The sequence below is a fragment of the Ascaphus truei genome, chromosome 7 (genome assembly GCF_040206685.1).
Source record: "Ascaphus truei isolate aAscTru1 chromosome 7, aAscTru1.hap1, whole genome shotgun sequence".
Classification (NCBI taxonomy): Eukaryota; Metazoa; Chordata; class Amphibia; order Anura; family Ascaphidae; genus Ascaphus; species Ascaphus truei.
The window spans coordinates 99011384-99082883 of NC_134489.1; the positions used below are offsets into that span (position 1 = coordinate 99011384).

Consider the following 71500-nt stretch of genomic DNA (forward strand, 5'->3'; position numbering starts at 1 on the left):
AGCACATTAGGACTGTGCTGCCTGCAAGACACCCTGAAACCAGAACCTCTACATCCAGGACCCTGGAATCCGCCAGAGGTGCCCCCCCCCCCTCCTGCTCCCCCGAACGGACAGAGCTCAGAGACTGACATAAAGAGCCCCCTGCTTACAGGTACCTCTTTGGACTTTGTGGTCATAGGTTGGCAAGAGACCTATCCTCCCCGCCCTGCAGATAGGGACTGGGAAGTGTGAGTTAGCCCTTACAAAGGGATAGGATTTTTGTTTATTTGTGTGCTTCCTAAACCTTAAACTGTGTTGCTTAAAGCTAAAGGGTATCATCAGTCTTCAATAGATTGTAGGTTTGGTCCCACCTGTAAATGGGTAAAAATAACATTATTCCTAAAGTAAAATAGTAAAGATTTTTGGAACTTCAAGGTTTGCCACTCTTTGCCTACAATATGTTACTGCCCCATAGCTCGCTTCTCTGGTCATATTGTCCACGTCCACATAGCCTTTATTAATTAGTTAGCTTCACTACTAGAACCAGCAGTTGGCAGCAATCAATCTGTATTACAGTTCATGTAGTGGACATGGTTCCAAGTGAATTTAGCATTGTTGGCTTTTGCCTGATACAGTATGCATGGTCAAAATGAACGTACATTTTGTACCCGAGTTTAAACCTCTCTCTCTACTACACTAATTTGTGGTAATAACCAATAACCCCACAGATGGGGGTGGTAATTCAAATAAACAAAAGGAGTATTCTGGAAATTTGGAAAAATATATCACTACAAAATAAAAAATAGCAAAGGATAAAGTGCATTTCAAAACACATAAAAAAAGATATTATGGGTGGGGTGGATCAGACCATTACCATCTAGTACCAGCTACATATATTACTCGATGTATATGTACATAGAATGTAATGTGTAAGAAACGGATTCCCACATCTCCAAATAGGAGTCCAGACTAATCTGAAAGTAGTACCTGGGTACACAAAGCCCCTAACGCAGGCTATAACACACAGCATGAAAACAGAAATCATATATCTAATATGCAAACAGTTACAACTATACTGACAAAATGTAGCTGACATCTAAAGCAAATGTCCATAGCGTCTCTTAATCTGGTGCTTTGCAGTTATAATATATTCATATTCTGCGTAGCATCCGTTAAAGACAGTGATTTCCCGAGAGGCATCAGAAAGGCGTTACTTCTCACATTGTGTAGGCAGCGCCCGCACGGTCTTCTCCAACAGCACCCGACACCCAACACACCTTTTGCTCCGTTTCAGCAGGGCCGTGCGGTAATAGATTCAGCCCCCGTATTTAAAGTCGCGCAGCGATGATATCGCATACCGGAATAAAGGAAATAGAATGTAAACAAACAAATTGACTTTATATATAAAGACCTACTCGTATGATACAGTCAGGTTTTGTTCACCCCTGTTTTTCCCCATCCATCCCCTTTTTTTCTAGTTTTCTAGCACCACTAGTTTAACTTTTTATCCTGTAAGGAAGGCCCTTTAAAATAATATCTCTTAACGTCAATAGACGAAATAATCCTCAAAAATGACCCTACTAGATCATAAGCAAAAAGAGGCTGACTGATAAATTGTTTTTTATTTTTTACAAGAAACACATTTTAGTAGTACGGTGATCCCCCAATCTCAGGGTAAGATTTTTTTTCTTAGCTTTGGCTTCCATCAAGAAATCTTTCCGGGGAAAATATGAGGAGAAATAAAGATTTTAAAACCCTATGTAGGTCTCTGAAAGAGTCCTCTGGTTGATATTTGGAGGATTTTGAATGCCTCCCAAAAAGCCTATATACTTACTTTTCAGCCCTACATCAATCATACTGATGCATGGATTACTTTGTGTTGAGTCAAGCTTGGTCTCTTCATTTCTTTCTTCCAAATTAAACAATATAACATGGTCAGATCATGCACTGATTGAACTTCATCTTAAACACATGGCACTCCCGACTCAATCAATCTGGCGGTTAAATAATTCCCTACTTAACATTCCAGAGGTAGTCTCTAATCTCAAAAATGAATTAATATCTTAGTTTGCCAGAAATACACTAGCTGAGATCTCTTTGCCAATCCTTTGGACTGCACATGAGGCAGTTATCAGAGGCTTCCTAATTAAGACCGCATCCCAGCGTAAAAGGGGAAGACTTCTTATGCTTGGGAAGCTCACATCCTGTTCAGAAACACTAGAAGTACAATAGAAATGTAATCCCACCAAGACTCTTCTGAAGGAGCTGGTGGAGGGCTAGGGGTGAGATTAGGCTACGTCTACCTGATAATGTAGAAAAACCATTAAGATGGACAATCCAAAAATACTACGAGAAAGTGAACAAACCCGACTCAATATTAGCCGGAAAACTGAGTAACAAAATCAGGTCAAATAATATTCATCCCATTTGTATGACCCAAAAGAAATTCTTCAGGGATTCCATAGTTACTACTCTTTATATGATGGCAAAAAAAATATCCCAATCTTATCTTTAATCAATGAAGAGAACTCAGCTCCTGAAATCCTCTGGTTTTCCTAAATTGGATATTGATTCCTTAACAAGTTTAAACAAACCTGTCTCCTTTGAAGAGGTGGAGCTGGTTATTAAAACTCTGAAATCCTCAGAGACACGACAGAGTTATTAATTCCTATTAACCCTTTAGTCTACCTGCTGGCAAAACCAGTAAAAGATATCAGTCGCTCTCTGAGACGTCTGATCTCGTTTATACTAAAAGCGGCCAGATGTTCAATAGCGGCCTCCTGGAAGAAACTAGCCCCCCCTTCCAGACAAACAGTAGAAAAACAAATAAACGAGTTGATGGAGAAGTTGACAGCCTTCTTGAAGCACTCCACTGACGAATTTTATAGAACCTGGGAACCATGGCTTGAGAGTTGAGATGAATATAAATTGGTCAGATCGGTCAGATCTGAGTGCTCCAGTTTAGAGGCCTTCCGGGGCCGTTGGTAGCAGGCAAACCAGGACAAAACAGAAGTAGATCAGATGGGTGTCCATGATTCTTTATTAATGTTGGTGGTGGATGGGGGTCTCACTCCCCTTCCCCCCATTACTCTCAATTATTTTTTGTTATCAATACAACTTGAATTTCGACACAGTGCAACTCCAGTCATAGATAGTCCAACCAAACTATCACTTATATATTTATGCATGTATAAGTTGGTCAATAGAAATATACCTACCAAAATCACCACAGCCGGGAGCAGAATGAGCAGGCCCATTGCTCCTCCCCCTCCTGCATCAGCGACCAGAGACTACCCCAGTGGTGAGGGAGGCCTTGCCCCCCGGTCATGGCTGCTCATCGCCTAGGCGGCTAGAGATGCTGCTTTCCATGCAGACAGGTACAGAACAATATTAGAAGAGCCAGGGGCATAATTCGGAACGCTAACCTGCCTCAAAAACCCTTCTTATTTTTAATGCTAGATTCTGAAAAATAATTTCACAGGGTGGACTAGCTCTACCTACAAAAGACTTTAGAAGTCTTTGGCTTTGAGTGTGGCTTTGTGGCCACTATTGAGGCACTATATCAGTATCCCCAAGCCAACAGATCTAACTCTGGATTTGTCTCTGACACAATACAGGTCATGAATGAAACTAGACAAGGCTGCCACCTTTCTCCTTTGCTTTTTGTTTCTTGTATATGGGCCTGGGGGAAGGGGAGAGGAGGTTTAGGCCCAGGGGGAAGAGGCGGGATGGGCCTTGGGGGAGAGGTATGTGCCTTGGAAGGAGAGATTGGTATAGGCCTGGGGGCATAGGCATCAGCCTGGGGTATAGTTATGGGCCACGGGGGTGGGCATGGAGGGCCACAGCAAAGGTGGGAGCCGACCTGCAGTCTCAGAGAGTGGAGGTGGTGCACGTGGGGACTTGCAGGAGGGATCTCCTAGAGGCCCGTGGAGGTGCAGCGGCCGGCGGAAGGATATGCCCTTACAGGCCCGCGGATTGAGTACTTCATGTTAGGGTCACCGGCAGTGGTCAAGGGGCATGGGACAACAGTCCCGTCTGTCCCCCTGTCAGCAGCCCTGATCCCAAAGGCAATAAGACCATGAGGTATCCCTTTATGGGATTGTAAACAATTTCTGGACACACTTGTAATAATAACCTTCCCTCTGGAAATGTCCTCAATCAACGGAACTAAGGGTTTGGAAGCATAAGGCAATATAAAAAATGCCCAAAAGGATAAATGTGCCAATGTATAAAACCTATATTTATGTGTTGTGCTTAAACGTCTTTTACAAGGAAATAAATGCCCGGGTGTAGTTAGAGGCAGAGTTTAGATGTTGCCTGTGGCACACAGGTATGTAAATGATATGTTATATTAAACTACAAGCATACTATAAAAACGTTAAAATTGTCCGAACGTTTTTCTGGGTTAAAAAACCAAATACAATTAGGATGCAAATATTTTTTAGTCTGTGTGTCTGAACATAGTATCTCTGTCGCTGCTTCATCAGTTGCACATTTTCCAATGAAATAAATCATTAGATTAAGGGTAAGCGAATATTAAATTAATATATCTTTGTCATTCATGTACACACATATATATTAAATTAGTGGGGGGGTTTTAAACTTGTGACATATTTATGTACATATACTTTATTTATACATGACACACCCCATACGAAGATCAATAAAACATGCAACAACCTACCAACATATACTGCTAATAACGCAAGTCTTTATTCATAGTGCCCTACATGTCTGGGTGTGACTTATACTCAGTGTTATTGTTGCCGATTCATAAAAAAATATCCATAACAATTAAATATTGGGGAAAACCTCTGATCTGTAGTTTAATAACATTTATTTAAAAAAAATCCCTCTTCTTTAAATGTTAAAGTGGAACTGTGAATGTGTAAGTAGGAAAGTAGTGCTGCTCTCGGCTGGTACAGTAAAACAGTAGTGGTACCCCCTACAATCACTATGACTGCCTGACTTAGGAATGTGACATCTCTGCTCATCATTGCTATTTCCCTTCAGTGTCAAAAAAGACTCTGCAAGGTCAGAGGTTTAATGAACTGTCAGAGGTTTAATGAACTGTCAGAGGTTTAATGCAAGGTCAGCGGTTTAATGCACGGTCAGAGGTTTAATGCACAGTCAGCGGTTTAATGCAAGGTCAGCGGTTTAATGCACGGTCAGAGGATTAATGCAAGGTCAGAGGTTTAATGCAAGGTCAGCGGTTTAATGCACGGTCAGAGGTTTAATGCAAGGTCAGCGGTTTAATGCACGGTCAGAGGTTTAATGCAAGGTCAGCGGTTTAATGCACGGTCAGAGGTTTAATGCAAGGTCAGAGGTTTAATGCACGGTCAGGGGTTGTATAAAAATCTGCATCGGATAAAGCAAGGCGATGAAGAAGCCTCTTACAGCTGAAACTTGCGCACGAAAGCTCTTTTCTTTGCCTAGAACACAGATGGGGCGAAACGGATGCAAATAGTCTTATTTTCATAATTTGTTTCTTAGAGTCTCTAGGGTCTATTTATTAAAATCTCTGGACTTCATAACTAGGGGAAAACCAGTAAAAATAACAGCACAAGATCAATCAAAGAAAAGGAGTCCCATGGAAAGCAATTTGAGTTTTTCTTGGATAAACCTAGTGCAATTCCTTTAGCAGCAGGGAGACCTTGGTGTCTGTGGGCACGACCTTTTCAGCATTTGCTATGGACCAAAAATCGGCCAGGCGTGAGGTTGTTGTCCAGGCTCAAAAAATATACATGTAGGAAACCAATGGTTGAAGTTGCTTGGAAAAAGTAGTGATCACGGCCTTATTGCAAGAAGTTCTACACGTGGTGAACGTTGTGGCAAAACCATCATTTCACTTGGAAATATACAAAGCAAAGGAGAGATTATTTCTGAAATGAATCCTTTACAAAAAAAAGTGGAACTTTGTTAATAATAAAAGTAATGTTCCTCTATCCGCCATACTGCCACCATATTTTGAACCAATGTAGGCAACTCTCTTACGTGTGACTCAGGCGCAAGTAGAAAATGGTGCAATGCGTACAAACATTGTCTTTGCAGTTTGTCTTCGTTGTTACCCCGTCCCGAGCGAGTCGAAATGTCTGTAAAGATTACACAGAGCCGAGATATCACATCTCAGAACTGTTTGCAGAAACAGACAGGATGAACGTTCAACTCTGCCTACCTCAGTCTGTACACAGCGGAGGCAATGAAAGTAGGGTTGTTAATATTTGATAAGCTAAATACTCGCTCTTTGAGCACCCAGTAAGCTTCTGTGGGAAGGTGGTTAAATGATGTCACTCAACTACAGAAGGTCTTTAATGACATTTAACCCTCTTCCTACTAGGAATGTACTGAGTGCACGGAGACTGGGAGAGATTATATTTTCTTATCAAATATTAACCATCACTTTCATTGCAGTTATTTGAAAGTTGTTTGATGTGGTTCTTCCTTTGTAGATCTGAAATGTATGAACCACACACCTAAAATGCTCTGTAGTAGAGGGAGTTGTGTATCAAAGTCTCCTGGCTGCAAAGTATACAGTAGGAAATAATGGTGCAATAAATAGCACACAAACTATAGAAAAATAATAGCACTGCCTTTCATGGGATCTTTTCTTTGACAAATCTATTTTTCCCTCCGTTTTGCAGCAGAAGACTCAAACCATAGGAGTGTGTTTATTAAAGTCTTCCAGCTGTACACTTTCTACAAAACCACGTTAGTCTTCACTCTTCCATCACTCGACTTTGTTTATTCTATTGTCCGCATCCGGGCGTCTTACTTATAGCTACAATTTATATCTTTATAAAGGCGTAATGCCTGATAACATTGCTACTTTTTGTCCGTGTATTGAATAAAGATATGTGAAAGTTTTTGCAACTACATGGAGTGCTGTGAGCAGTTGTTTCTTCTACGTTAAATTCTGCTGGAGGTTATGGTGACCAGTGTTTTCATCCGCACCCGATATAATATTCCGTTATTAAGAATATATGGTGAGTGCCTTCCTGACTTGTGTTTAGAAGACTGTTTGTACACTGTGACCCTTGCAGTTGATATGGCTTGGGTCTCAAGTGGAGAATAAAGTGTCCAGAGCTGGAGTGACAAATAATGTTTGAGCAGCACCAAAATGCATAGTCTTTGTTTATATTTATAAAAATGTTTCACCAGGATTAATACATTGAGTTACCTCTCGTTTTCAAGTTTGTCCTGGTCTGTGTCACCTCCGTCCTCTGCCCTGCAAGGTCACCCTGGGCTCTGGCCTATTTGGCCTCCCTCAACCTCCTGGTCATATGGTCATCCTTCCCTGCCCATAAGTGTCCAGATCATATGAGCCAGAGCTTTGGTTCCCGGCAGTCACATTTTGCAGAGTCCAGCAGCTGACCGGAGCTAACCTGTATCCTCAGAAGACTGCTAATTTTGGACTTACCTCTCCAGCCAGACTGAGTGGGGGTGGGGGAGACCATCAAAGCTTGTTGAATCCAACAGGGCATGACATACAGGACATGCTGGTCAGATGTATCTTCCAAGGAGTCAACTGCACAACCCAGGACTTCACCCCAGTGAGTCAAACAGGACCCAGCTGTGGCTCTCTCTGTCCCTTCTAGTGGTGTCTCCCAGCCTGCCGACTGTCTCAGTTTCCCTTGACTACAGTAGCAGCTTCTTTCTCTTCCCATATGACAAACTTTCCCACTCGTTCTGTCTCTATTTTATCACAAGTTCAAGGAAACCTTTCAGTGATTGCTGTACAATCTCAAACCTAAGCAGCTCTTGCACCCATTGTGCAGTCAGTGGCTGCCTGCCACTTCACAGCTGACTACTTTTACACTCATTTTGTAGCACAGAGTTACTATGCACGGTCTCTGTAGAGACACTGTTTAACCACCAACACAAGAGATCTTCTGGAAGACCAGCAACAGCACTCATGAATAAACTAGGACCCAAATGTTGTCAGCTGGCTCACAGGTGGTGCAATCAGTCCCTGTTTCAGCACAGGTGGCTCAATCAGAGGTTCAGTCTGTGACTGAGCCTCTGATTGAGCCACCTGTGCTGAAGCTGGGATATCCTGGAAACCTGACATGTTGGGGGGAGGCTTGAGGACTGGCGTTGAGCGCCCTTGCTCTAACAGAACCAGCTCTCTGTTAACGCTTCATATTTCTTTATCCACTGTCACTCACCATCTCTCTCCACAGGTGTCACTCATCCACCTCTCCATATCCCCCTAGCAATCTCTCCCTCTGGTTTACAGATCTCTGGGGGAAAGGTATAGGTGGATACCAGCAGTTCTGTCCATAAGTCCAACTTTGTCATTTCCAGCTTGGCTTTTCACAGACCTGAAGGTTGTCTTTTTCTTCTCAGGTGTACACCAGGTACGGGAAGTGTTACACCTTCAATGCCAACCGGAACCATGCAAAGGTGACCAGACAGGGAGGGATGGGCAACGGGCTGGAGATAATGCTGGACATTCAGCAAGAAGAATACCTGCCCATCTGGAGGGAAACCAGTAAGCAAATGGGACCAGCACTCATGGGCAGGGAAGCTGAAACTACTATGGGTAGACAGACGTAATTACATGAATTATATTTCTTATGGTGCCGACTGTGTACGCAACGCTGTACCTAGAAGTTTGTAGGCACAACGAGTCTCTGTCCTGAAAAGCTTACCATCTTATTTTGGTGTTTGTCACACAGGGAGATAAAGCCTCATATTTAGTTCTATGCGCGAGACACCTTCCTTGGCTGGAAGACACCTTATGTACCTTACACCTAAATGGGCTGTAAGGTGTTTTCCGTCGCAGCAAGGTGTCTTATGACAGCGTCATATGGTGTCCGTCGCAGCCGGGTGTCTTAGCCCGGCTTATTAAATATGAGCCAAAGTGACTTGCTCAAGGTCACTAGGGAAGCTAACACTGGGATTCCAGCCACATCCCCCTGGTTTACAAGCAGTGTCCTTACCACTATGTTATTTCTTCAACAACACATTAATCAGTGGACCGCAGGTAAGGTCTGCACACATACAGTATCTACAGTATGATATCATCATTAGATAAAATTATATATTTTAATCCAATTTTTAAAAAAAAGCTAAGAAAGTGGAAGTCACATTTCAATAAAAATCAATTTCAATCAGAAACTGCATGAACAATTCATACTACAACAATTTAAATCAAGAACCATGCAAATTCTGAATACCAATGTTTGTCTTTCATAGGAGGTGAGACCAGGGGATCTATATGAGTGTTAGAAACAGAGTGGGCCACCGATAGACATCTAGGGGGCTGTAGAACTCTCTTGCACAGAAGGGATTGTTTGTTTTATTGATACTTGCTTCCTAGCATCATTTACTGGTAAATATTTTAGTACCATATATGTGCAACATGTGATACTAATTACCGCAATGCTAATTCTCCAGAAGTGGCCCGTGTGCATAACATAAGGGACCTAAATGGAACCACAAGACAGAAGCAGTCCGCTTTCTTGGCCATAACACTCACTGATGCCGTCTCTTTGCTTTCTAGATGAGACATCGTTCGAGGCTGGAATCCGGGTGCAGATTCACAGTCAGGATGAGCCCCCTTACATCCACCAGCTGGGGTTTGGTGTTTCCCCAGGATTTCAGACCTTTGTCTCATGCCAGGAGCAGAGGGTATCTGTGCTTATGATTCTGTATGGGGAGGGACAGATGGGTACAGCAATTTTAACAACATGAAGACAGAAGGGAGTTATGGCCCATCAAGTCTTAAAATAATAAAATAGAAGCATAGGGATGAATCACCACTGGATCTGCCCCTCCCATTGCAAGGCAGGAAGGGGGAAATAGAGACAGAAAGTGTGATCTATTGTATATATCTCCTTACCGCCATCATGTATAGAAGGTAGATAGAAGAGACAGCCTTTGAGGGGCCTCACAGAACCTGTCTGTCCCACTGCAGAGGGACACACAACCCACGAGGTCCACTGATCCTCCCATGCAGATTACACAGAGAGGACATCTAGGACATTGTTTTTTTCCCTCCTCAAGTGTGTTGTACTCAAGATGCATCTGTGTTTCCTAAAAACCAGTAGCTCTCAACCCTTTTTGCTTCTGATTCATGTTTGTAAAGCAGGTGACACCCCTTGTTCTTTTACTTCACATTCTTAATGTCAACCTTCAAATGTAAACTTACAAATTAACTAAAACAATTTATTTTAAATGTACATTAAGAACAATAGAATAGACTGATATAATCGCAATCCACTAAATATATTCTATCTCATTTGCCCACAGCTGACATATTTGCCCCAGCCCTGGGGTAACTGCAGAGCCAGCGTGCCAGGAGAGCAGGTTTTGCCAGGTTACAGCACATATAGTATTTCAGCCTGTCGCCTGCAGTGTGAGAAGGAGGCGGTGGTGAAAAGCTGTGGCTGCCGCATGGTGCATATGCCAGGTATAGTAAGGTGGCACCAGCCATGCGGTCTCTGGTAAAGTTGGGGCAGAGTCTAATATATAGGTGATCTCAGATCTGGGACACAGCATAATGTCTCAGATTTAGATAGCACATAAAGGAACTGAGCCTATAAAAAGTTCCCCTGTTTGCAAAGAAAGGGGTCTGAAAAATGAGAGATACCACCTTAAACGCCCGAGGTTACGGAGGATGTGATTAGTTCTTTAAATGGTTCAAATCAACATATCGGCCAACATTCACTCAATGGTGCTATGCTTTATCTTAAGTCACATTCATTTGAATGGGTGTTAGAGGGGTTGTAGAATCAACTGGCTGCAAAACTGGGTTAAAAACAGTGGTAGTCATTAAAGAAAAAGGAATCACAGTGTTGCCAACTTGAGTTTTTCCCTTGATAATTATGGTGCTGTTTTTTTTACTCTGGGTTTTCCTCAATTTTGCAGCCAGGAGAGTTTAGGAAATAACTCACAGGGTGTGTCAGGTTTTAGCCAGTTTAGTGAATCTGGGCTATAGTGTTTTTTTTTTTGGTTAACAAAACAGAAAAAGAAACTGACAAAAAAACAATAAAAAAGTGAAATTCATAAAAAGGCAACAAACAGATGTAGATAATAATTAATTGTTTGCAATGCAAAGCTCTTTTCTGTACAGATGCGGGTGACTGTAAGCTCTCCAGTGTCTGCTTTGGGCCTTTATTCAATGTGCGGTTAAGCTGTCTTCCATGTGCTGGAGGAGGTTTTATTCCCAGCCTTGAATGCGGCCTTAGTATGCAGATCCAGATGGATACTGTGTTTTTTGGAGGGATATTTCATGCCTATTTTCTTTTTCCAGGTAATGAAACAATCTGCTCTCCCAATCTTTACGTTGAGTGTGCTGACCACAACTTAGGTATCAATCTACCCATTACTCTGCCCCTATGTGTCTGCATGTCTTATACTCTCACTTCACGTATGTCTGTCCCTGCTTTCTCCTGGTATTCTGTCCGTTCTTCACTCAGATATATTGGATGTCCGAGCCCTATGTTTCTTAGAGACAGAAGTGACAACCAACATGTCAGATCCTCTGTAACTTCTCTTAACTCCCTGTCTATATGTCTGTCTTCTGAGCCAGCCATCTTTGTCTCTCCTCTCTCTCTCTCACCAATGACCCAGCAGTTACCTCTTCTCTCTCTATCTGTCTGTCACTCAGCTCTCTCCTTCTCCCCATCTCAGACTCTCTGGTGGAGGATTCCAGTGACAAGTGTTCCTGTCCCACTCCCTGCAACCTTACCCGCTACGGCAAGGAGATCTCCATGGTTCGAATCCCCAACAAGGGATCTGCGCGTTACCTGGCTCGAAAATACAAGAAGAATGAGACCTACATCAGGTGCGGGAGCCTGGACAGGGGGGTCGCTGAGTTGATAACGGGACACCACGTACAACCCATTGTTTAAAAGCAGTGTATAGCTCTGTATTTATTTAATATCAAAATTAGAGCAGGTACATGCAGGGACACAGTTCCTTTCCTCAGGTATGCTCAACCATAACATGGCAAACCATTGTTTACAAGAACAGCATCTAACTCATGTAAAGGACCCAGGGAGAAAGGGTACGCCCGCATATCTACCTATACACAGCTCCACAACAGCCGTGTTATTCCCCTGGTACTGATTGTGTAACTGGATTTTTTTTATTATACTTTTGATCTGAAGAGCTTACAATCTAAGATATGGAAACTGAACAGTTAAGAAATTCTTTTAATTCTTATGTCCCAGGGGAGAGAATCAAACTCACAATTCCATATGCAGTGCTCTTTACACCAGACTACACTAAAACTTAACAAGTAGTTGAATTCCTCTACAGGAGATCCCATCCACATTACATAATTTTAAATTGCAAGTATAACCTCACTTCTGCACTGAGAGGTGAAGGGCTTATTATCATCTTCTCCTCCAACAGAGAGAACTTCCTCGTCCTGGACATCTTCTTTGAAGCTCTCAACTATGAAACAATAGAACAGAAGAAAGCATATGACCTGGCCAGCCTCCTCGGTGAGAGGGAATACCTCCGGGCACGAGCACAGACACTCGGAGAGTTATCTAGCAGTATTATCACCATGTATGGTGTCCAGGCAGGAAGCATTATTCTTAGGTATAGCACACTGACGGGTAGTGTTACCGGTAAGGTCTTAATACACAGACAGGCACATTTTTCACTGGAGGTAGATCATAGACAAGTAGTAGTATTACCTTCAGGGACACCATACCCGCCAGCAACATTACCTGTAGGAATATGGTGCAGACAGGGTGTCACCATGTTACCTCTAGAGATACCGTGCAGAAAGAGAACCTTAACTTTAGGAACATCAAACTAATATATGTTGTTCACAATTATTTATTCACTAAAGTCTCCTAGAAGTCAAACTGAAAATAAATAAATAAGTGCAAAGGAATAGCACCAGATTCATCCAAAGGAAAACTCCAAATGCTTACTGGGGAATTCCTTTTATTTATAAATATGGTGCTGTTCTTTGCCCCGGTTTTGCAGCGGGGAGACTTTAGTAAATAACCCCCGTCGTATTTTATTAGAAACATTTTACTGCAAAAGGTTTACCAACCCCACAATGCCACGCTGCACGGCACCAACCCAGAGCATTAGCTGGAGGGATAGTGGTATAGTGGGATACATCCAGAGCTTTACCTGTAGTATATAGTCCAGTGGCACTCTATTCCTACAGGTAACACTTTGTTTGTTACATTGTAACAGGGCGGCAATATTATAATTTGGAGCCGCCCTGTTACAATGTAACAAACAAAGTGTTACCTGTAGGAATAGAGTGTCACTGTGCAGCAAATGTGTGATACAAAGCAGTTGCTGGGACAGTTGTAGGGTAGTATGGAACACGTGCCCATGAGCCAATCTTTTTAGCCATTTGAAAGTCTCACTTACCTCTCTCTCTTTCATCAGGAGACATTGGGGGTCAGATGGGCCTGTTTATTGGGGCCAGTTTCCTTACCATTCTGGAAATCCTGGATTATCTGTATGAGGTGAGCGATATATTCTGATACACAACACTGATACCCAAGGACCATTTCAAACTGAATACTAACTCAGTGTATAGGGAATATCTCCTTCAATCTCCCAACAGGATGCACCAACTTTCATATACGCCCTAGGTACAATTACTGTAACAATGCTCAATATCCATTCTGTCTCGCATTACATACTCTCTCTCACTGTTCCAGGTGGTACGAGATAAAGTCAACCGAATTTTCAGGCGTAAACCTTCTCCTACCAAGAAGCCCTCTGAGAACATTGCAACGCTTGTGATGGATGACCTGAAGGATCAGGTAGCAAAGTGTCTGCTGAGAAAAAAAAAGGATTAGATATAGAGATTGAGAAGAGGTAGTCTGAGTAGAGCACTTGAAAATGGGGACGTGGGGAGTAGTGAAATGTATGAAATTACAAAGAGGAAGAAGCCGGAACAGAGTGTTGGCCAAAGAGAAATGATAGCGGAGAGTGATAGCTAGGGAATATCATAGAAGAAGATGATTGAACAGAACTCTGGTTTAGAAGTATTGGGACAGGAGCTAAGAATGAGTGAGATGCACAGGAGAACATACCAGATGTATTCTAAACAAAGTGCTGGACCCACCGGAGTGAGAGATATGGGAAGGAGAGGAATGGAAGGACAGAGACAAGGTAACTTGGACAGAAATCTGGGTTCAGAGAGCAGGAACAATGAGAGCGAGTTCTAAGGAAGGACAGAGAAGTTGAAAGTTAAATGCTGCGATTGATATAAGGAAGTTCAAGAGATAAGCATGAAATGTAAGAAAAACGGGAGAAGTGGGCTGAGCATCAGGAGAGGGGAGAACATATCTCTAATGGATTGTCCTTCTTTTCAGAGCACCTGTGAGGCACGGGAAAGGCACCCAGAGGGAGCATATGCAACAACCATGCTCCCCAACCACCATCGACATTACACACACCACGGTGTATTTGAGGACTTTGCCTGCTAGATGCAAGGAAGGGTGGGGTTATCCCACCAATTCCCAACTCTGTTCCTTGGTGGTGGTAAAGACTTTATATTTGTATCTTACCCTGCCTCTAAATAACCCCCAAGGGAACCCAACATCAGAACATCCTTTGGAGCACCAACATTTGGATGAGCTGGACTTTTCTACACATACTGTATACCTAAGACAAGAAGAACTTAGGAAACCTCTGGAGAGATAAGATCCCTCTATGATATCTTCAGAATATATAATGAATCCTATCCACAACCTTCTCCTATACAGGACTGCAGGGAAATCCTGTTAAAAGGTGTGATTATTTTGCTCTGCCATGGAGATCTTACATGATCCCTTCATCATAATGTGCAATTCGCCTCTCCAACAGTGGAAAGGTAAAGATGGGGGCGGGGTGAAATGAACGAGAGACCCTTGCAAATCTGACAAAGGCTAGCTGTAGAAATCAAATAGTTAAGATCAGATTGATAAAGAGAACTTTTTAGTGGAAGATAAGAACAGACAGGATTTAAAGTTTTGTCATGGGGGAGATGGGTTCTGATTTGTAATCATGTGAGGATATATAGTTGATACAGTGGCACAGTCACCTAAGCATCTTAAACCCTTTCTTAGCATTTCTATGGATTTTTATATAGTGCTGCCATTGTACACAGCACAGTAGAACAACACAGGCACAATGACTCCAAAGAGCTTACAAATGCATTGTTTGGCACTTTAAGCACAGCAAACTAAAGTGGCTCATCTAACATTCTCCTGCACCCAAGTGAAATAGGGTCTAAATATTTTGACAGGAGGACCTTCCCATCCCTAAAGCCATGACCCTATTTACATGTGACTGCTGGGCTAAAAGGTATTCAGGAGTTGCAGGACTAGTAAATATTAAATGCCTCCCTAGGTGACACAACAGGACAGTCCCTTAAATTCCTGAGTGCCTTTGAAGCCTTATAAATCAGGGACTATTGGGGAAGCATTCACAGAGTACTGCTGCTAGCACTTCTGAGCTCATTATTCCTACACAGAAAGCCAACAAATTCACTGAACGAATTCCTTTAACTGCAATGCCAGGTATCGCCCAGACACCACGATTGATGACATTTGTGGAGTGCCAGAGCGCAGGACATTTTTTTTTTTTACTATCTCAGCAATCAAGGGTCTTACCCATTTGTGTGTAAACATGGATGTCAATGCAGAAAATAGTGTGGCACAACAGCTTCGGACAGGGACTGTCGGAGCAGATATCACATAGGGACAAGGGTCTTGAGCTGTCCCTTTATAGAGTACATTTCCCTTCAGATATCTGGTTAAGGAGTACAGGTAGCAAGTGTGGGCCCTTGTGCTTGCATCTTGCACTTCACAGAATGAACCTCCAGTATTAGAACATTGATAGAATTCTCAATGGAGCACACCAACCTTGCCCTGCTATTGGGTCAGATTCTATCACTAGCAACGTGTAAAAGGGTGTATGGTAGGACAGGAGAATCAATGAGAAGAGGGCCAAAATAAATAAGGCAACAGAGGAATAAATGGGGAAGGATATGGCTGAACAGGGTAATAGTGTCTGAAGTGAAGGCATTTTACAAAACGGCAGAAGATGATGATGAAAATAGTCCTAGTGCACTTACAGTTTGTCAATCAGTTGATTTAAGTAGAAGTGAGGTCATTAGGGAGATCAATTCCGAAAGCTTATGACAATCCGGCTTAAAAGGTTCCCACTGAGACTGTGGAAACAAGTGGGCTCCGGAGGAGGGTGAGATTTGCCAATGAGAAGGAAATGCACAATCCAAACATTTAAAAGTGTGAGACTGTAAATGGGAATTGCAATTTGATAATAAAAGGTACTTGAGACATAAAGAGAGATGTCTGGGAACGGGAGCAGAGGAAGCCTGGCCAATGTGTTGTCGAGATTAACCCCTTCGCTGTCAGTGGCCTGCAACACATTGACATAGAGGTGCTTGGAGGGATTTTTGGCAAGTCTTTCCTACCCCAGTCCAGTCACCCCGAAATAGAAAAGTCCATGTACCTAGTATTGTCTGGCTTTAGTTTATAGACACCTCACTAAGTGTATATGCCTTTATCAAGAAAGTAATATTTATTTACAGATATAACCATGGTCATACATGCATATAGCGGTGGGTAATATTTATACATTTATATTTTTGGTGGTAACAGCCAGTCCAAGCTCAGACAGGTTTGTATAATATTGAAGTACGAAACAGACATACTGACTGAACAAAATACAATGTTGAGGACTACATTTCCCAGGAGCCCTTTTTCTCTGGACCTACAATGGAATAACACGTTTAATATGTAGTTGCAAAGTCACCTATGGCTTGGGTATGATGGGTGCAAGCCCTCCGACTTCTCCAAATACCACAATATCAAGTGACAAATTCTACAGTGTAAGTGTTCCCAAACCCTATATACTCCTGAGGTTTGTAGAGCAGTACACGATAGGCGTGTCCCTTATGTCTCTGTATAGGAGGGAAGATGGAGCGTACTTGTCCCTGATCTCTCCAGTTGGGGGGAAGTGAGAAGTGTAAATCTGTGACATGTATTTAGGGTGGGTTTAAACTGTGACTCTTCTGAAGCCTTCACATGACAGCACCGTGCTCCTCCACGTGTTATTCTCTGTGAAGTTACATATAGAGCAGGGGAGGCCAACTCCAGTCCTCAAGGGCAACCAGTGTATCAGGTTTTCAGGGTATCCCTGCTTCAGCACAGGAGGCTCAATCAGTGGCTATCGGAATGGCTGAGTCACTGATTGAGCCACTTGTGCTGAAGCAGGGATATCCTCAAAACCTGACCTGTTGGTGGCCCTTGAGGACTGGAGTTGGCCGCCCCTGATTTAGAGACTAGGGACTGAAGGAAAGACTTGTTTTGATTGTAAAATATTTTCATGTTAAGCATTCAAAATAAAAAGTATTTTTAAGTGTTGGACGGCTGTATTTCTACCTCTCACCCTGGTTACATTATAACAGAGGTTATACTCATAGGTGCATCCGTAACGCTCTTAGCTGCACGCTGTCCCTGAAACCCAGCACGGGCTTTGCTGACCATCTGCGCAATAAAGTCGCACAATATTACACTGGCCCCCCTATTCCTAAAGGTTTGCAACAAAGAGATTTAAATAGCTCCCTATCCCACAGGTTCAGCTTCACGGGCACAGTCCCCGTCTCGTACTATACAAAAACAACAGCAATCTGACCAAAACAACAGCTAGAAAAGTAGATGCAGCCAGAAATGAGCTTTGGGGACCTCACAATCCTCTTCTACAGTGATACTGTTATCCAGCGTTAACCCCTTCCCTGGGTGCACCACTGGCAGGGGAGGGGTTAACATTGCAACATGATATAAATCTTTATGAATTTATATTATACATTTATTTTTCTTCTTATGAGACACAATTGGCAAATGTTTCCCTGGGGATTTTTGTTTGCCTCAGAGACAACATAACAATGAATATAGGATACTGTACGTATCTCTGGCGATTAACTGACGAACTCAATGAAGATATGTCTTTTTTCAACCTCATCTACTATGTAACACATACATATCCAATAAAGAATATCACGTGTGAGCACATTCACATGTCTTAGGCTAAGGCCCCGCTCCCAGAGTCAGCGCGCCCGCACTGCATACAGGCGGGGCGCTGACATACACAGACCGCGATATGCGGTCTGTAGGGAGCGGGAGGTGGGCGGGAGTGGGAGGTGTGAGCGGTAGGGGGGGCGTGGCTTGAGCGGAGAGACCCGCTACTCTCCCCCCCCTCCCTCCACGGACTCGGGCTGGAGCTGCTGATTGAAGGTAAGCAACACACACACGCAGGCACACACACACACACACACACGCAGGCACTCATACACACACACACACAAAGACAGACGACAGAGGCAGGCACTCAGGCACACACACACACAGACAGAGGCAGGCACTCAGGCACACACATACACACAGACAGGCACTCACGCTCCTGTCACTCCACACTCCTCCCCGCTCCCCGAAGCCTCTCCTCCTCCCGAAGCCTCCCCTCCCCATTGGCTTACAGCCACACCACGTGACGCGTCAACGCTAGGGAACACCATTTTCTTGTGTCCCATAGCGGCTGACGCGCCACAGCGTGTAGTGCGCTGTGCCGCCAGGGGGGACCGGGACCGGCTCGGGAGGATTCCCCTGCTGGTGGGGAACTCGCGTGTGGCCGCCCGCGCCAACGAGCGCAGCGGGACCGAGGCCTTAGGCAGGTCTGCAACCCTGCCTTTCACCATTATCACCTAGCATACAGTGCTTCCACTGCGGCAAGGGACTCTGGGAAATGACATGCAACTGAGCACACGTGTCACCCTTTGCCTGAAATCCATTTTTACATGGAACCCGTATAAGCAAATGCTCTGCTGTTCACACAGCTTTTAAGCACAGCATGGGCTTAGATGCAAAGCCAGTCAAACCACTCACATACAGCTGTTTCAACCTTGTGAGTCTCATCAGTGTGAGTTTGGTTGTACTGGCTCTGCAGTTTAAGGCTGGGTAGATTTACCATGCACATTTTAAGTTATGGGGGGTGAAAAGTGCAGTGATGGAGGTATTTTGTCGCCTTTTTCACCTACTATAACTTAAAGTGTGTGTGTGTGTGTCTGTGTGTGTCTGTGTGTGTCTGTGTGTGTCTGTGTGTGTCTGTGTGTGCTCTCCCCTTCTTGCATTTGAATCTTCCTCACAAGTAGGAATTCTTGACTAGTTACAAACTTCAAAAGCCATCAGTTTCACAGAGCTAGAAAACAAGATGACTTCTGTGTTAATTAGCCAGGAAGAAGAGATGCAATTCTGTATGGATCTTAAGGGGATGAGGACTTTGAAGTGAAGGATTGCCATACAATGAGATTTATCACAAAGGAACACGTTATTGTGGTAATATGTTCTAATGTCAGAACTCCCCCCATGGGAAGGGATACACTGGGGGGTGTAATGCTTTTCTTATGTCGAACATCTTTTTTTTTAAATGAAATTGATGCCAATAAGGGGGGGAGGGGGGTACAGAGCTGTGAGAAGATGTTCTTATGTGTGATATGTCATTAAAACAGGGATTTCTTCTATAGGAAGTGTACAATGAGATTGTTTACATATGGAGATGGGTGGTGGGGGGGGGGGTTATTGTAGGGACATCTGAAGTACCTTTGCTCATGAAGCAATTGCTCCTATAAAAAAGACACATTAGGGTTGGGAGGGAATGTTCTTCTGTGGGGACTGTCTTCTATGAGCGATTGATCCCACAAGAAAGCGCACCCAGGGGCTGTGAAGAGGTATTTTTAGGAGGCAGCAGTTTCACATAAATAAATACAAGAGGATGTATTTTGCAGGTGATGAGATTATTTAAAAGAATGAAATCAGGGATTTCTCCCAAAGGAACCGGCCCATTGGAACTCCTACTAAAGATGTCTGGGGGGGGCAAGACCAATATCCCTTTCCTTTAAGCCAGTGGTGCTCAACTCCAGTCCTCCGTACCCGCCTGTGCTGAAGCTGGGATATCCTTAAGGCCGAGTCCCCTAAAGCCTTTATTTTCTTAAGGACTGCTGTTGAGCACCCCTGCTGTAAGCTAGAAAACAAATGGCCATTCATTTTAAAGAGACCTGTGTGCTTTGGCTGCTATAAAAACATGCAGTTTCACACAATAAGAACAGAAGTGTGTAGTCATCATTATATTTGAGATATACGGTATATTTTAGCTGAAGAAAGCAGCGGAGTTAAAGCTGTGCAGAATTCAGCAGATGTTCATGGCTTCCACAAGAAGTTTCATTTTTAAACCTGCACTTGTTTTCTTACAAAGAAACCCATGGGAAGATATTGAGGTTCCCAGACATCATGAATTAAAATACACATGGGTGCTAAGAGCTCTCTGTGGCATTTGGTTATTATTGAAACATTAAAAGTGGTTTTAAAATACGAATACTTGTGTGATTTATTTTTTTCAGCTACATCGGGTGCGCAAAGTGGGGGGCGCGAGTCTGCGGGGGGCGCTGGGTTTACAGAGGCGTTGCACGCTTCACGAAGGCATTTAAATTAATGCCGGGGTGTCATGTGACATCACGACGCCAGGATGACAGATCCAAGGTAAGGAGGGGGAGTAGGGCGCGAGGAGAGGGGGACAGCCGTCAGGGGGGCGCAGGGAAAAAAGATTGCGCTCCCCTGATCTACATCTAGCATATTAATATTACAGTTTATAAAATCGCCAACATATTCCGCAGTGAGGTACAGTGTGGGTACAGAGTGATATTACATAAACAGAATGACGTACAAATACGGAGAAACAAGCACAACCCGATACAGAAGCTAATGAGGGCCCTGGTCCTGGGAGCTTGCAATCTAGAGGGAATAAGGGGCAATGTTGAAACAAAAGGTAAAGTGGCTGCTCATTGTGGGACGGAGTTTGGTCCAGCGGCACAGCTGATGCCATTAAGGTTTGGGGGTGTGGATGTTAGGGGGTGTTAGATAGCGTGGAGTTTTGTCCAGCCGCACACACTTTAGACGGAACGGACTCTGACTTTCTTTACCTCCCAGTATCTTTGTAGAAGTCACACTGACTGATTTACAAGTTTAATGTGTGTGTTTGCTCACACTGATTTTAGACATGTTGGTTGATGTGCGAAATCTCCCATAACGGGGAGGAACGGGAGGGATATCTCTTATTCAATTGACATTAACTGGGATAAAAGAAGAGGGACAGAGTAGAAACAACGTTACTATTGGAGATTCTCGTATAAAAAGGGGTTGAGTTTGCTAGTACTTTCCTAAACCTCATGTAACCCCCTTAGTGATGCAATGCAGATAAATGTATGTGTGTTTAAAATATATTCTAGTGCGTCTGTGTATCATGGCAATTTTGGGGGACAGATTATAATGAGATGTATCGCCTCCCCCCTTTTATTTGCCCCCAAAAATCCCCCATATCTGAAGTGTTGCGAGTCTAACAGTCTGCATCCGATGTAAGAAACTGTTTATGTGCCACAGCTCCGCTCCAAAAAACGCATTAGTGCATCTAAATACACTGTCTCTACGTTCAGAACGCAATCCGTAGGCTGTTACGGACATGCACCAAACTAAGGTTTCCATCTCTACGATCCCAGAGCAATTTTTCCTCTTAGTCACTTGCAAAAAGCCTCCTTGGGACCCGGGGAGCATGGGGAGTCTGGGGGCGCCTGCAGATAGGGGGGGGGGGGGTCAAAAACCACAGCGACTACTCAGCAAGAAAGATGCAAAGCCAGAGAGACACTGGTACCCGCTGAACAAATCACTGCTGGCATCTGAGAGGAGAGCTAGAAGGCACATGCAAAAAACATACCCAGCTGACAATATGCTGAAAGTTTCCTGATGGTGAATGTGAAGGTTTGGGAGGCTGATCACGTTACATTGCTGCAAGGGAAAAGGGGGAACGAGATGGCTGTAGCTGTGCCTCTCCTATGTGTTCATGAACAGGAGCCCTGGGAAATTCTGAACGTTCTGTACACACACACTGTATCTATGATGCACACTCTCTTGTTGGTGTATTAAACTGTATCGCAGCCTGCAACAAGTCTACACATCTTTGCTCTCAACAACCTCTTCCTCCATATGTCACGGTTTCTAAAAGTGTAATCTGCCCTGAAGAGCTTACTATTTAAGTCTTTGCTAAGGAACACTGTAATGAACATGGCAGAAAGTATTAAGTATTTTAATCAATCTGGCCCCAGAGATGTCTTTGACTTATTGAGGTGACTCGCAAAAGTGAAAGGTGAGTCAGCTAGTTACCTGTGTGTATTAACCCTTGTCACGTGCTCACAGGTTTGCCGTTCGTGACAAACACCATAGGATTTACCTAATTCCACAAGCCCTCAGAGAGCTATGGTCAACACCCCCCTAAACGTGAGCTAACCAGGCATGATGTTCACTGGACATTATACAGTCCCACTAAAGTTCAGTCTTTGACTTTTAGTACGTTTAAGCGACAGTGACTTAAAACATACGTTTATCTCTACTGTGCCTGAATCCTAAACCAATGTACACTTAATAAACACTGAGGCAGAGCACTTTAAATCCTATTTTAGAAAAATGTACTCTATATTTATGGTATAAAAACAGAATTGGTGAGTCTCTTAAATATATCCTATTCCCTTTAAAAAAAACGAAGTCCAACAGTGTGTAAAAAAGCATTAGTTCAATTTTGGTAACCGAAAAATAGTGTTGCTCCTCACCACATACTGTACGATCACCACCCTCTCTTATCATCGCTCTGCGATATTAGCATCATCTTTCTAGAAATAGCAAGGCCACAAATACTTATAGGAACATGCAAACACAGAACAATACTTTTTTTTTTTAACTTGAAATAATAATTGAACATGAACACAAAAAGCTACAAGTTTGTATGTTTTGTGTTTTTTTCTGTGTTTTTAGACTAAAAGCTACTAAATCAACCAGTTCAGCAATACTTTGTTCAGCCACGTTTTCATTAACAACCCCAACAATGTGGGTGATACAGTAAGGATGATTTTGCTACGCAGCTTTCACTACGCACTATTTTAGGTTATATTCCTTGTTTTATTCATATGTCTGAACGCCGAGCACCCAATCTGCCTTCTGTGCGGTCTGTAAAATGTGACTCTCCTTATAAAAAGTATGGAGCATGGAAGTTACTCCATCATGAGTATTATTCTGCTTCTCGCCATATTGAACAGATGGGTTCATCTCTACTTCTAGACTGGTTAAGCATTGCTGGGATGTCTTTGGGCGACACAGGTATGGACAACACTCCCATTAGGGATTTATTTATTTATAAAATGTTTTACCAGGAAGTAAATGCAATATAACAAGAGAAGCTGCACACCACAAAAAATAAATCAAAATACTTGCAAAGACCGGTGCTCCTGGTTCAGTGATATCTGCCTAGAAAATCCAGTATTGAGAAAAGTAGAATGATCCAGGGCAACGTCGGATTTCTTTAGAAAAAATTATTCAGCACAAAAACAGGGATGGAGAAGATGAAACGTTGTGTTTTTTGTGCTGAATAAATTTTTCTAAAGAAATCCGTAGTTGCCCTGGATCATTCTACTTACCAGGAAGTAATACATTGAGAGTTACCTCTCGTTTTCAAGTATGTCCTGGGCACAGAGTTAAGGGATGTCACTGGCACTGTCCCATACATAGTACACAAGCAACCTGGCACTTCTCGGAGTATCTGCAATGACTTAGTAGCCGGATTCCCCTAGAGAACTCATCTCAATTCTTTCAACACTTTCTGGCACAAGCGCTCACCAAGGGATCAGCAAAATGTTGAAATACTGATGAATATTTTATCACTGCAGACAAGAACCGGCAACAAATCTTACGCTTCCAATTTGGCTTCAACAGACGAGCAATAAAAATAACATTCTCATTAAAAAAATTTAAAAAAAACACAGGACCTTCTGCCAACCTTGTGTGGCTACTTCTCTAACCCTATGAATGATCAGATGTGCACAGTCACTAGCGGAGAGGAAATAAGTGCACTGAATATTTTGTGGTCAGTGATCAAAAAAAGATCATTTATATTTAGAAAATAACAAGTGTACGGTTACATCGCTGAGGAAATCTTGGTTTCAAAATAGTGTCAGGGATCTCATCTAAATAACATTGAGGTCCTTCAGTGCTGAACCACATATCTCCAAGATTCTTACCGGGTTAGTTACTGGTGTTAATTCCTGGATATTTAAAAGGCCGTCCAATAGGATGACTCAAATTTACCCCCCCCCCCCCCCCGCCCATGATGTTGCAGCTTTCTACTTGCCCGCGGGACCAGCAAGATTTGGTGGCCACTTTTATTTTCAACTTTGGAGCTTTAACACCAGCAATTAAACCTGTGAGTAGCTCGGAAACTGAAGGGGTCCCCAGAGCTACAAATATGGATTGTCCCCCTGTTCCAATGCTGTAAACAAAATAATAATAGTAAAAATATCAATAGTAAAAAAAAACAAAACAAAAAAAAAAACGGCTTTAAAGTTTTGTTTATTGCGCAAAAGTGCAGGGATCTTCAACTAATACTTCCATAGGGGGATATAGATCTCCCACGTGGTAATGGGAGGAGGCAGTTCGCTTCCAATGCAGGACACGGTGTTATAGTGTATAGCAGATACATACTGAAAGATAAAATAACAAAGACAAAATAAAGGTAACATTAAAAGAGTAATTCACCCTAACTAATCCCAATTTTTTTATAGGATTGGGGGGTCCTTCAGAGCTGAACTGCGCTATTTTTAGCTCCGGGGACCCCCCCAGTTTCCTAATATACTAAGTGGGGAAGTTACCAGTATTACTTCCTGGTTTTGTAAAGGGGATTTAAATGACTGACCAATGGGAAGCCACTACCGATGATGTTGCGGCTTCTATTGGTCAAAGATTTGGCCGTTTCTTTTCCCTCTGAGGGAGATTTTAACCCAGGAACTTCACTGATAAGCATCTCTGGATGTAGTGGGTCGCTGGAGCTGAAAATAGGAGGGGTGCCTGCTCCTTTAACATATAGTGATGATATTCATGAGGAAATTCCTGTGTGGTACTGTCATGGGAGAGGGGGTTTCGCCCGGTATTAAAGGGGTTACACCCCATTTGGCCACCCCCTGCTCTCACTTGGGAAGCAAGGGGTTAACTGGACTGCGGTCCAGTAATGTGTTTTTACCCTGCTTCAGCACCTAAATGTGTATTCCCCTGTAAATGTGGATTGTTCCCATTCCAGTGTCTGCACCAATACATACACTGGGATCGATGTGGGAGGGAAAGGGTTAATAGTTAAGCAGTCATTATAGCCCTTTGTTCCATTTTCCCGCCTTTGCAGGCTCCATTTTGCAGCTCCCCATAGGTCGCCGTTGCAGCTCCATACGATCCTATGGGGAAACTGGCGATTTGAGCCCATTTTCATCAGAAGACCTGCAGGTGGTGCCCGAGAGGAGGAGCAGCGGTTCTCCATTGTAAGTCAATGAAGCCATTCATTTCAATGGGGATTACTCGACGCCGACCTCCAGGAACGGGTTGGCAGCCATCCAAACCGCAGACCACAGAAGCGGATACATTGTCTAAAAAAGAGCATTGATCACATTAGGTCAAGTTCAATCAAATTGGCGTGGGAAACTTAGGTTCTAGGGCACCCAGGAATAAAATTATTTTTGCCCCTAGACCCTAGGAACCCCCACACTCGACCACCACCGGGTCCGAGAATTAAGGACCCCGTAAAGGGTCGCGCTCGCCACGAGGGTCGCGCCATTGACTCTAATGGGATCGGAGGTCCCATTGAATCCTATGGCGGCGCCGGCCCATGCATTTCCTATGGAGGCGCCGGCCATATTAATTCTAATGGAGGAAAGCCGCGTGGCTTTGAAACGGCTGTCCGAAAGTGTGAAAAGTGTAAGCCTATATCTCCGGTTCTGTGAGTACCAGAGGGCTGGGATTTTGGTCGCAGGTAGTCACTGTTCCGGCATGACTGCATGGCCATTTCCAGCCCTCTCCGATCAACCAGAGTATGGGCAAATGTGAAAATTGTGATTTCCCCATTGACTCAATGGCAGAGTTGCTCCATTGAAAGCCTATAGCGGCGGAGCCCATTGATTTCAATGGGAGAGTGAAACGCAGAGATTTCTTTTAGCTTATAGCGGAGAATCCTGCATTAAAGTTAATAGGGGATTTTTCACTTGTTTTTTGTATCTCCGGTTCTGAGGGTCGTGGTAGGCTGATATTTGGCCACTATGGCAAGGGTCCTCCGGCATGAGGACCTGGCAAATTCCAGCCCGCTCAGACCCACAGAACGGATTATTTTAATATGTGTAGATATTAAAGAATGTATTGTATTTTGGGTGTGGTAGAAAAACCCAGAGCCCATATGGTATGTTAATGCTCAGGGGGGAGACAAGTGGTCTACAATAAACCCCCTGATCAAAGGCTCCCCACCCTGCTTGTGTATGCTAGCACAAAGGAAAGCAGGACGTGGGTACTTTATGATGTGTTGTGTTTCACACCTTGGGACAAAGGTTTTCCTGTCCCAAGCAGACTTTCAGGCGCCAGTCTTGTGGGAGGGGGGCTAGGGAAATAAGCCCCTGGTTAGAATAATATCCACCCAGTGGGCAGGTATTACTTTGCCTCTCAGGTGAGGTGGCAAGGAGGGATTGGGTGCAGATAATTGTCCTCCAATGACTTGCACTCAATGCCAGGGTATAGAAGTGAAACTCCATATAAACGAGTGTAAGCTCTATGCCCAGTGTCTTTTCGTGCCTTTCGTGATGTCTGCATTTGAACCTGTATTGCTGAATGAATTGCCAATCCTGTACCTGATTGCTTCATTGTCCAACCCTTAAGTAAGTGTATATTTCTTGTCTGTTATTTGTATCATCTTGTGTGTTCTCCTTCTTTAAGGAATAAACTATATTTATTATATCTAAGTTGTGTTCAATTCAACCCAGATATTTTGGTGTATATTATACCCTGTCACTAGCTACCGTGACAGGTACATCCTGTTGGATGGGTAATAGATGGGTAAGCAGATTTGAGACCAGAATACATACAATTATGTCACTACAATGGCCTCTTATCAACAACAACAGACAGCTATTAACAGGAGCTTACACTGGCAAACATACTGCAAATATGTTTCTTGCAGAGCACTATGAATGTCAAACACATTTCTTGACCGGCTTCCAGTACAACTGCAGCTTGCATTCTGCAGAACACTATTTGTAACCATTGATTTCTGACCTCCTGTAAGTAAAGTGGTGTTTGAAGTGCTATTGTGATTAATGGCAAGTTATCCCATGTGCTGCCAGAGAGGCCTGCAACGCGTTGCTTGCATTCATTGTAATATTTGTGAGACTAATACTATGCTGCTGAAAATTGGGAAAATACATGTAGCCCTTTCCCTATGCCTAAAGGAAAACCGTGGGTGACTACGCGTGCTGCTAATACCTGTACGCTCACAGGAAGCCTGAGCCTCCGCTTCTGGGAGCCTGGGGTGAGCTCTCTCTTTTCCTTCAGCGTCTTCACCTATGATGTATCCCAGCGTTGGAACCAATACCATCAGTAATAAACAGTATCACACCAGGTAATATATAACGTCTATTTACTGACACGACATATAACAATACTATATGTTAGAGCCCACAGATTTAACCTGTTACTGCCTGAAGCTAACAGGACTTACATAACAGATATACTATGGGGAAAGAGAGGTACTATGGGACATACTGTAAGGAATCCGCTCCGCAGTTTACTGGTTGCCTTACCTTGCAGACCTGTGCAGTCCTGGAGCACCTCTCCTGATGTTTGCTGCAGCCTGGATTCACTCACCAAAGCTATACACACTCCCTCTGGTATCTACTGCAGCTGTGCAGCCTATCACTGCCACCTAGACTTGCATTCATTCATTGGAGCAGTACCTTCACACCCCCCTCCGGGGATTGGCCTGCTGGCCTTTAAGTATTGTCTTCCCATAATGCTCCCTGCCGAGCATAGTCCTTCCTGGATGTCACTATCTGTTCTGCCACAAGCCCTCGCTTGTTCCTGTCTCTCATGCTGAAGCGGAGTATTCTCCTTGTTGTCTGCAGCTCCAGGTTTCCTAAGGCCGGCTGCTATATTCACGCAGCGGTCTGCTCCAGTCTCCTGTGTTGTAGCTGAGTACTCTTCTTGTTTACTTCAGCTCCTTGTTTCCTGTGACCGGCTGCTATATTCACGCAGCGGTCCACTCCTGTTCTCCTGTGCTGAAGCAGAGGTTTTCGTCCCTGCGTCCCTCAGCCTCCTGGATTCCTGCACTGAAGCGGATGTTTCGTCCCTGCGTTCTTCAGTCTCCTGGATTCCTGCACTGAAGCGGAGGTTTCCCTGTGTATCTTCAGCTTCCTGGTTCCTGGGGTCTACTCTTTCCCTAATCTAGAGAGGCCGTGTCCTGGTTCCTGCGCTGAGACAGAGGATTCCCTAGCCCGCTCAGGACTCTTGCGCTGTAGCACTGGTGCACCCGTGCAGCAAAGCGGTGTGCTACTCTGGTCTGCCTACCATCTCCTGTGACCAGTACCATGGGCCATGGTCGTCGCTCGCGCAGAGGCCAACCCCGCGCTCCTAAGCTGAAGCGGGGCTCTCCTGACTACCTGTTGCCGAACTCTTGCCTGAACAATGTTTATCCTGATGTCTCCTGTCCTGACCCTGGCTTCTACAACGACGACGCTGTCTTCTCCAATCCTGATCCTGCGACATATGACTACGAACTGCGCAATCCGGATCAGCCTGCGCGGTCTCAGGTCGGTGCTTTTACAACCCCACCTCAGCCTCGCGGTCCGGTCCTGGTTTGTGGCGAGCAGAACCCTGACAGTATGCTCGGCCGCACAAACTCGGACCGCCCTGTGGTGAGGGTTGGTAAGTTTCTGTCTGAAAGCCTGTCCCAGCCTGTAAACCAGTCCCAGTGTGAATACCAATTTCTATGTGAGATAATACCCCTGATTGAAGATCTGATTGTGTTTGTAGGTTTAACCCCTTTGCAAAACAAATGCCGTAATGATCTCATGATGAAGGTTTACCGCCTCCGGGACTTAAAACAATCGCTGGCCGCTTGTATTTGCTTTCCTGGTTACCCTTTAACTTGGGAAAATGTGTACCCTTTAGAATTGGACGACGCCCAAAAGGAACTCTCTTCCCTGGCCTTGTCTTTAGACATTTATATAGCAAAAGAGGACCCTCTCCTCATGTTGGCTGATGCCCAAAAAACACTCCATATCCTTTCCATGACATTGGACATTTGCATAAAGGAACAGGATCCTCCCCTCGCCAGCTTCGCTGCCGCTTGGCTGTATCCCTGGTCTACCACGGATCCTTGCCCTGAGTGTATGCCCGTGTTCCCTGACACCAATGATATGTTTTCGTTAACCCCTGCCGATCAGTCCTGTGAGGTCCCCCTGGAGAATACATATGTTGCTCTACCCAGCACTAATGTTCTTGTATCAGAGAATAAGTTCATTAGTTCTCCTATTTCTAGCTCAGAAGTCCTTTCTCTAGGTCTTGAGGGTTTTCCAGCTTTAACCCCTGCCGAGCAGTCCTGTGAGGTTCCCCTGGAGAATACATATGTTTCACTAGCCAACACTAAGGTTCTACTATCAGAGAATAAGTCCCTTTGTTCCCCTATTTCTAACTCCGAATCTGTCACTCCAGCTCTTCAGGGTTTTCCAGCTTTAAACTCTGCTAGGCAGTCCTGTGCGCTTTCCCCGTCAGAGAAAGAATCCCTAAGTTCTGTTCCCAGGGTTATTTCTGTATTAACCTCTGTGGGGCAGCTCTCTGAGTTTCCTTTGGTAAATCCCTGTTCTCTGTCAGCCATGGTCACGCCCCTAGCTTCAGAGGAGAGATTCCTGGTCTGTCCTAATACAGAGAGAAGATTACCTATGTTTTACTCTCAGGCATTGTCTGCATTAACCCCTGTAAATTCTTGCTGCCTCCAAGTTAATGCCTTCGTTTTAGCCTCAGAGAATGAGTTCACAAGTCAGACAGCAGAGGTTGCATTGAGGGATTCCCGTAACCGTACGGAGTCCCTAGATATTCTTTGCTATAAATCCCCTGCTTCAGCTCAAGTTTCCGCAGTTTCGTCTCCGGAGACTTCGGCTAAAGTTCTGGTTCCTGATAAATGTATTCAGGAGTCAGGTTTTTCCCTAAGCTTGCTCGCAGAGTTCCTTCTCCCGGGTGTTTCGCTGAACCAGCCTGTCGCCCACATAGCGGTGATCCCTGCTTCAGCGCATAGTTCCCACATTATGGAGTCTGCAGTAATTTCTGGTTTCCCAGACATTCCTTACCAAATACCTACTTCAGAGACCAGTACAGTTATGATTCACTCCCGTGTACTGTCTGAGTTCTCCTCCTCTTTAAGCTTAGGGTTAAAAGCATACAGTAGTCTGTATGTCCCTCCTGGGGTTCATATTATGTTCCCAGGAATGTTTGCTGACGCACGGTTTTCTCCCCAAAGTGACGCTTTTTCATATAGATTAGTAAAAAGCTTGCACACTGTATCCCTTTTCGCTGAATTGTGTCTTACTAGTTTTGAGACTCTGAGAGGTAATGATTCTCCTTCTGATTCTGAAGCTCTTCCTACAAGGAGTATCCTGATTGGGGGTCCCCCTGATTTCTCTGTCCAGGCTAATTCTCCAGGGATCAGCATATCTGTGGTCACTTCCTTAGTACTGTCTGAGGTCACCATGCATATATTACAAGTCCTGGGGTTTAAATCTGAGCTATTTAGCTGTCCTGCCTTTGCTGAAACCCAGTCCCTCAGTACTGTGTCTAAATATGCCCCAGCAAACATGGGGTTACTCTGGGAAGAAATGAAAACTCCTGTCTTAAAGGGTATTTTTTCTCACATGTCCAGCAAATCTAGAACCTCAGTAATTGTTTCTAAGTCACTTATCAATACATCTGATTTTTTCTCTAATCAAACCCAGACACCCTCACTATCGGTTAGGAGTCCTGTGATCAGAGATTTTGCACTAGAAAACACACCAATTCATGTTTTTGTCAGGTTAGGTACCCCTGTGGTTAGGGCCATTGCAGTTTCGGAAAAGACTCCTTGTACTCCTAAGGTGCCTGTCATTAAGAGTTTTCATAGTTCATACTTGCTGCTTGTTGATTCTCAGGGCCCTGTCACTGAGGTACAGACTTCAGCTTCTGATGTTAGCTTCCCTCCCACCACTACCCTGGCTCTGCCTTTTTCTCAAGCTACTGATTTGAAGATCCCAAGGACTATTCCTGATTCACTGACAATATTATCTCCCAATGAAGATTTCCCAGTATTGGAGAGCTCTACTGTTGTTTGCTTCTCTGCTCCTGCTAAACCATGGTTTTGTCCCTCGGAATTTTCGGTTGCCCCTGTTATTTCCTCTCAGTTGGAAATACTCTGTACGTATCCCAAGATTTCGGTCCCTATGCCTGGTTTACTGCTTGCCTTGTCACCTTCCATACCAATACCGGGAGATGCTTCCAACCAACCTATACCCTTACTAACCATTACCTGGGAGCCTTCTAGAGGAAAAATTCCTCGCAAATTCCAACATGCAGTGGTCAGCCAAGACTTTTTCTGTTACAAAGTTCCTCCTGGTGTATTCGATCAACTATCAGGGCCGCTGATCCTAGAGTCCGGTTCATTTATTAAAGACTGGGCTTCCTGTAGGGGTTCTCCTGCCGTTTCTGCTCTGGAACCCTCTGGTTCTTCACAGCCCTGGATTTCCAAGTCATTTTGCGAGGCGAGCCATGTACCAAAGATGTTTCTTCCATCAATCTCATATCCTAGAACTGTACTCACCAAAGAACTGCTCGTTTACGGATGCCCTTTCCACCTAAAGAATTTTAGGAACAACTCAATGTCCCCAAGACCCATGGATGGTCCTGTCTGGCCGCAGTTCTCACCGGGGGGTGGGGGTACACTAAGGACTAACCACGAGTCTCTGTACCACGACTCTAACCCCAATCCTAGACGGTTCAGCAACAATTCCCGGTCCCCCAACTCTAGGTGTGCTCATGTTCGCCCGGAGGTCTCGCGTGAAGGGGGGGGTACTGTAAGGAATCCGCTCCGCAGTTTACTGGTTGCCTTACCTTGCAGACCTGTGCAGTCCTGGAGCACCTCTCCTGATGTTTGCTGCAGCCTGGATTCACTCACCAAAGCTATACACACTCCCTCTGGTATCTACTGCAGCTGTGCAGCCTATCACTGCAACCTAGACTTGCATTCATTCATTGGAGCAGTACCTTCACACCCCCCTCCGGGGATTGGCCTGCTGGCCTTTAAGTATTGTCTTCCCATAATGCTCCCTGCCGAGCATAGTCCTTCCTGGATGTCACTATCTGTTCTGCCACAAGCCCTCGCTTGTTCCTGTCTCTCATGCTGAAGCGGAGTATTCTCCTTGTTGTCTGCAGCTCCAGGTTTCCTAAGGCCGGCTGCTATATTCACGCAGCGGTCTGCTCCAGTCTCCTGTGTTGTAGCTGAGTACTCTTCTTGTTTACTTCAGCTCCTTGTTTCCTGTGACCGGCTGCTATATTCACGCAGCGGTCCACTCCTGTTCTCCTGTGCTGAAGCAGAGGTTTTCGTCCCTGCGTCCCTCAGCCTCCTGGATTCCTGCACTGAAGCGGATGTTTCGTCCCTGCGTTCTTCAGTCTCCTGGATTCCTGCACTGAAGCGGAGGTTTCCCTGTGTATCTTCAGCTTCCTGGTTCCTGGGGTCTACTCTTTCCCTAATCTAGAGAGGCCGTGTCCTGGTTCCTGCGCTGAGACAGAGGATTCCCTAGCCCGCTCAGGACTCTTGCGCTGTAGCACTGGTGCACCCGTGCAGCAAAGCGGTGTGCTACTCTGGTCTGCCTACCATCTCCTGTGACCAGTACCATGGGCCATGGTCGTCGCTCGCGCAGAGGCCAACCCCGCGCTCCTAAGCTGAAGCGGGGCTCTCCTGACTACCTGTTGCCGAACTCTTGCCTGAACAATGTTTATCCTGATGTCTCCTGTCCTGACCCTGGCTTCTACAACGACGACGCTGTCTTCTCCAATCCTGATCCTGCGACATATGACTACGAACTGCGCAATCCGGATCAGCCTGCGCGGTCTCAGGTCGGTGCTTTTACAACCCCACCTCAGCCTCGCGGTCCGGTCCTGGTTTGTGGCGAGCAGAACCCTGACACATACCCTGTTACATATATGATATAATGCAGTAACAACCACAACCAAGAGTGAGTCCCCCAAAGTACTGACGGTGCCCTGGGCACCTGCAACCCGATGTCTGCCCTAGCAAGCCCACCCGAAATGTGAGGTAACGCTACCCCCCTTGTGATCTGATGGTACACGATGGTACCTTCCTGGTCTCAGGCCAGACCAGGGAATATTGATGGCAGGGTGCTGTATTAGGTCCCACGCAGTGTCCTGAGAGCAGTCGGCGTTGTTATCTCCAGCCAGAGGATTCCTCTCCTGTGCTGCCACATGCAGCCTGGTCCCAGGCCGCAGTCCGCTGCGTGGATGTCCGTCCACCAGCGCAGTAGTACAGCTGAGGGTCTAAATGGAGGGCCCCTATCTGGGGCCTTCCCTATGACACTCCACTTCTTTGGAGGGATCGGGGCCTATCTGGGGCCTTGGGGCAGAGTTCTAGCCTAGTCCAGGTGCTTACTGGCTTCCTGGACATGTCCATCCTCTCTGCCGTCTCCTGCAAGACTGCATTGTGTTTCCTGCCCCGTGGAGGACATGAGGAGTTTCTCTAATGGGTGCTTGCTCCTGATTGGTTAAAACGGCCCATGTGACACACCCAAGGCTTCTGGGAAATGTAGTCCCGAAATGCCGAGATGGCCGCCGCCTCTCTTCCCGATCGGGCGAAGCTCTGCCAGCTAAACAGCTGATCAGTACCCTGCACCGGAGACAAGGTAGGGGACTCTGCTACATACATAACAGATGCGCAACATAGAGAAAATGCAGACACCAAAGTTGCCACCACTCCGGCTTTCACGGATACTATGAGTTTTGGCCATGTATCTCCAGGATACGGGTTTACCTAGTAAACCTCCAGGTGGTGGCGGCAACAACGTCTCCCTGCGTCCTCCCGGTATCTCCACCGCAAATACTGGCTATACGGCTGTGCGATGTCAAATGGCGCCGCGTTGAAATGCCAACGGGAATGCCACGTGACATAGCATCATCACATGACGCCCATTGCCATGACAATGAGCCGCTACGTGACGTTACGCACCACCACGTTGTCACGGCAACTTGACTCAGCGTGACATTGTGACGTCACGTAGCGTCCCGTTGTCATGGCAATGCAGTGTCGTTTGACTCCGCGCAGCCATATTGAATAGAGTTGCAGGGAGAAGATGCTGGGAGGACGCCAGAGGCAAGTGCTATATTTAAAAAAAATAATAATAAATGTCCGGGTTGGCCTTCAGTCGAAGGTGGCATCCCTGATTGAGACTGTGTTGGTAGCATATTAGAAGTGAAGTATGGATCTAAGGGCTGGATTCACCAAGCTCCGAAAGGAAGTATCAGAGTTCGATCTGGGGTAAAGCTGACATTCAAGTCAATAGCGCCAGATCAAGCCCAGTTACCCCTTATTGCAGCTTAGTAAATCCCAGAGTTTGAGTCCCTCTGCTGGTGAGACAAACAGAAGTACAAATAATTTTAGAATGGAACTAGTTACTAGACCAGTGGTTTCCAACTGGTTTTTGATTAAGAAACCCTATGATTATATAGTGACTTTGTGTGGAACCCCAACCCTCTCTAATAGCGAGTCTGAGATTAGATGCATTGTAAGGAACTCCAACCCTCTCTAATAGCGCGTCTGAGATCAGATGCATTGTAAGGAGCCCCAACCCTCTCTAATAGCGCGTCTGAGATCAGATGCATTGTAAGGAACCCCAACCCTCTCTAATAGCGAGTCTGAGATCAGATGCATTGTAAGGAACCCCAACCCTCTCTAATAGCGCATCTGAGATCAGAGGCATTGTAAGGAACCCCTATCCTATTACTTTAGAAACATTACTGATCTACTCTCCCCGATGCTCCTCTCCTCTTGTCCTCCTGGAACCTAACATTCTACAATATTCTCTCCTTCTTAAATACCCGTGTGACTTCTGGTTCCCCATAGCAACCCAGGGTGGGGCCCAGCATAAAACAGCCATGTCAGTAACCCTTTAGGAGGGGGGTGGTGGAAACAAAAGTTATATCTATGGCGCTGGGTACATATCACAGAAAAATATATGTAAATGTCATACAACCAGTATAGTGATGAACTCCTCTGGTGCTCTTCCAATGAATGCAGAAGTTCATGCAAAAAAGATAAAGACAAACATAGCGTGATATAATCACTAACAATACATACTAGACAGACTACAACATTAAAAAACAAACATGTGCTGAGACACAAGACAGATGAGAAATGTCACATTTAATAAAACAACATTAAAAATGAAGGTCACGTCTGCAAAGCAGCCTCAGGTGAAATGCCCGCTTACCAGACATACACTGATCACAATCAGTGGATAAATCTGAGAGTATCCCCTCTCATGTGAACCACACCGCGTGTGCTGGCATCTGGCTGGAGCTCAGGGAGAATCTCTTGCCGTCTGTGACGTCACGAACCTCCGCTCCCCACGTGCACCGGCTGGTGAGTAATTTGAATGCCGCCAAGATATCCTCAGGATGCACGTCAGGACCCACTGCCTGTTGCTCTGATGTGTTGGGGGATCAGTGCACCGACCGCCGCAGCCGGAGACCGCAGGCAAGGCTTCAGATCAGGCTCAATGGCGCAGCAGGTATGGAGGCAACAACTGCACCGACGGAGACCACCCTACGCGTTTCGGAAGACTGCGCTTCCTTCCTCAGGGGTAAAAAAGTAGTTCCTATGCCTTGCAGAGTCTGCATCTAAATAGTCCCGGTTTAAAGGTACATGGACCCAATACATAGATTACACATGCGCAGAAGCTCAAGGCTAGGATGCTTGGTCTCAGCAACACTGACAACAACATAAAATGACATATAACACATATATTATCACTAAACAATGATTTTAATAATGTGTAAATGCTAACACTAATGAACATCCTTCTACAGTACCTAAAAAATAAAACAAAAAACAAAAAGTCAGAAAATGTATATGGTTATGCATGACATGGACACATGGCAATGATGCACAATAACACTTAACCCCTTGTGGGATAAGGGACCCCATCAGTTCTCTAAGAGCTGTATAATAGGGAACTAAATGGTCCACTGAGAGTCATATTAAACTCTATATCAAGTGCTTTGATATTATATCATGTATTGGACAGTGTGCAAAGGGGGCTGACATATGAGAACATACATATATACAAATGCACTGCCTGCTATAACTACACTGACCTTCAAGTGGCTTCCAAGCGAGACGAAATGTATATTCCAAAAAATAAAGAATAAAAAGAAAGGTGACTACTATTCATATAATGACCATAAGAAAAACAACACAGGTCCAAAATTATCCTTTATTACACAGTATAATTCAATGGCCCCAAATATTAAAAAAATTGTAAATAAACACTGGCCTATACTTTTGAAGGACAGAGACTTGTCTACTATACTACCGAAGAGGCCAAGCATAGTGTTTACCAAAGCTCCAAATCTTGGACGCAGTCTAGCACCCAGTTGTCCCCTGCTACGTAGCAATAAAACTTCTAGCAATCTCGGCCTCAATGGTTATTTCATTTGCAACACATGCACAGCATGTAAGTATAGCATCAAAAGTACGAAATTTACCTCCAAAGTTACATCCAAGATCTATAATATCAAACACCACATTAACTGCAATACCACAAATGTAATTTATCTGTTGGAATGTCCCTGCGGTCTGCAGTATGTGGGAATGACCACTAGGCCTATTAAACGCCGCTTGTACGAGCATGTGTACAATATTAAGAAAGGTCTAATCACGCACAATGTATCGAATCACTTTCTCCAAGTACACAACAGAGACCCTACGGGACTGAAATGTGTGGCTATAGAGGCACTAACACCCAATTGGCGAGGGGGCAATATCAATAGTCTCCTAGGGAGAAAAGAGTCGTTTTGGATATACGAGCTTAAGACCCTGACCCCTATGGGCCTGAACATCGAATTTGACCTCAAAGCATTTTTGGTTAATAAATAATTCCATTTTTGACCAGCACATAGTAGGGTGTAGTAAAGCTCTATGGGTAATACGATCATTTAGTATTAAAGGATTTTCCCTGTATAAATCACGTTATGTACATATAACGCACAGTGTAAGTCTATATTGTTTATTAATATCAATTACATAACACTTCCTTATGGTCATTATATGAATAGTAGTCACCTTTCTTTTTATTCTTTATTTTTTGGAATATACATTTCGTCTCGCTTGGAAGCCACTTGAAGGTCAGTGTAGTTTTAGCAGGCAGTGCATTTGTATATATGTATGTTCTCATATGTCAGCCCCCTTTGCACACTGTCCAATACATGATATAATATCAAAGCACTTGATATAGAGTTTAATATGACTCTCAGTGGACCATTTAGTTCCCTATTATACAGCTCTTAGAGAACTGATGGGTCCCTTATCCCACAAGGGGTTAAGTGTTATTGTGCATCATTGCCATGTGTCCATGTCATGCATAACCATATACATTTTCTGACTTTTTGTTTTTTGTTTTATTTTTTAGGTACTGTAGAAGGATGTTCATTAGTGTTAGCATTTACACATTATTAAAATCATTGTTTAGTGATAATATATGTGTTATATGTCATTTTATGTTGTTGTCAGTGTTGCTGAGACCAAGCATCCTAGCCTTGAGCTTCTGCGCATGTGCAATCTATGTATTGGGTCCATGTACCTTTAAACCGGGACTATTTAGATGCGGACTCTGCAAGGCATAGGAACTACTTTTTTACCCCTGAGGAAGGAAGCGCAGTCTTCCGAAACGCGTAGGGTGGTCTCCGTCGGTGCAGTTGTTGCCTCCATACCTGCTGCGCCATTGAGCCTGATCTGAAGCCTTGCCTGCGGTCTCCGGTTGCAGCGGTCGGTGCACTGATCCCCCAACACATCAGAGCAACAGGCAGTGGGTCCTGACGTGCATCCTGAGGATATCTTGGCGGCATTCAAATTACTCACCAGCCGGTGCACGTGGGGAGCGGAGGTTCGTGACGTCACAGACGGCAAGAGATTCTCCCTGAGCTCCAGCCAGATGCCAGCACACGCGGTGTGGTTCACATGAGAGGGGATACTCTCAGATTTATCCACTGATTGTGATCAGTGTATGTCTGGTAAGCGGGCATTTCACCTGAGGCTGCTGTGCAGACGTGACCTTCATTTTTAATGTTGTTTTATTAAATGTGACATTTCTCATCTGTCTTGTGTCTCAGCACATGTTTGTTTTTTAATGTTGTAGTCTGTCTAGTATGTATTGTTAGTGATTGTATCACGCTATGTTTGTCTTTATCTTTTTTGCATGAACTGCTGCATTCATTGGAAGAGCACCAGAGGAGTTCATCACTATACTGGTTGTATGACATTTACATATATTTTTCTGTGATATGTACCCAGCGCCATAGATATAACTTTTGTTTCCAGTATCCAATCTGACCCAGGGGGTCAGAGTTATATCACAGGCTGCGGGTCTCACCATCTTAGATTAGCGCTACCTTTTTCTTTCTTTGTCCTTTAGGAGGGGGGTTACATCTGTATAAACGGAGTGATGATCTCCTTCTTGAAAGAGTGAGCGTAGATAAATACAATCCCAAGGCAGTGGAGTAGAAGTGTTCTTAATATTAATGTATGTGTTCAATGTCAGACACCTATCAGGATAACCAGGAAACGGAACACCGGGAGTAATCGACCGCTCTGTGCCACCAAGTGTCGCGAGACCTACAGACCACCGGATAATGGGCGTTCTAGAACTGCCGTACAAGCAATAAAAAAAATCACAAATGCAATAAGTCAATTCAGGAAAGAAAGTTAATATCGACGTTGTACTCACGTTTCATGTGTACATCTTTGTCGATTAGAACACCGTTCAGATCGTGCAAATCACGCAGCGTGTATATGTAGCAAAAAAAGAAACAACGTGATGCACAGCAATGAAGTGAATGCCAGGGCTAGATAGCAGGTAGAGGAAAAAGATTATTCATGTAAAAACCATGTAGTGAAAACAGGAACACGGAGTCCTCTAACGCGTTTCGCACCCAGCTTGACACATTGTCAAAGAAACAAGTTAGAGGACGCCTTTCCCCTTCATGGCTTTTGCATGAATGTTTTTTCTTCATCTGCATTGCCCCAAAGGCGGACGCCTGATGGGGTTCCCCAAGAGCTGCTCTCCGCTGCACAAAACCAGCATGCTAAGGGTTAATATTAGCGTTTGCCTACTGCTGTGTTTCGTCAGCTCCGCCCTCTGGAATGTTAATGATCCGAAGGACAACAGACTTTGAAACCACAGCTGAATTGAATCTGGACCCTTTCAGTTAACATCACCCCAAAGGCGGACAGCCTTTGGCGCAGCAGAAGGGCAGCCACCGGGTGTGAGCCGTTTGGCGGCTGTTCGATGATGTTAAAGCAGCTCCAGTTTAATCTGAAACTCACCAGCCCGTTTATCCCGTATCCAATTTTCCAACTCTGTCCTTGGAATGTCTGTGAATTGATTGTATAACCTCTGTTCATTTAATGTAACCATGTATTGTTATAACTCTGTGCCCAGGACATACTTGACAACTAGAGGTAACTCTCACTGTATTACTTACTGGTAAAACTATTTTGTAAATAAATACGTTTTTACTGTACGCACTACCCGGGCCTGGCATGCACTTCATTGCTGTGCTTCATTATTTTTACTTTGGTGGTAGGAACAAACTACCCCTTTAAGTGTAGTGTGTTGTGTATTGTGTGTTGTGTACAGTAGCATCCCTGGACAGTAATGAGAATTGTCCCTTTCCGCTTCCCGTGCTTCCAGCTTGCCAGTGACCAACATGGCTGCTGACGCACGGCACGTTGCGTTCTATATGCTTTACCCCGGTCACGTGCGGTCCTAACGGCGGTTGACACAGTTGAGAGGTCGACAATCTTTGTTTTGGGAAAATGACCCAGGTGATTCTCAGAGAAACATGTACAAACAAGGAGCCAAGTCAGGCACGGGACCGGCTGGGGGCACAACTAAACACTCATGTGTGAACCACAAAGCCGGAAACATCACAAACTGCGGGCATTTTAATATAAATCCTCTTCCGCTCGCGCTCTCTTGCCCTTAACTCCTCCCATCGCTCGGGCTTCAGCGGAGGCACTTCCGCCGGGTGACGTCACGGCCGCTCAGCTGACGCAGCACCATAACAACAACATCATCATTACCCCGCTGCCGCTCAGGGCTGGGGGGGGAAGAGAGAGATCGAGGGCAGGGGGGGACATCACAGGCGTTAAGTAAGGGGGGAGAGAGAAAGAGAGTGGGGTCAGGAGGTGAGAGAGATGGTTAGGAAGGGAAAGAAATAGATACTGGAGTAAGCAGGGGAACTGTAATATTGACTGTGATCAGGGGGGGGGGTATTAAATACTGGGGGTCGGGGGGGGAGTAAGGAGGCGATATATGTTATAGACTGGGGTAAGGAGGGGAGAGCAATATTGACCGTCTTCAAGGGGTAGACTAGGGTGAGGAGAGAAACAAATTGGGGACAGCAGGTCAGGGACATGTTAGGAGGGGGGAGATAAATATAGATTGGGGGGTAGGGCAAAGGGAAAGCAGAGATTGAAGCCACATTGGATAGCAATCATGGAGGGAACACAGCAACGACTGGGGTTTCCTTAGAGAGAGGCTGGGAGGGAGATAATTTGTTTTATGGTGTGCAGACATATGAGTCTGGGGTAAGGAGGGTGTCAGACCAGTGACTGGAGTTGGGAGAAGAAAAAATTGGACAGATCAGATTGTTGGGTGGGGTGAGGCTGGAGATTAGGTGTGGAGCTCTTAGGAAAGTCAGAGCTCAGGGGGAATGTTGTGGAGAGACTCTGGAGGGAACAGAGCTTGGACACCTTGTTGTATCTGATTCCTGAATGTTTACTGGAGCTGAGGGATAAAGGAAAGCACTAAGGAGAGTCTGATCCCCACACATCTGCCCAGGTCATGACTAGCAGTGAATGTGGGGCCCTGGTCCCAGAGGTCAGTAGGATGCAGAGAGAGGATGTTATACCTTGGCCCTCGGGGGAGCCATGCCTGACTGAAGAACGGAGTGCACGGTTTCCGGGAGCCTCAGAAGAGGACATGAAGCTCTTGGAGGCCAAGCTGCGCCTTAGACTGCAAGAATGGGGGGCTGTGCTCACTGCAGGACAGCGGCTACTGGTATGGGAAAGAGCAGTACCCAGTCTGCTGACGGCAGCCGCTCTTCATGGAACGTTCTGGTGAGATTCCAGGGGTAGAGAGGAGGCACCGGTCGCTTTATGGGCTATTTTTGTTTTTATAGTGCTTGCATCCCTTATAGTGGTTCAAACCTCTTTAGAGCAATTGTTAACACCACAGGCAAAAAATTTTTAGTCTAGGAAGCCAGTTACATCTAGAAGATGAATGTGTGGTATTGGAAAGATGAAGCCATTGCAGACGTAACAGGGATGAAAGAGTGAGAGAGATGATCTCTCCCCCTAATTAATTGGAGATGCTTTTCAGGAATATAACTCGAACTTTCCAATGTATTAAACATAGAAGCTGACTGTGGAAAATAACAGTTTGTCTCATGTGGTCTGCTTACAGCATTTTACTCTGTTTTAGGCCATATTTGATCTCTAATTTGAGGGTCTGTTTTGTAACTATCTAGATTGTTCATGTCTCTTGCACATACATTCACTGTTCCGTCTGTGATGGCCTCCATTTGGAGTTGGTGCCATGTATCTACCACACTTTAAACAAAGTACATTCTGACATCTCTACTGAGCCCGTCCACTCCAGCTTTAGCGCCTCCCCTCACCCACCCTTGTTTAGGTTCTGAAAACTGCTCCTGTATGTTACTTGTATCTTAAGCTATTTTGAAGACTCATATTCCCCATTCTTCCTTCCTTGTTAAGTGTGCATGTTTGAGATCCTGACAGGTGTACACAATATACAAATTGCAAAGATATTGGAATACTTCAATATCCTCCTTGTGAACTGTCAAAAAAAAGGGACAATGTCCACCAGTGGACGATGGTCCTGTGATATTTGCCAAAGTTGTGATGCATTTCAAACCACTAAAGTGTGCAAGTGGAAAATGTGGTCCACTGAACCTCATGGTAATGCAGAAAATAGATGGGTCCCGCATCACATGGAATTCTTGGCAGGAAGTAATGGAGATTATTGGATTATCCATACAACTTCACCACGACTCCTGGGGTGTATAACATATTTTGAGTGTTAGGGCACACCATCTGATATACAGAACCATCTGACAAGGGAATGTCTTGGATTACATGACTGTCAATACAATACAAAGCCAAAATGGATTGGTAAACCAGGAGATATTTTTTTAGTGGAGATGAGCTTTACTACTGTGAGGGCTGACAGGGCTCCGTATAAAATATGGGGCAAAGAAGGATGGGTAACTGTGCTTGTCCTATCTTCCATGTAGTGACAAAGGAGGGAGAGGGAGTAAGTAGGGGGCATGATACCTTTTTATTTGGACCAACAAGTAGTTGACATGTTACAAGCTTTCAAACTTCTCTGGGTCCTTCACCGGGTAAGCCAGACCCTGTGAGGCTAGTAAGCTTGTAACATATCAACTAGCCAACTTGTTGGTACAATAAAAGGTATCATACCCCCTACTCCCTCTCCATCCTTTGTTGCTATAGAATATGTGAGCATTCAAGTCAGTCTACTAATTCTTCTACAATAGCTCCATTCTCCCTCCATGAGGGCTTAAACTGTTAGGTTCATTTCTTTGCCTCTATGTAGTGCCGGACTTGATAATATGTTCTGAGCATTTGTAAGACTATGGACATGGCATAGTGAGCATTTTCTCACACCCTTTTTTTTCAGTAATGTTTTGTGTCTGATTTTCATGTATATTTATTATGCTAAGTAAGACCAGGTAATGGGCCTGGATACCCATTGTGTTCCGTCTACAGAGCCATGGCCTCTAGTAATGACCTGAACTTGGTGCAGAACTACAAATTCCTGTAGAGGTGGACAGTTGGTCACAGTAGTGTTGAGCCGGTTACCACTAAGATGGGTTCATAAGGCTTGTATTGCTTTTGGCCACTGATGAAGTCTCTCATCTTCCCCAGGCTGTTCTCTTTCCTGTCCCTCCGGCCTCTCTTCCTGCTCAGCTTGTTCCTGCTCGGCCTCTTGGGCCTGGAGCGCTGGAAGCCTTGGCTTCTCACTCATTTCAAAGGTAACAAGCAGCATTTAACATGCCATAACTTCTGGGTATACTCTTAGAACACATAGGACCAGTATAGAGTGGGTAGCATTCGAACATAAATTACCCAGCCAGACACACCGTCTTCTAAATAAATACATCCAGCATAGTATGTTTAACAGGCTCCCATACTGCAGCCTTCTCTTGTGCATAAACTCAATCTCGCATACAGTGAGCTCTGAGCTCTCACATACACAGAGCTTCAAACCCCTCTTCTTATATAACAAGTGCAGCATGGACGTCTGAGAGGAGCCAGCACTCTACACCCATCACCTAATTATATCTTTCCTTTATCCTCTCAGAATACCTCCTTACTAACCCCTCCGAGTGCACACTTGTATATAGGAATGCCCTCATATCCCCCTCCTCTCCTTAGGTGACCATGAGAGCTGTGTATTTTTTCTTAATCCCATGACAAGATAAGCCTTTATGTCAGCGTTATCAGCGCAGGTATTGACCAGCTAATCAAGGATTCACAATGTATTTGTCTACAAAGCACGTTTTAGAGAACATGATATACATGCAATCACTGAGAGAGAGCTCTGTTGGAAATTATATTGTATGCAAGTGTATAGCGAGCTCCAGTAACATTCAGCAAGCTGTATACAAGCCGTATACAAGTTTTAAACGTTCTTTATATATATAGCGTCATCTATGTGCATAGTGCTTCACAGCAATAACATAATAATAAAAACCTGACATAATATAACACATAATGGGAATAAGCGCTTGAGATGCATAAAAGTAACATTAGGAAAAAGGAGTCCCTGCTCTGAAGAGCTTACAATCTAATTGGTAAGTCGGGAGAACTTACAGAGACAGTAGGAGGGTGTTCTGGTAAGTGAGTCTGCAGGGGGCCATAGTCCGTGCATATGAGATGTACAGTACCAGCGAGCGGAGCTAACCATCTGCTTCATTAAAGAGGTGTGTTTTAAGATGGTCTTAAAGCTGCAGTTCAGTCTTTTTTTTTTTTTTTTTTACATTTATTTTTTTACTTCAATAGTTTCATGTGTGCAATCTCTAATTACCTAAAGAACTGTATAACTGCAGCTCAATTCGTTCTCCATGTATTGATAGGTCGAAATTTGGTGACATATTAAAAGCTGGGATTTGTTTATAATCTGCTTGTCTGTCAGTGGAAGCTCATGAATATTCATGAGCATTCCTGCACTGACATGTGCTAGAGGGAGGGCAGGGCTGACAAAGGGGTGTGCCAGGGCTTGTGACAGGACACGAAGGGGCAGTGCCTTAGCAAATGGCTGTTAAAATAGAATACAAGAAAATTGGTCTTTCAAAGTTGTTTTTTTAAAAACAGAAAATGCTAAAAGTATTTTTTCTTACTACAGAACTGATTTATTAAAAAAAAACACACATGCAGCATATTGACTGAACTGCAGCTTTAAACGTGGAGAGAGGGTGCTAATCTGATATTGAGGGGAAGGGAATTCCTGACGTGTGGGGCAGTGAGAGAGGTTTTTATCCATGGAACACACTTTGTGTTGGTTTTAATTTGTGTTTCACAACCTAAACGTTTAATCGTCTTGTTAATGTACAACTGGGACAACCCTCTTCGCTGCAGCATGTCACTTACTAGGAAACGTATGTCTTGTAACGAGAAAAGGTCATACACTTCTATGCTGTCTTTGCTCATTTTGCTGTCACTGGGAGTGTATATGACATTACTTCCCTGTTTAACATGAACAATGCAAAGTCCCCATTGTACGTCTACAAAGAATCAATAATATTGATGCATAAATGCAATGATTTTGGGGTATGTCCTTTTGACATCAGGAAGTTGTGTGTCTGATTAATGTGACTGCCCTCTCTCCTGACAGCACCACCCCAGGGGGATCCTGCCAGTGACAGGTAAGGAACTGAAGGCTTTGCAGACTTGCATCTCTTAACTCCACATTTAACCATCTCCATCCATCAGTGTTCAAGTAGCAATCCTCTTTACTCGCCATCACAATGGAAATTCCCTTTTACCGTTGCAATGTAATGTTGTTGCTGTTTTATAGCAATCTCCTCCTCCTCCTTTTTTTTTTTTCCAAATAAAATTCTATAGTTGCACTTTGGAGATATCAGTTGCTGAAAATGTGCCTCCCGGGGAGGTTAAAATGGCCACTGCCATAGAAATACCTGTAGACAGCAGGAGTTGTTATTGTAACAGCTGATGATTAAAAATAAATAAATGAAAATGTAGGAATAGATCAACAAAACGTAAACTATTAGATTATGTTATCTCTTTATTTTTGGGGCCAGATAGACTATTTTGTAAAGAAGAAAAGAAATCAAACAACCTTACTAAACTTTACTTCATTAAAATGATGGCTTTTTCTTCTAGAGTGTTGAAAGCGCTGTACATAGAATGTTTGCATGCACAGGACCCTGCCCCGTAGAGCTTGCAATCTATTGAGGCACAGGGAGATGAGGCTTGCCAAGGTCACAAGTAGCGGACACTGGGAACTGAACCAGGTTCTCCAGCCCCAAACCCAGTGTCATTGTTATCCGAGTCAGAGCCTGTCCTCCGTTGCCGCGCCTGTCCTCCTCGCCACGCCTGTCCTCCCTCGCCGCGCTGCTCTGACTTCTGCTCAGCTTCCCATTGCTTTGCTGATGACACTGTATCGAAGTGCACACGTCTTTAACCGCATCAACTTGCTGTATTCATAGTGAGGCCCTGGCAGCCGCGGGAGGAGCAGGGCACCACCGCCTACTGAGTGTACCTGAGCTGTGCCACTGCCTGGCAGAGAGCTGGCTTACTTCTCAGCAGGGTATTCAGGAACTGCTGCTATACAAGAAGCAAAATCCTGGCAAGGTGTGCAAGAGGGGCTCCAGCGCAGGGCTGTGGGGAGCAGTGAAAGAACCCTGTGACTCGCTCTCCCCCTCGCTCTTTACCTCCTTCCTTCTTTCTGTCATATTGTTACACTCTTGATCTTTCCCCCAAACCTTATCTTCCCCTTTTTTTCCCTATTCATCCCTCTTTTGCCCTCTTGCTTACTGTTTGGATTGGGGGTGGGGAGGGAGTAAAACGTCTGTTATTTTCCTAATGCATCATGCCTCCCCTCTCATTGCTCCCTCTATGTACTGGGTACCTGTTCTGTCCGCCCTTCGTGCTGTCGCTCTCAGTTCTGTGCTGGGGTTTGCTCTGGCTGTGCCATGCTGACTGTGGTCGGACATTATGTTCCAGGCATTATGATCTCCTACATAGTATGTAAGTACCAGATGCTTACTTGTAACATTGCGTGAGTATTGCATGTGCCGTATGCCCAGCTACTTCTCTCACTCACTTCCTCTGATAGTGCTCAGCGTGCTGCTGTGGCCACTGGTTGTGTATCGAGAGCTGATCCAAAAGATGTACACAGCCCTGGAGCCGCTACTTATGAAGTTGGACTACAACATGAAGGAGGAGGAGCTGCCCCGCGTGCACAAAAGTACGGGGCTATGCCAAGGCGGAGGGGTGGGGATCCGAAAACAATCCAATAGCATTGGCAGGTGGAGGTGGCACAGCTTGAAGCTTCATATCACAGCTCAGCCCCTCATTCACTGTGACACCCATCACAACGCCAAGTGCTTGTTTCAGGCGCTCATATTATCTTTCTCCTTTCAGAGAGGCAGGCAAAGAAGGAGCCTGAAGAAGGGCAGGAGCAGGTAGCAGAGACGGACAGCGATAGTGAGGTTGAGCTATCTGGATTCTCTCCTGAGGTGAGCGGGGTGGGAGCGTGTGCATGGTTTGTGTGGCAGCGAGAGGAGGAGAGGAGCGGTGTCTAAGAGGAGGAGAAGTGGGAACACTGATGTAAAGAAAGTTTGGGATCACTGGGACTAGGGAGGTAAGAGAATGGCTGAGATGCAGGTGGGATCAAGGGAGAAGTAGATGGAATATTGAGGTCACTAACAGTCAGAGGTGCGATGTGACGAGGAGATAATTGAAGGGCAGAGGTCAGAGCATGGATTTAATGGAGAAACATATAGGGGCCAATCACAGAAAAGGGATATGAGAAATTAAAGGGCCATAGAGAACAATAAGTGGTAAGTAATGAGACGCACAGAAATAAATGCCACATGGACATCTTAGATGTGAGGTTTGGATAGTGTGTATGTGTGTGTGTGTGGGGGGGGGGGAGAGAGAGGGGGAATTGTGTGTGTGTGGTGTGTGTGTGGGGGGGGGGAGAGAGGGGGAATTGTGTGTGTGTGTGTATGATGGTGGTCCTGAATGTATACCAGGTATTTGTACGGGGGCTAATTTGTCATGTTCCAATCCCAGCTGGACGTGAGAATTACGGCTTTAGCTCTCTCCATCACCGACTCTGAGCTGTCCGACGAGGAAGCCTCTCTTCTGGAGAGCGGTGGATACTCGGTCTCCAGGGCGACTACCCCACAGCTCACAGACGTGTCAGAGGGTGAGTCTTTGCAGAGAGCCGAGCCACGATGGGACTTTCCTTGGTCATACGATTGGTAGAGGCCTCGGCCACAAGCATTACGCAATTAGCTGCAGCTTTAGATCTGTTATCTGGAATGGAAGGGCTCCGGCGCAACTGCGCATGACAGACTCCAAAAAGCTCCCGGATGAATTCAACAAACTTTATTGGCACATTACACACTGGGGCTAGACCACGATCTCCCCCTCTACGCGTTTCACCCTCTAGGATAGGGCTTCGTCTCGGAGATCTGTTATCGCCTTGCAATTAATTTCTCTCCAGGGACGCACTAAAAAGCTGAAATAGTGACCGCTATAATATTACCCTTTTGTAATGAGCCACGGACCTATAAAAACGGGACTATTTAATGCGGAAAACTGTTTTATAAAACAAAAACACATGCAATAAAATGACACACAGAACAAAAAAAATGATGGCTGGATCTGAAATATGATAAAAGTTTCTGACCCGTCTCTCTGCCCTTCTTGGGCTGTATCATTGAATCACTACTTATATTACAGAGAAGAGTTCAGAATCCTCTGATTTCAGCGCATGAGAAAATTCCAAGCTTATGAATTGTATTATATACCTATTTGTAATATGAATAATAGTGACATTAAAAGACTGCAGTGGCTTTTCAAACCGATTAGTCAGCTGTCTTGTTAATTAACCTTTTAGTTTTATACAAAGGGTCCTCCCACTGCCAGAGGGTGTTTGTTTCCCTCGTAAGAGAGAGGACATTCTGTAGTTCTGATTGTGTCAGACTGGAACGGGCCTGGAGCAAGTGTCTAGTGAAAGTGTTAGGCTGGCTGCACCCGTTTCAGCCGCGATCTGTGGTTGTACACAAGAGAAGAGCTGGAGATCGCGACGCGGGGGCGCGGCCATGACGTCACACGGCTGGTTCGCCCTCATTGGCTAAACCGCTGCCGTGACGTGGCCGCCGCACCAAAAGACAAAAATCTTGTCTTTTGGGGAAGGGGTCGCGTGTCGCGGTTTCTGCAGGCAGTGACTGGGGCCGGCCCCATAGGGTGCCGTATCGTGTGCACGCCGTGGGGACGAGGCCTTAGAGATTCTCGACCACTGAACTAGAGACAACCTCATGGGCAGAAGAAGAGAGGGGCCATTGGGTCACTTGAAGTAGGGAATATGTTCATTGAGGTTCCTCCGTTCCTGCCCAATTTTACTCCTTTTTTTTTTCCTTCTTTTTTTTTCTTGGTTTAGAATTGGATCAGCCGAGTGCAGTGACCGAGGAAGCCTCTCCTCCCAAAGAGCCCACAGCTTCACCGCCTCGGTTGGGGCACCGGACAGGTGATGGGAAACCGTTGGCAGCAGCGGAGACTCCGCACCCACCAGCCCAACACTTGTCCCTGGATCCAGAGGAGCTATTTCCCACGTTGGCATCCCCTCTCCACTTTGTCAACACCCACTTCAACGGGAAGGGTCAATTGGCTGGACTGCAAAGCGAAATCTATGCCCTGAGCGAGGGAATGGTCAGCAGCGCCTTGTCCGCTGCCCTGCAGAGCCCCACGCTGCCCACTGCCACTCTAGGACCCATGCTGCTTGAAACGCAAGAGTCGGGGGGAGACGGGGAGGACTTTGAGCTCCTGGAACAGGGAGAGCTGGAGATGATGCAGGAGGAGCTTGAACAGGCCGAGCGGCACCTGACCACCAGCGGCTCCCACGCACCAGCCTCACCCCAACCAGAGCAGGGAAATCCTGCTTCCTAGAGCTAGGGAGGAGCGGGATGGGAGAGCTGAAAGTGTGGGGGAGAGGAACAAGCAGGTCCTGTTACACCTTGTGCACATGATCTAACGGGCAGCTCTGGGGTTTTAGCAGCTTTTAATGTAACCCATATGGGTATAGAGGCAGTATGCCACATCGGGCATTGGCCAAATAAAATATCCCCCTTCATTTTTAATCTTGCTCCTTTAACACGCATATAGTATTAAAGTTTTCATTTAACAGTTTTTAAAAAAAATACTTGTTAACTCATGTAACTGGGTAGTTTGGTGTCTTTGGTTAAAAGTGTTATATGGGGGTAGGGCGCAGATGTGTGGGTTTTTATTATTGTGATTTCTTTGCCTCTGACCTTTTGTGACCAGCAAAGGTCGTATTGGCACAAATGAGCTACTATGGGTTAACTCCCTGATAAGGGGTGCTTGGCTGTACACAGGGTTTTATCTGATGCTAACACCCCTCAGGCAATACAGTAAGGCCATACAGTTTAGGCATCGTGAGGTTTGTAATGCATAACTCAAGGGTGGCCAACTTCAGTTCTCAAAGGCCACCTGTGCTGAAGCAGGGATATCCTGAAAACCTAGCCTGTTGGTGGTCCTTGAGGACTGACGTTAGCCAACCCCTGGCATAACCATTACATTCTTAATGTGAATTGATGTCTCATTTTAATATGAATTTATTGCCCCATAATTATCAGAGATAGACCGTTTGGGAAGTAAGAGATTGATTTTCTGATTCAATGTTTCCCTTTGGAATAAGCGATGAATTTTTCAAGGATAGAAAGTGTAATTTCACAGAGTAGAACGCTAAAGGTTTAAAAAGACACTGAAGCGAAATTTAAATCCTCAAAAAGACATATTTAATACACTAAAGGCTCAGATGTTAAAACTTAAGCAAGAAAAAGGAAACACATTCCATAAGTATTAAACGTAAACAATACATTTCAGAACACTTCTTCTACAAAGGCCGGATATTGAAACCTACCCCAGTACGAGGGACTGGTGGGTATGAGCTGTATATGAGATATGACCTGCACATATGCTAATGGTTTTGATAGCTTTTATTGTATACACATCAGACGTTACACAGGTAGTATTGTGCATGAACATTTAATACCTCACAAGCCTGTTCACATGTACGATACTTTCAGTGTTGTGAATCCTTTTTCTTGTTTTAAACTGAATTGTCCTCTATTTATTTTAAGAGTCCGTAAGAAGAAGAAGAAACCCTAAAGAGAATAAAACTAAATCTGCTGGGATAATCTTTTGTTTATGACAGGGGAGGCCAACTCCAGTCCTTAAGGGCCAACTACAGGTCAGGTTTTAAGGATATCCCTGCTTCAGCACAGGTGGCTCAATCAGTCCTTGCTTCAGCGCAGATTGCTCAATCAGTGGCTCAGTCTGACCGAGCCACTGTTAGAGCCACCTGTGCTGAAGCGGGGATACCCGGAAAACCTGACCTGTTGGTGGCCCTTGGGAACTGGAGTTGGCCACTCCCAATCTATAAAATGAAATGATCCGAGGAACATTGCAAATCTGACATTGTTTGTCCTGATTCCTGTGTGCGTGCGTGTGTGCGTGCGTGCGTGTGTGTGTCTTCTAAATGTAAAGACATTCAGTATGTCTGTATGCTGTATGGATAGTAGTATGCTTGCTTATGTGTAGGTATGTAAATATTTTTGTGTAGGTATATATTTAGTTGTATATGTATTTTGTTTGTATAAGTCAGTGTGTATTTCTGTGTATATGTGTATGTATGAGTGTGTGGGTATATGTGTGTGTACAGTGTACAATAAATTTATTTACCCTAAAAGAAAACCTTGTATTTAAAGATCTCTGATGTGCCCCACCTCGCTAAATAATTAATAAAAGTTGTTACACCGTTGTGAATGTTTGTTGAAATTGTTTTTTTTAACGTCCCGAGGCTTCATTATTATCCTAATGACTTTTGATACTGTTGACCATGTTATCTTGCTTAAGAAACTCTAGTGCTCTGGAATAGGTAAACATGCTTTAAACTGGTTTCAGTCCTACCTATCAGGTAGAACCCAACATGTGTCTATCTCAGGCTCTAACTCAAATCCCCTTGGATATCACCTGTGGTGTCCCGCAATGCTCTGTTCTGAGGCCCCTACTCATCAATGATCTTCCTACAGCTTGTAAGGGAGCTTCAATACACATGTATGCAGATGACACAATCTTATATGCACACAGCCATAGTCTCTCCGACCTCGAACACATACTTCAATCTGACTGTTTGAGACTTCCCACAACAAACTGTTTTTAAACACTGACAAGACTAACAATGGTATTTGGGACCCAGGCTAAATTTATAAGGCTTTCAATAACTGAGCTTCACATCAGAACGAACGCTAATACCACCGTAACTCCTGTTACTAGTTTTAAATACTTGGGCATATGGTTTGACTCCCATTTAACATTTGGGATGCACATTGATACCCTGACATCCAAAACCTATGCCACACTAGGTGTACTTTACAGGAAAAAATCCTCCATAAGGCCTTGCCCCCGCTGCCTACTACAGCGTCCGCTGTGGCGGACGCTGCGCGCACGAGAGCCCTCCCCGCAATGGCGCCGGGCACGCTGCGAGGAGGGGGCCGCAGCGCTCGCGCGAGAGCTACTCCTCTCAATAGAATTGAGAGCAGGACTCGCGTCAAGCGATTAGGCACGCCCCCCGGCGGTTCAGCCAATGAGGGGGAACCTGCCGGGTGACGTCATGGCCGTTCCCCCGCCACGCCCCCCCCGGTCTCCTCCTGCAGTGAGCTGCAGACCGGGGAATCGGCTGAACGCGCCGCCAATATCGCGGGCGCGCATTACAGCGGCGTGACCGGGGCCTTAGCCTAAGTCTGCTGGTCAGAAAGTGTATCACACAGCAGATGCTAATGCCAATTATCGACTTGAGGGTCATGGCATACGGCTCGACCCCAAACCCAACTTGGCAAACTTGATACCCTCTACAAATCAATATGCCGTTTTGTTCTCCAATGCAGCTACAACACACATCACTGCGAAATGCTCAAAGAACTAGATTGGTCATCACTTGAGTGTAGGCGCAAAGTTCACCTTTCCTGTCTCACCTTCAAATACTTTCTGGGCAAGTTACCCGTCTATCTGAACAAGCTCCTCACCCCTACCACATGCAGCACTTATCATCTGAGATCTGACTCCAAAAGACTGTTCATGGTCCCAAGGCTCAACAAAGTATCCGGCTGCTCCTCCTCCTCTTACCGTGCACCCCAAAACTGGAACAGTCTACTGGAGACTCTCACAGCCACCACCAGTTTAAGTTCTTTCAAAACTAAGGCTGTCTCACATTTTAATCTGGTCTGTAACTGTTACATACGCCTATAATATATATTATTTCTATCTGTGCATGCAATGTCTTGTACATAATGTATACCCTGTTCACTTAATGTAACCATGTATTTGTCATCATAACTCTGTGCCCAGGACATACTTGAAAACGAGAGATACCTCTCAATGTATTACCTCCTGGTAACACATTTTATAAATAAATAATGGGCAAAATGTACACGTTTATTAGACTGTGAATAATATTACTGTAAATGTGGATGGCACCACAGCGATGGATACAGTGGTTCCTAACTCCAGTCTTCAAGTACCCCCAACAGGTTAGGTATTTGGGATATCCCTGCTTCAGCACATGTGGCTCAATCAGTGGTTCAGTCATTTTGATTGAGCCACCTGTGCTGCAGCAGATGTCCTTTAAAATATGTCCTGTTGGAGGCCCGTGAGGACTGGAGTTGGATGATCACTGGATAAGTAGATTGACACTTTCCATGTATTCTGGATAACAGTGATAGAGTTGACAGCCGTCTGTTAAAATGATCAGGGTAATTACAGCGTGACACTGGGAATATATGCTGCTGTACAATGATTTCATTGGTGGGGAAGCTATAAAGAGTTGGAAGTGTGATATAGTTTTTGGTCTTCAATACATAAACTTGTTGACTTGAATTCCAGCCTGTGCCACCAACAATCTACCCTGAATGATCTGGATCTCGCATGAACAGACTGTATTTTAGTAATAAGACTATAGAGATACTTTCACAATAGTTAACATCCATAATGCAGAATGAGCGAGGTTTGTTGGCTCAGGACCAAAAAATGTCAATTTAAACTGACGATAGGAGAAGTAAGACTACGCCTTAGGCTGCGTCCAGGGTTGCAGCAGCCGTGCGGAGGCGCGCTGAGGCTGAGGGAAAGCGGGTGCTTTCCCTGGCCTTGGTTAGCGCGCCATCCGGGGGCGTGTCAGGGGGGCGGGCCAGTGACGTCACGGAGCTGGTTCGCCCTCATTGGGCGAACCGCTCACGTGACCGGCCCTGCGCTCCCGTAAGCGCTTGAAACTAAACTTTCTAAGACCTACGCATCCGCACGCTTGCGGAAGCGTGTGCGAGACCCTGCTAAAGCCGCTCTCATTGCGGCTGCAGGGGCTCACTGCCGAGCGGAAGCGTGCCTCAGCACGGGTCAGCGCCTAAGTGCTGACCATGCCCGAGGCCTTAGGCTGCGTCCATAGTGCTGGATACGGCGTGAGCTACGTAGCTCGCATCGAAACAAACACTAGGACGCCAATGCATATGTGCATAGTGCGTGCGCTAGCACACATACTAAAGAGAGACCAGTGCTTTGCGATACAAGTTTGTATTTCCAGCGTGACGCCGGGTCACATGAGCTGCGCGGAAGCTAGCGCGTTCTACTGGACGCAGCCTTAGTGAGTGAGGCTCAGCACTTAATAGACAAAGAAAAGGCTACACTGGAAATAATAGCACACATTTGTTTGGCCTGCTGGGCTAAAACAATGAAGCACGCGGGAGGGAACAGCAGTACGTATATCCGGCCCTCCACCGACAAGCTAAACATGGCAAAAACAGAGCTCATACTTCCTCCCAAACCTGGCCCTATTTCCCCTTCTACATTACTGTTGGAAGTACTATCGTACACCCAGTAGCCAAAGCACGCTGCCTAGGGCTCATACTCGACTCCTCTCTCACATTCTCCTCTCACATTCAAAACGTTTCTAAAATCTGTCGCTTTTTCCTCCGCAATATAACAAAGATACGCCCTTTCCTCGGTTGCTCGACTGCTAAAACTCTGACTCAGGCCCTCATTCTCTCCCATCTTGATTACAGTAACTTCCTGCTGTCCGGCCTTCCTGCCTCTCACCTGTCTCCCCTACAATCTATCCTAAACGCTGCTGCCAGAATCACTCTACGCTTTCCTAAATCTGTCTCAGCGTCTCCCCTGCTGAAATCCCTCTCCTGGCTTCCGATCAAATCCCGCATCTCACACTCAATTCTCCTCCTCCCTTTTAAATCTTTACACTCTTCTGCCCCTCCTTACATCTCAGCCCTAATTTCTCGCTACTATATGCACCATCCCGATTCTTACGTTCTGCTCAAGGATGTCTTCTCTCTACCCTTTTTGTATCTAAAGCCCTCTCCCACCTTAACCCTTTCTCACTGACTCCCCACACCTCTGGAATTCCCTTCTCCTCAATATCTGACTAGCTCCCACTCTATCTACATTTAAGACCCACCTTAAAACACAGCTGCTTAATGAAGCATATGAGTAGCACCGTGGCTGATAAATAACACATCATTCATTAACCTTGGCCCCTTGCAGACGCACTTACCAGAACGCCCTCCTACTGTCTCTGTACGTTCTTCCTACCAACAAAATTAGATTGGTAGATATTCAGGTAAGGGTGAGGTTGGCATATTAGGGTGAGGGTGGCATTTTAGGGTAAGGGTAAGGGTGAGGCTGGCATATTCGGGTAAGGGTGAGGCTGGCATATTAGGGTGAGGGTGGCATATTAGGGTAAGGGTGAGGCTGGCATATTCGGGTAAGGGTGAGGCTGGCATATTAGGGTGAGGGTGGCATATTAGGGTAAGGGTGAGGCTGGCATATTCGGGTAAGGGTGAGGCTGGCATTTTTGGGTAAGGGTGAGGTTGGCATATTAGGGTGAGGGTGGCATATTAGGGTAAGGGTAAGGGTGAGGCTGGCATATTCGGGTAAGGGTGAGGCTGGCATATTAGGGTGAGGGTGGCATATTAGGGTAAGGGTGAGGCTGGCATATTCGGGTAAGGGTGAGGCTGGCATTTTTGGGTAAGGGTGAGGCTGGCATTTTTGGGTAAGGGTGAGGCTGGCATATTAGGGTGAGGGTGGCATATTAGGGTAAGGGTGAGGCTGACATATTCGGGTAAGGGTGAGGCTGGCATATTAGGGTGAGGGTGGCATATTAGGGTAAGGGTGAGGCTGGCATATTCGGGTAAGGGTGAGGCTGGCATTTTTGGGTAAGGGTGAGGCTGGCATTTTTGGGTAAGGGTGAGGCTGGCATATTAGGGTGAGGGTGGCATATTAGGGTAAGGGTGAGGCTGGCATATTCGGGTAAGGGTGAGGCTGGCATATTAGGGTGAGGGTGAGGCTGGCATATTAGGGTAAGGGTGAGGCTGGCATATTAGGGTGAGGGTGGCATATTAGGGTAAGGGTGAGGCTGGCATATTAGGGTAAGGGTGAGGCTGGCATATTAGGGTAAGGGTGAGGCTGGCATATTAGGGTAAGGGTGAGGCTGGCATATTAAGGTAAGGGTGAGGGTGGCATATTAGGGTAAGGGTGAGGCTGGCATATTAGGGTAAGGGTGAGGCTGGCATATTAGGGTAAGGGTGAGGCTGGCATATTAGGGTAAGGGTGAGGCTGGCATATTAGGGTAAGGGTTAGGCCGAAAACTTATTTTCTTTTTTCTGCTGCCTGTTAAATGACCGGTATATATATTATAAATGACGCTGGACAGGTTCCTTATTTACCCGGTAAATTGTGAGTCGTCATAATGAGAGTATTTGGTTACCCGTTAGAGGTCAATTGAAGAGGTTATTGTGTTGTTTATTCAGCGTTGTGTTGAGTGGATGGAGCTGCGTGTCAGTGTTTTGTGGGAAAATATTAATCCTTGTTTACCAAATAGTTTTAGGCGGTAATCTCTCCGGGGCAGGGACTCCTTCACCTAATATTACTTGTATGTCTGCAGCGCTTAATCCCAGCCTGTGTTATATTATTATGTCACCTGTATTGCTGCTTTAGCCTATAATATTGTCACCTGTATTACTGCTTTAGCCTATAATATTGTCACCTGTATTACTGCTTTAGCCTATAATATTGTCACCTGTATTACTGCTTTAGCCTATAATATTGTCACCTGTATTACTGCTTTAGCCTATAATATTGTCACCTGTATTACTGCTTTAGCCTATAATATTGTCACCTGTATTACTGCTGTGATGCGCAGGGTACGTGGATGGTGCTATATAAATACAGATATACAATATGTACATATCGGTGACATTACAGAATATGTCACAGCACAGCATGATTTATACACAGTGTGTGATCTGCGCTTCTGCCAGGTTCTAGGATCCTGCTTTGTGATTGGCTCAATATCTGGTAGGTACTAGGATCCTGCTTTGTGATTGGCTGCACGCTCTGTCCCTGCTGAGTCACTGGAGGAGAGAGAAGGTTACACGGTGACCCTGCTGAGTCACTGAGTCACAGGCGCAGGATGTGTCAGGCACTAGGACCCAGAGGTGTGAGATCTCAGATCTACTCTAACAACATGCGCCATGCGACTGAGAGTGAATGTGAGAGACAGGGGGGGAGAGAGAGAGTGTGACTGCGAGAGATAGGGGGGGAGAGAAAGTGTGACTGAGATAGATAGGGGGGATACACTGTGACTGAGAGAGACAGGGGGAGACACTGTGACTGAGAGACAGGGGGAGACACTGTGACTGAGAGACAGGGGGAGAGACAGACAGAAATACAGGGGGAGACACTGAGAGTGACGGGGAGAGACTGAAAGTGACAGGGGGGGAGACAGAAATACAGGGGAAGAGACTGACAGAGAGACAGACAGAAATACAGGGGGAGAGACTGGGAGAGACACAGACTGAGAGACACTAAGAAAGACACAGACTGAAAGACACAGACTGGGGGGAGAGAGACTGAGAGCGTGTGAGAGTGACAGTCAGAGAGAGGCAGAGGAGATATAATAGACTGGGCAAGTCTATTCGGTACATCAAAAAGGTTGTGTGTGTGTGTGTGTGTCACACGCAGCCTAGGAGTCAGAGACAGCATCACAAACCACTGTGACCACAAGGTGAGTCCCCTGTCACTGCTTCTGACAAGGACACAAGCAGTTTCTTACACACGTAATTACACAAGTACACACAGGTTATTACATACACACATGTAATGACACAAGTACACACTGGTTATTACATACACACATGTAAGTACACAAGTACACACAGGTTATTACATACACGCATGTAATTACACAAGTACACACAGGTTATTACATACACGCATGTCATTACACAAGTACACACAGGTTATTACATACATACATGACATTACACAAGTACACACAAGTTATTACATATACACATGTCATTACACAAGTACACACAGGTTATTACATACACACATGTAATTACACAAGTACACACAGGTTGTTACATACACACATGTAATTACACAAGTACACACAGGTTATTACATACACACATGTAATTACACAAGTACACACAGGTTATTATATACATTCAGTACACGTTGTTCTATAATACACATACATAGAGGTTATTAGACATATACAAGTGCTGGGAGTGTAAAAGTGACTGAACCGACCAGAACCTGTCCCATCACTATAATGTCACAAACATCACACCACAAGCAGGGCCCTCAGCACCATATGTACCTGTGGACACTTGTTCGTCCTTCTTAGATATGCCATTCTGTTTATGTAATATACAGGGCTCTGTACCCCCCATTGTACAGCGGGAGATCTTGGGGCTTTACAAATAAACGATAATAATAACATGGATGAGGTCTAGTAATGAGCAGGCGATGCCATCTGTCATGCAAGCACACACTGAGGTCTGTATCAGGGGTACTCAAGCCCTCCCCCAAACAGGTCCGGTTTCCAGGATATACCAGCTTCGGCACAGGTGACTTAATCAGTCTCTGCTTCAGCACAGGTGGCTCAATCGACTGAGCCTCTGATTGAGCCACCTGTGCTGAAGCTGGGATATCCTAAAAACCTGACCTGTTGAGGCTGCTGGAGGAATAGTATTGAGGCCCCCTCCCCCCCCCCCCCCCCGGGCTGGATGACCGTTTTCTCCCACCTGCCTTCTCCAGAAAAATCTTTTCCAAGAACATTTTAGCCATTTAGTTTTAAACTCATGCGGGAGAATAATACAGGAGCCACACTACCGGGCCGTATGTTTCAGTGGAGACGGACACTATTAGAGACCCATTCTTCTGCAACTTCTTCACTGAAATCCCGATGTGCCCCTTACACCTCTCCAACACAATGTATTAATACGGTGGGATCTTACTGTATACTTTTTTATTTCCAGTAAGCGAAGATCAGGCAAAAATACATTATATCGAATTGTGTCGTTTTTCAATACACTAAAGGAAAAAATATCAATTTTGACTGCATATATGCTGTATCTATGCTCCTGTTTTAACATATATCAGTATGGCGGGATTTTACTGTCGAGCTAATTATTTACACTTATTTTTACCATCAGCATGGGATATTACTTCAACAAAAAGCAGTAAAATGAACTTTAAAGAGAGATTTATAGTAAATCCTCCTGAGTTCTTTCTCTCTGTGTCCCCCCCATAGTTGGGTATAAGGCCAGTTTCGCTTGCCTAATATCGCCAGTTTCTCTGGCAAAACATCTGCTTTTCATTCATCTCGTTTCAAGCACTTTTACAGATCGTATTAAATTAATTTCAGATGACCCGAATCCAACCTATTCTCCTATCATTATGTTATCAAACATGCAATGAGCATCGCGTCACTAGGAGTTGAAGACGTTCCTTTTTTGTATCTCGCCATTGTACAGGGTTGCTGTTATTAATTGATTTTCCTTAAAATGTGTCTCTTCCCAGGGAGACTCCGCTCATTGTTGGTGGCAACATGGTGACGTTGGAAAGTTACTGCGAGCACAATGGCAGCGTGTCCCAAGCTTGGTTGGATGATGGGCTGTCCCCTTGCTTTTATTTCACCTTGGTCCCCTCCGTGCTGCTGAGCTTCTCACTCTTGTTAGGGGCTTTCCAGTCTGCCTGCTATGCCAGACACAGCAGGACGATGGAACCCAAATACATCCCACGCTCGCATCTTTACCGTTTTCAGCTAGTGCTGTCTGTGGTGCTGATGGTTCAGCCCCTGGGCGGCCTGATCTGGCAGGCTGCGGGTGTTGGGGTGGTATACGGCTACATGGTACTGTATGGCTGCCTCTCAACGGTGGCCTGGGGCTTCAGTATCTGGCTCCTGCATCTGGAGAGGACACGGGCCCTGGTGCGAGAGAGGAGCAGGGGCCATGGTGTGGTGCTGCTGCTATTCTGGGCGTTGGCCTTCGCTGCCGAGAACTTGGCATTCATATCCTGGCAGAGTCCTCACTGGTGGTGGTCGTCCCCGAAAAGCCTCCCAGAAATGGTAGGTCTCACAGTCCTAAGTGAAGGTGAAAAAAACGGCGCTAACTCTATTAGTGTACACTTGTGTTATACAGTGATTTTTAAGTGTAATCAATTGATTAAAGAACAATGGTGACGTGATAAAACAACGTGCAAACAATATTAAGTTCAAACCCCCTGCTCAGACCCAGCTGGTGGGGACTGGTTCCACTAGTCCCACAAATCGTCACTCTCCAGTTGTATTCCAGGGGGAGCATGAAGGGAAATAGAACAAAAGACAAAACAATCTAAGTGCAGACAGTTTTAAAACTAATGTATAAATTCTATATTCGATCTTGGCTCATAAGTGTTGCCTACTTACAAGATGTAAGTCAAAATCAAGCGGTTTTGACACACAATGGTCTCTGCCAGAAGGATTTCTCAACCAGGGATGTGGAGTCTCCAACTCTCAGCTCAGCAGCAATGTGTATGCAAAAGAAAAGATATCCATAGTGCAGACCAGTATTATAAAAAACTCGACTTTATGGGGATAAAAAATGAACACTTACAATAGAAACAAGTGATTTAAGCATGTATCACAATCGTCGTGATCAAGGAGAGAAAGCTGTTAGCTTCAGGCTCACCCGCCTCCTCCGGTGTGACTCTGTGTGGGACACCACACTCTGGGACTCTCCACCTCCGGCGTTGAACACCGTCTTCTAGGACTCTTCCCCTCGTGGGCTCCCTCTGTGGTGTGTTGATCCAGTCCCAATCGTTGGTGTTTGCAGACGCTTTACGGGTCTTGGCATGGAGCTCCCTCTCGGGTAGATGGTCCTGCCTGGCTGGCTCCGATACGTCACTTCCGTTCAGTTCCGATACGTCACTTCCGTTCAGTTCCGATACGTCACTTCCGGTCGCGGTTGTGTGAGTTCTGCTACAAAATCTCTCCTCCCAGGGCGGCTACCACTCTACGCGTTTCGCCAAAAAGGCACCCTTTTTGGCGAAACGCGTAGAGTGGTAGCCGCCCTGGGAGGAGAGATTTTGTAGCAGAACTCACACAACCGCGACCGGAAGTGACGTATCGGAACTGAACGGAAGTGACGTATCGGAACTGAACGGAAGTGACGTATCGGAACTGAACGGAAGTGACGTATCGGAGCCAGCCAGGCAGGACCATCTATCCGAGAGGGAGCTCCATGCAAAGACCCGTAAAGCGTCTGCAAACACCAACGATTGGGACTGGATCAACACACCACAGAGGGAGCCCACGAGGGGAAGAGTCCTAGAAGACGGTGTTCAACGCCGGAGGTGGAGAGTCCCAGAGTGTGGTGTCCCACACAGAGTCACACCGGAGGAGGCGGGTGAGCCTGAAGCTAACAGCTTTCTCTCCTTGATCACGACGATTGTGATACATGCTTAAATCACTTGTTTCTATTGTAAGTGTTCATTTTTTAACCCCATAAAGTCGAGTTTTTTATAGTACTGGTCTGCACTATGGATATCTTTTCTTTTGCATACACATTGCTGCTGAGCTGAGAGTTGGAGACTCCACATCCCTGGTTGAGAAATCCTTCTGGCAGAGACCATTGTGTGTCAAAACCGCTTGATTTTGACTTACATCTTGTAAGTAGGCAACACTTATGAGCCAAGATCGAATATAGAATTTATACATTAGTTTTAAAACTGTCTGCACTTAGATTGTTTTGTCTTTTGTTCTATTTCCCTTCATGCTCCCCCTGGAATACAACTGGAGGTCTCACAGTCCTACACCTTCAGGCACGAAGCGAGGCATTGCAGGAGTGTGGCAGGCGCGAAGCGAGGCGTGGCAGGCACGAAGCTAGGCATTGCAGGCGCGTGGCAGGCACGAAGCGAGGCATTGCAGGCGCGTGGCAGGCGCGAAGCGAGGCGTTGCAGGCGCGTGGCAGGCGCGAAGACAACTTCCTATTGAATAGTATCCATAGACAGCGTGTATAATTTGGGTGTAGTCATCAAGTAAAAATACATCATATTAATGTTATTATCTTTATGTCCATGTTGTACAGATGCACTGACTTATTACAAATAATTTTCCCAAGCAAGAAATAAGGAATATATAGGGCTATGTGTCTTCCTTTGCTATATTAATATATCTAGTTTCTGGTGTCGAGCTCTCAGACCAGATTTGCAGCACTAGAAACCCCCTCCCCCCCCCCCCGTGGTATTATTGTCTTCACAAAGCACAATCTCTCTATGGACAGGTGCAACTTAACCTCTGGATTGTGCGATACGTCTGCGCACTCTTCCTTTTCGTGCTGGGAATAATCGCCCCGGGTCGGCCGCGCAAGCCGTACGTCCTTCTCATTAACGAAGACGAAAGAGACGTGGAAAATACGCAGGTGATAAGCCACGGAGGGACGAAGCCGAGTGTTAGGAGGAGGATTGGACGAGAGTGGGAAGCAGAAAGTGACTGATGATACATGAGTTTTCCTTCTCTTACTTTTCCTCTCTCAACTTCCCTTGACTTGTTTCTCTTTAATCGCTCTCTCTTCTTGTCTCCTGTTTCTCCCCCCCCCCCCACCGCCCCTTCACCCTCCCCATTGTCTCACTCTCTCTCTGATCTTTCTTTCATCTCTCCGCCTGGCTCTTTCTGTCATCCCGTCTTGCATTTCCTCTTCTCCACTTTCTCATTCTTTCTCTTGCCTGCTCTTGATCTTCCTCATATCCTCTCTGCCTCTCTCTTCATCTTCTCAGCCCCTCTTGGGAGGTTCCAATGAGTCCACATGGCAGGGTTTCAGAAAGAAGTTGCGCCTGCTGATCCCTTACCTTTGGCCACGGGGGAGCCTACTGCTGCAGCTGTTGGTTCTTTTTTGCATGGGACTGATGGGACTGGAGCGGGTCATTAACGTCTTCGTTCCTATATACTACAAAAAGATAGGTGAATCCCTGGCACATCTCAACCCGCTGTCTTCTTCGCTTACCTCCTGACCCCCTTTTCGTCTTAGAATCCATATCTGACTCCATCCCATATATATATATATATTCTTCATATCTCCGCGTGTTTTTTCTTTAGATGCCTTTGTTCTCCTATCACATCTCCTGGTAAGATAGGCGGGATGTACCTTTTTTTTCACATGCTCGGGACCAGTGGCAAGTTCCTCGGTCTCGCCATTACTTCCTAGGTGCAACCCGTTATACGGTGCTGGAGAGAGTACACGGGTGGGTTGGAGAATGTGTGTGGTTTGTGTGTCACGTGACACTGTGTTTTCTCTCTTGTCACAGTGGATGAGCTGACGGAGGGAGCTCCCTGGCATGCTCTGGCTGTCACAGTCTGTGTGTACGTTCTGCTCAAGCTTTTGCAGGGAGGGGGAGCAGGTAATGTGGGGAGGGAGGACGCATCCTAAACACCTTATTGCTGACATTCAACTATGTGACCCTCTTACACACACAGCCATTCTGTCACCCAGTACTATTGCTGCCCAGAGAGTGCCCTGCGCAGTGGCACCCGCTGTTCCATCACAGAGCCTCTTGCATATACACACAGCCATGGCACATTCATTCTGTTTCCGCTCCTTGCTGTTCCAGTTCTCTGTGCTGCACTATTCCAGTACGGATAAAGGTTTTGGATCTTACCGCACTCCTTTTAGATAATTGTACTGGGTGTCCTTTTTCTTTGTAAGGTGCAGGCAGTTGAAGAGTGGCTGGGATCCCACGTCTGCCACGTAGTTAAACTTGGAGCTGGATATCTTCTTGTATTCTGCCTGTATTCTGTACTTTACACATTGACATTGCATTTCTGCCCCAACTTTGACCTTCTCCTCTGTACCCACAGCTGTTCCATGATTTCCACACATGTGATCCTTACACTCAGTACTTTCCTGCATTGCCCTGTGCTTTAAAGCCGTACTACATTGGCATTGCTTACTTCTTTTTTTTATGCATGTTGTAGGACTGAAGCAGGGGGTCTGCTGAGCTGAACCCCACTAATTTCAGCTCCGGGGACCCCCTGCTTCCAGAGATACCTCCGTAGAGGGAGCCGGTATCTCGGTGGAGCCACCGGTCGCACGGACCAATAGGAAGCTGTACGGGATGATGTCACAGCTTCCTATTGGACATTTAAACGCCGCCATTTCGTAAGGCACACAAATTCCCTGGCTGTAGAGATACCGGCAACCCTTACAGGGGTAAGTATTTCAGGAAGCAGGGGGTCCGCGGAGCCGAAATGAACGGCGTTCAGCTCCAGAGACCCCCTGCTTCAATCCTATGAAAGAAATGAGCAATTCTACCTGTAGTACTGCTTTTAACACATTCCCATTACTGCCTCTACATCCTGCCTTACAGCAGTGGAACATAATGGTTTAGTTCATAGGTTCTCAACTCCTGTCCCAAGACCCCCCACCCCAACAGGTCAGGTTTTCAAGATATCCCTGCTTCAGCACAGGTGGCTCAATCAGAGGCTCAGTCTTCGACTGAGCCTCTGATTGAGCCACCTGTGCTGAAGCAGGGATATCCTGAAAACCTGACCTTTTGGGGGGGGGTTTGAGGACCAGAGTTGAGCGCCCCTGGTATATAGCTACAGATCTCAGTGCATAGTAACTGTGTGTTGGGGCTTTCTCTCTCCGTCTCTCCTTCTCAAGGGGCTACGGGGTTTGTTAGTAACTTGCGAACCTTCTTGTGGATCCGGGTCCAACAGTTCACCAACCGCCAGGTGCAGATCCGCCTCTTCTCCCACCTCCACTCTCTGTCCCTGCGCTGGCATCTCGGGCGCAAGACGGGGGAGGTCTTGCGCAGCGTGGACAGGGGTACCAGCAGCATCAACAGCCTGCTTAGGTGAGAAATCTGGCTGCCGCTCTCGGTGACACTGCGGGGACCGGAATCAGACATTCGGTCGCGGCAGTCTCGCCGCGATCATGTCTGCACCGGCGTTTGGCCGCAGTGGGGCCCCTCCGCTGCTGGGCACTGTGCCCCGGCCATTTCGCCAAGGTAAGTACATTTAGCCGTTAAGGAGAGGGATTTTAGGGTAAGGGGTTGGGCTTTTAAAGTAAGGTGTTACGCTTTTTAGGGTATAGGGGATTAGGGCAAGGGTTAAGCTTTTTAGGGTAGGGGGTAGCGTTGGTATTAGGAGGTAACATTAGGGGCTTTTAGGGTAGGGGGTAAGGTTAGTATTAGGGGGTAAGAATAGGGGCTTTTAGGGTAGGGGGTAGCGTTAATATTAGGGGGTAACAGTGGCTTTTAGGGTAGGGGTAGCGTTAGTATTAGGGGGTAACAGTGGCTTTTAGGGTAGGGGTAGCGTTAGTATTAGGGGGTAAGATTAGGGACTTTAGGGTAGGGGTAGCGTTAGTATTGGGGGGTAACATTAAGGGCTTTTGGGGTAGGGGGTAGTGTTAGTAATAGGGGGTAAGATTAGGGGCTTTTAGGGCAAGGGTAGCGTTAGTATTTAGGGGGATAACATTAGGGGCTTTTAGGGTAGGGGGTAGTGTTAGTATTAGGGGGTAAGATTAGGGGCTTTTAGGGCAGGGGTAGCGTTAGTATTTAGGGGGTAACATTAGGGGCTTTTAGGGTAGGGGGTAGCGTTAGTATTAGGGGGTAACGGGCTTTTAGGGTTTGGGGTAGCGTTAGTATTATGGGGTAAGATTAGGGACTTTTAGTGTAGGGGGTAAGGTTAGGGACTTGGCGGCGAGAGGTCCCTGCGGTGAGGTGAGTAGCGGCTAAACCTCGGGTGGCATTTGCCGCGACCAAATGTCCTAGACCAGCGGTGTCTGACCGGAGCTTCCAGCTAACCCGTCTCTCTGTCGGACATTGTATCCTACTGACTCCTCTGCTTTCTTCCCGTGTGTTACAGTTACATCGTATTCAGTATATTTCCCACCATCGCTGATATTGTCATTGGAATTGTTTATTTCACATCCTCCTTTAACGCCTGGTTCGGGCTGATCATTTTCGTCTGCATGAGCTTGTACCTAAGTGAGTAATGGGCAAAGGGACTTGTGTCTCGGGGAGGGAGGGGGGAGGGGGGAGGGGGCAGTGCGTGAATGAGGAAGGGAGAGCGCGTGAGTCGCAAATAGAACTTGGGGGGGGTGGGGGGGAAGAAGAGGGGAGGTGGGGAGACAGGGAGAGTGGAAATAAGCTTGTACCGGAGTGATAAAGGTGATCAGTGAGAGTTGGGACCGGGAAGCTCCGTGAGTGAGTGAAGAGGAGTAATATTGAGGTATAAGGGGAGATGGGAGAAAGACAAGAGCACAGCCACTTAAGATGCCTACATTTTAACTGGTAATATGGTCTACTCCAGTCCTCATGGGCCACCAACAGGACAGGTTTTCAGGATATCCCTGCTTCAGCACAGGTGGCTCAATCAGTGACTCAGTCTTCGAGTGTCGAAGACTGAGCCACCTGTGCTGAAGCAGGGATATCCTGAAAACCTGTCCTGTCCCTTGAGTGGAGTGGGCCACCCCTGATCTTGAGTGTGGTCAGCGTGTGGCAAGTGCTGGGTAGCACAAGAGGACAAGACTTGTATGAAGTGACACGTCTGCTCCATTAATCCTGTGTGTGAGAGACTTTTAATATATTCAGCATCCAAGATCTTAAGTCTGCTTCCAGAGAGACACGTATCAATGCGGTGACCCCGGGCGCTGATTCTATCCGGCATCAATTTGCACCAGCTTCAAATATAGGAAGTGTCTTCATTGAGTTTGGTAAATCTGATGCTGATCTCCTGGGCACAGAGATGACCACAATCCCAGGCCTAGCGACTTTTGATACTTCCTATTATAATGTATTATAAAGGAGTGCTGAGCAGCTACTTCCATCATTCTCCCCATATCGCTGACACAGCTGACTCCCAATCTTCTGATCCCTCTCACAGCTCTGACCATCGTTATCACCGAGTGGAGAACCAAGTATCGTCGGGATATGAATACCAGGGACAACGAGGCCAAATCCCGAGCTGTGGACTCCTTACTCAACTTCGAAACGGTGACCTAGAGCTCCTCGTTACCCGCCCAGTACTCCCGTCTGTTATCATAGTGCAGATTACAAGAGTTAATAATAACTTTTTCTTATCTCGCAATGCGACTGAATGTGCTTTACAATGTACAGTGCTGGACATAGCATGATACAGACACAATCCCTGCCCCGAGGAGCTTACAATCTATGTTTTTGGTGCCTGCGGCACAGGGAAATAAAGTGACTTGCCCAAGCGCACCGGGAGCCGACACCAGGAATTGAACCAGGTTCCTCTGCTTCAAATCCTTGTTTTCAGAGCCGCTCCTCCAGCCTGTTAGTTTATCCATTTGCTGCTGTTGAAGCCTACAGTGCATTGCAGAGTGTTCTTACAGAAATCGGACTGTCCTCCCACGTCTTCCTTATTCTCTTTGCTCTACACTCCACGCCGATGAGACTCTCTGACCGTGCGTGAGATCCTGACCTTTTCTCTTTCATTTCAGGTGAAGTATTATAATGCAGAGAGTTATGAGGTGAACAGATTCAATGAGGCTATTGTGAAATACCAGGTGAGAAATCCCCATCAAATAACCCCCCCTTAGTCATACTCCGCTGCCTTCCTACCGCGCCTCTTCTCACACGTCCGCGTAGCTTTTTATACATTCAGGGTCGGTCTGTGCAGAACTTTATAATCTCCTGACTGCTGCATAGAGCAAAAAATAGGTTTCATGATATCTGAGCTGTCCAGCTCAACAGGCGACAAATCCAGCACCGCTCTGCCAGCTGCGACACACAGACATTTCTCTGCATTGTCGGATTGTTCTGCATTACTGAACCAGACATGTCCAACCATAGATGTGGCTGTCACTGTACCGATACACAGTAATTTCACGTGTGATCAGACCCTATAGGTAACAGACCACTGCAGAAGTTGTTTTGGTCTCTCCCTTCCAGGTGTCGGAGTGGAAAGTGAACGCTACGCTCGCCATGTTGAATCAGACCCAGAACCTTATTATTGGGCTCGGGCTGCTCGCTGGCTCCCTGCTATGTGCATACTTCGTCACAGAGAATAAGTTTAAAGTAAGTTGGGAGCAGCGATGGTTTTAGATTTCCGAGGCCTCACGCTGGAGTATATGTACAAATCATGTCGCCCATTACTTCCACAAACAGGTGGGTGACTATGTGCTGTTCGGAACCTACATTATCCAGCTGTATACACCTCTGAACTGGTTCGGTACTTACTACAGGTAAACCTTAAACCGAATCACTTCCACTCTTAGCTTTCTATTATTAAATAGCTTATGCATGCCTAATACACAGCAAAGAAGGCACTCCTCTCTGTAATCACCAACCCAGTGCCATGGATGTGGAAGTATGTGCAGCAATTCAAAAATAGATCCAGCACTTGGGACTTTCATTCAAGGAATATTTAATGGTGGTGATGGATGTTTCAGGGACCGAAACATCGATCATCACATGAAATATTTCTGGAATGAAAGTCCCAAGAGTGCTGAATCTATTTTTGAATTGAGAGAGAGAGATATATAGATACATACATACATACATACCTAGGTATGTATGTGTGTGTGTGTGTGTGTGTGCACGCGCACACGGTAATGAATCCCGTGTTATGTGTTCTCGGGGCATACCTCCCACCAACATGGTTGCCTCCCATGTCCACCTAGGATTGATTCAACTATATGGGCTACAAGATGCATTATGGCTTAGCACTGTTTAGTGAACCTGTCCCATTGAGCTTTAAACGATTCCTGTGTGCCTCTGCTTTTGATCTTTTATACACCGTGCAGACAATGGGTTTTCCCCCAGTAATGCCCTGCTTGGGTATCTGAAATAAAGCCTTACCCAATCATAATCTTCAATGATTTGCGTCTGTAGTAGGCCCTTTGAGTATAGGGGATCTGCAGAATCTCCGCAGTCATTAATGTATTATTCTTTTCTCTCCAGGATGATTCAGAATTCCTTCATTGACATGGAGAACATGTTTGAGCTGTTCAGCGAAGAGCTAGAGGTGAGTCTCGCCACATGGCAGGAGGACAGTGAGGATGGTATTATTCCTATTATTAATGGTACAGTATGGCTGTTTGCGGAGCTCCCTTTAATTTAGTGCCAAGCTCTTCAACTTGCTGCCCGTGAGCCCCCCACACACACAAGCAGCCCTCACATACACGGCCCTCACACCTCTCCCCAATCACAGAGCCCTCACACCCCCCTCCCCGCCACACATTGCTCTCACAACCCCCACACACACACAACCTTCACAAAGAAGAAACACTGCACTAGATTGTAGCGCAGGACTCTGCAACTAAGGCTGCGCTTATAGTCCTTGCGACGGCGATGCTGACATCACACTGCGGTCGCTGAAAAAAAGCTAATTGAATTTAACTTCCAGCGATTTCGACCAAGCCGTCGCGTTGCTGCTACTATAAGCGCACGCGACGGATTCAGTACATTTGTTTTGACGCGATGTCGCCGGGACTATAAGCGCGGCCTTACTCTCCAAAGGGTCCGAATCAGAACTCATTTCAGGGTGGAAGCGCCACGAGAGCATTGTAAGGTCATTTTGAAGATCTTTAAAGACGTACTAATAATTATACGTCTAACATTTGCCAACACTTGTATCATCTGTACCATATATATTTATATTACCTTGGCTTACAGGTGAGTTTCAGTGTAAAACAACTGCACTAAGTTGTGTGGACAATTCTAATGACTTTGGCTGGAACAGACAGTCCTGGGGGCCAGTCTAAAGTCCTGCACAGGCCGGTGGAAGAGCCCTCGTGTAGAGGTTAAGAGTTACTAGTCTAGTGACGGGAGATGGGATCATTGTATGAATAGTTCTCTCTGTTTGGAGCATTGATGTGAACGTTGGTTAATGTCTCTCGTCCCTCTCTCCAGGTGAATGACGTTGTGAACGCCCCGGAGCTGAGGTTCCACTCTGGGAAAATAGAGTTTGAGAATGTGCATTTCAGCTACATGGACGGGTATGGCTGACAGGGGACACTGTGTGTGTGATGTCATGTCCTTGGGCAACGAGGAGTTGGTAGGAGCAGAATAATGCCCTGGGGAGGTGGTTATGAGGGGATTGTGATGTACCTGCCTCCTGCTTTACACACACTGCCCGTTAAGTCTATTTACCCCTTCACTGCCAGGGGGCCTGCCGCCTTTCTGATCACTCTTGCAGAGAAGGGGTCAAAAGTGCATATATATGTATATTCTATTTCATTACTTTTTCTACAATAATGTATTTTTTGGAGTTGAAATGATGGAAAATATTTCCAGGCAGTTATATGTATGATTTCCTCTGTTGGAAGTCCTTGGTTAGCCCCCTAAGCGAAGCAGTATGAATTTCTGTGTGGGGTTATTTGCTGTTCCACAGTTCACTGTTGGCTAGTGTGGCCTCGTTATGAAAAGCTACGCAACAAAACCTGAATCATGAACCGAACAAATCAGGAGACTGTCACCGATCCGCTTTGTGCAGTTCATGCTTCTTGTCACTAGAGGGTGTGTTGCACGAAGCCTTGGTGAGACAGCTGTGTAATTAATGATGGTATACTGCATGTTCCTTCTATCCCTCTGTGTTGCTATTTTGTCCCTCTCTTCTCCTCCATCTCACCCACAAGTCAGGAGATTCTGCGTGACGTCTCATTCACCGTGATGCCGGGACAGACCGTTGCACTGGTGAGTCACTTACCTTTTGATGCAGCCTCTGTTGCCGTTGAAAATTATCGATAGCTCTCTGTGAATATTTTTTCCATCAGTTTCAGTTGTTGGGCAGAGTTTCAGTTGTTCTGTTGGTGCTAGAGAGGTTCAGCTTCACCAGATTGTGTTCCCCTTTAGAAAACTAACCATATAGCTCTTTCTTACAGTGTTTAAGGAGCTTTTCAAACCCACAGTTTTTTTCTTTGTGTCTTCTCATGAAGACGACAGATGAGGTTTGCAGAGTTCTGTAAACGCCATGTATAAAACCTCTGTTTCACTCCATCCAATAACCATTTTTTTCGCATTAAGAAGCGTTTGGGTGAGTGAGTACAATTTACATACTTACAGTGACTCATTTCAGTCTAGACTAAAAACAAACGCAGTAAACCTATTGTGTTATAATATGGGATAATGATGGGAAGGAAGCTGATCCAGGGAGTAATCTGATTGCCATTGTTGGAGTCAGGAAGAAAGTTATTTTTCCCCTTATGAGATATCATTGGATGATGTGTCACTGGGGTTTTTTTGTTTGCCTTCCTCTGGATCAATATATTGTAAATACAGATATAGGATAAAGTATCTGTCGTCTAAACTTTCACTTTAAATAAATTCAATATTAGTCCTCTTTTGAGTGCTGCCTTTGTTTCCTGCTTGGTAGGAGAATACATTGCTTTGTCTAAACTCGGTGGACATATGTCTTTTTTTAACCTCATTACCACTATGTAATTATATGGATGTGAGCACAGCCTTGTATATCACATGTACGCTGAAAACTCGACCATTGTGACAGATGGAATATGCACTGTTCTTAAACCAAATAACCATACGAACATTTTCTATGCCCATCTAACAAAGTTTTCGTTTCACTGTAAAGTCTTGCAACGTGTTTCTGATTAAGCTACATGACCGCATGTGAATGACATACTCTAGCACA

General features: G+C 45.5%; 3 protein-coding genes and 1 long non-coding RNA gene across 5 annotated transcripts in view; 3 read left to right on the forward strand and 1 right to left on the reverse strand.

The window, feature by feature from the left end:
- ASIC4 (acid sensing ion channel subunit family member 4) overlaps window positions 1–17343 on the forward strand; it is a 174821-nt gene extending 157478 nt beyond the window's left edge. The window contains 9 exon segments of the mRNA XM_075609620.1: window positions 8326–8470; window positions 9485–9612; window positions 10234–10393; window positions 11237–11293; window positions 11617–11770; window positions 12343–12434; window positions 13351–13430; window positions 13629–13733; window positions 14289–17343. Coding sequence (XP_075465735.1) covers window positions 8326–8470; window positions 9485–9612; window positions 10234–10393; window positions 11237–11293; window positions 11617–11770; window positions 12343–12434; window positions 13351–13430; window positions 13629–13733; window positions 14289–14402 — 1035 coding nt within the window. The 3' untranslated portion in view covers window positions 14403–17343.
- Window positions 17344–24168: 6825 nt separating this feature from the next.
- Window positions 24169–40148, reverse strand: LOC142499768 (uncharacterized). Its single transcript, XR_012802733.1, has 3 exons — window positions 38903–40148; window positions 25160–25477; window positions 24169–24547 (listed from the first exon to the last, which is right to left on the reverse strand). It is a non-coding gene; the product is annotated as an uncharacterized LOC142499768 (long non-coding RNA).
- A 153-nt stretch (window positions 40149–40301) lies between these two features.
- On the forward strand, window positions 40302–51324 carry RETREG2 (reticulophagy regulator family member 2). The gene is made up of 9 exons (XM_075609621.1): window positions 40302–41298; window positions 43150–43256; window positions 45119–45149; window positions 45954–46098; window positions 46410–46494; window positions 46583–46714; window positions 46891–46985; window positions 47545–47680; window positions 48920–51324. The coding sequence occupies exons 1-9, from the start codon at window positions 41024–41026 to the stop codon at window positions 49423–49425; spliced, it is 1512 nt and encodes a 503-aa protein (XP_075465736.1). The 5' UTR covers window positions 40302–41023; the 3' UTR covers window positions 49426–51324.
- Window positions 51325–56928: 5604 nt separating this feature from the next.
- The window catches only part of ABCB6 (ATP binding cassette subfamily B member 6 (LAN blood group)), a 20742-nt gene continuing 6170 nt past the window's right edge, over window positions 56929–71500 (forward strand). The window contains exons 1-14 of one of the 2 annotated variants that reach the window (XM_075609623.1): window positions 56929–57050; window positions 59428–59974; window positions 62169–62306; window positions 62662–62845; window positions 63190–63282; window positions 64545–64737; window positions 65750–65871; window positions 66770–66879; window positions 67350–67415; window positions 67801–67926; window positions 68017–68093; window positions 68812–68875; window positions 69763–69848; window positions 70488–70545. In XM_075609623.1, coding sequence (XP_075465738.1) covers window positions 59456–59974; window positions 62169–62306; window positions 62662–62845; window positions 63190–63282; window positions 64545–64737; window positions 65750–65871; window positions 66770–66879; window positions 67350–67415; window positions 67801–67926; window positions 68017–68093; window positions 68812–68875; window positions 69763–69848; window positions 70488–70545 — 1836 coding nt within the window. In that variant the 5' untranslated portion in view covers window positions 56929–57050; window positions 59428–59455. Of the gene's footprint in view, window positions 57051–57096; window positions 57620–59427; window positions 59975–62168; window positions 62307–62661; window positions 62846–63189; window positions 63283–64544; window positions 64738–65749; window positions 65872–66769; window positions 66880–67349; window positions 67416–67800; window positions 67927–68016; window positions 68094–68811; window positions 68876–69762; window positions 69849–70487; window positions 70546–71500 lie in introns of those variants that run through there. The other variant, XM_075609622.1, reaches the window with a different exon arrangement.

Excerpts from the sequence above, each read along its gene's own strand:
- RETREG2 (XM_075609621.1), top strand. The coding sequence starts at position 41,024 with ATGACTAGCAGTGAATGTGGGGCCCTGGTCCCAGAGGTCAGTAGGATG. Across the intron at positions 41,299-43,149 it reads GCTCTTCATGGAACGTTCTG|GCTGTTCTCTTTCCTGTCCC; the intron begins GTGAGATTCCAG and ends CATCTTCCCCAG. Across the intron at positions 46,495-46,582 it reads TATGATCTCCTACATAGTAT|TGCTCAGCGTGCTGCTGTGG; the intron begins GTAAGTACCAGA and ends TTCCTCTGATAG.